Below are 69180 nucleotides of genomic sequence, written 5' to 3' on the forward strand. Positions count from 1 at the left end.
CTGAACACTTTATATTTTTTAAAACATCTCCATTTAGATGACAAAAATCCCAACTTTATACAACCAGTCATCATAAATAAATCATGTTGATGGTATTTACATACAGGATAATATACTGTACCCAAATGAATACCATTCTACAGTTTAGGCAGAACAGCCTGCCAGCATCCCAGTGGTATCTGAAGAGCAGCAGAGCCCTGCTGAAAACAAACAGTAGTCTGGGGATTGTAGGTAGATTATATATTATTATTTACAATCAGTGCAGAGCAGCTTGGCTATGTTCTTGTGTATCATCCATCTTGCACATGGACAAATTGTATGCAAACTTACAGGACATGGACTGCTAGACGATAAAATGTAGCACGAGACATACACGGCTTTCTGGAGAATAAATCACATTTTATGCCTAATAATTCAGATCACAAAATCTTCCTGTCTTACTTTACTTGTAGAGAGAGTATTTATGTGTAAATGCTTTATACTCCAGATTCCTAATAAATGCTTTATACATATGATAGAGATCATAGACTTGTCACAGCACTGCCACAACTCCATAGACTTCAATGGAATAACGCAGTGGTCAGGCCCTACAAACCTAAGTCAACTGCAGGGGGTTGAGTCGGACAAGCACCCTGCTCTTGGAGGGCTCAATCTTGCAAGGTACTGAGCACCCACAGGGGCCGTTAAAGTCAGTCATTGCTCCTTCTCTTCATTCTCCCTGTCTTTTTACCTTCCCCTTTTTCTTTTTTCCTCCTCTTCCTTCTGCTCTTTTTTCTTTGCTGATTTTAGTGGCAGCTGTGGAAGGATAAATCAAAGGCAGTGAGCTCTGGGGTCACTCTTATTCCTCTGTTAAGGAGTCACCAAACCTGGGCCATATGCCAAGAAAGCCCTTCCTCCCCCACTCCCTAAGTTTCACCCTAGAGGACGACAGCTTGCTGTATTACTTCTTGTCCTACTTTCAGTGGACATGGAGAACAATTGATCACCATCCTCTTTATAACAGCTATTAACATATTTCAAGACTGTTATCAAGTTCCCCCTCAGTCTGAAATGATACATTACAGAAATGTACAGGAAATTTTGTGTTTTGCAGTATTACTTTTCCAACCGATGCCTGGGTAGTTAAAGTCCCCCATTACTACCAGTCTTGTATTTTGGATATTTCTGTTATTTATCATCTACTTCCTCTTCCTAATTTGGTGGTCTATAGTAGATGCCCTACCATGACATCAGCTATTTTTTTTACCTCTTTTATCTTTACGCAGAGACTTTCAACTGGTCTGGGTCTCACCTCCTTCTGTACCTCAGAACAAGTGTATATATTCTTGATGTATAATGCAACACTTCTTCCTTTTTTATGCTGCTTGCCCTTCCTGAACAAGTAATTCTCATCTATTCCAATATTCCAGCCATAAGACTTACTCCACCAAGTCTCTGTGATGCCAATTAAGTCATAATTTAGCTTATGTACTAATACTTTCAGTTCTTCCTGTTTATTCCCCATACTCTTTACATATATAATTATGGCAATGAGTCATTCTGCTGGCATCATATGACCACATTAATTTGGGGTGTTTACGGCTATCAAACTGTAACAGAAGATGCTGAGTTTAAAATTCAAAATGAGTAAATATCAACAAAGGTCAGACCAGCCTTGTCAATGAAACTAAAGGCATTTGGCAGATGTGACAGCCCTGGCATGATGCCCTGACCCGTCTCTTCTGGTTTGGAAACTTTGGTGGGCAACACACCATTCTACTTATTTGAGAAACAACAGAGTGAGATAAAAAAACAAAATCAGTAAGTATCAGTATTGAAATGAATAAAATGATGGGCTGCAGGACAAGAAGTGGAAATGACTGAATCAAATATAATTAGATACATTAGCCCAGTAGCCTTAGATACTGGAATTCTTCCTGCCAGATCAAATTTGAGGGGGATTTATTCCATTGATGCAGAGATATTGCAGGCTAAATAGTTCCTATGTGACGATTAGTCAACTTAGTTGGAGTGCTTGAGCACTCAGCTCAACCTGAGTCTGCTAAGACTTCTGGAGAAATCCTGGAATCCTTACAAATAACTAACATCACTTTCTTTGAAAGAACAGAAAAAGGTAGTTTCAGAAATGTAGTCAATGTTATGGAAAACTAGAAAGAAAGAAAGACAGACTAGATGGGACAATCATGATTATCCAATCTGACCTCCTGCATAACAAAGAAGTTCCCCAAATAATTTCTAGATCATATTTTATAGGAAAACATCAAATATTAATATAAAAATGATCAGTGATGGAGAATCCACCACAATCCTTGGTAAATTATTCCAATGTTTAATTACTCTCATCATCAAAATGTATACCTAATTTCCAGTCCAAATTTGTCTAACTTCAACTTCCAGCCACTGGACGGTGTTATACTTTTCTCTACTAGATTGAAGTGCTCATTAGTAAATATTTGTTCCCCATGTAAATACTTACAGACTGCAATCCAGTCATCCCCTTAACCTTCTATTTGTTCAGATAAATAGATTGAGCTTCTTGAGTCTGTCACTATAAGGCATGTTTTCTCATCCTTTAATCATTCTCATGGCTCTTCTCTAAATTTATCAGCATCCTTCTTGAATTATGGACACCAGAACTGGACACAGTATTCCTGCAGTGATCGCACCAGTCCCATATACAGAGATGAAATAACCTCTTTACTCCTATGCAAGAGTCCCTTGTTTATGCATCCCAGGATCACATTAACCCTTTTGGCCACAGTATCACATGGGAAGCTCATGTTCTGCTGATTATCCACCAAAACCCCCAAATCTTTTTCAGTCACTACTTCCCAGGACAGAGTCCCCCATCCTGTAAGTATGGCCTACATTCTTATTCCTAAATGTATACATCTATATTTAGTCATATTAAAACGCATATTATTTGCTTGCACCCAGTTTACCAAGCAATTCAGATCACTCTGAATCAGTGACCTATCCCCTTCATTATTTACCATTCCCCTAATTTTTGTGTCCTCTGCAATTTTATTAGTAATGATTTTATGATTTGTTGCAGGTTATTGATAAAAATATTAAATAGCGTAGGGCCAAGAACTGATCCCTGTGGGACCACACTGGAAATAGATAGACACAGTGACAATTCTCCATTTACAGTTACATTTTGAGACCTATCAGTTAGCCAGTTTTTAATCCATTTAATGTATGCCATGTGAACTTTACATCGTTCATTTTTTAATCAAAATGTTGTGTAGTGCCAAGTCAAATACCTTATAGAAATCTAAATTTATGACATCAGCAATTTTACCTTTATCAGCCAAACTTGTAATCTCATCAAAAAAAGATATTACATTAGTTTGACAGGATTTATTTTCCATAACCCATACTGATTTGCATTAATGACATTAACCTCTTTTAATTCTTTAATAATCGAGTTCCATGTCAATCATTCCATTATGTTGTCCAGGATCAATATCAAGTTGAGAATCCTATAATTAACCAGGGCATCCCATTTACCCTTTTTAAAAATTGGCACAAAATTAGCTTTCTTCTAGTCTTCTGGAACACTAACGATCCAGTGCACTTGTCAGCCAGCTCTTTTAAAATTCTTGGATGCAAGTTATCTGGACCTGCTGATTTAAAGATATTTAAAGATGTTGCACTTTGAAGATGAAAGAAAGCACACACATTAATGTCAACAAACTCCCTGTATTTCACCCTTTGCTGCCCAGTAGAAGAATAAATGTGTGCAGCCCAATCAGTATGTTTGGATTTGAATGACAGGACTTCCCATTCTCAAGCCTGGGGGAGCAGCATTGTGGCCTGTGTGCCAACTCTTTGCAAGGCAGAAATTCCCCCAACAAATCAACCCAGATGCCCTCAGGATCCAGCAAGCATTTATAATAGGAGTTCTCCATAACATAAGCTACATTTATGAATCTGACTTTTTCTATTCTTTCAAAGGAACATTAATTTTCTGGAAGCAGTCCAAGATTTTGAGTTAACAATAAAAAGAGTGTTTTCCTAAGGAAAAAGGAGGGAAAGAGGGGGGAAAGGAAGGCAAGTATTACTCAACTATTTAGTCTAAGAGACTGAAAATCAAAAGGATCATTTGACAGATTGATATCAGCTCTAATAGAAAACACACCAGTCCTGGGAAAACTCTTCCGCATAAGCCTTAAGTCTGATAGCTTAAACAATTATCTACAATTTGGAATTAATTTTTCTAATTCCCACATCAATGTGTGTTTTGTAAATGCTTAAGGCACAGATAATTCCACTAAGAGAAAACCAGAAATTCTAGGCTTATCCAAAACAGACTGAAAATTAGAGGCCATTAACATCATCTTACAAATCACTTCTGAGTGCTTCAAAAATTAAAAGTACCTCAGACCACAGGGACTATACAATATCAAAAAGCAAAATGCTGTGAGTCATAAAAAACCAAACAATCTAATTTTTTAGAATGCCTGAGCAGAAATGAAAAGAATTCTAAAACCAATAAAGTATATTTCCCTTTCCAGTGCTAACAAGAAGTATTTGGAAATGATGGGCCAAAACCTCAGATAGGGCTTGATCCTGCAAAGGGTAGTTTCATTGAGGCTATGCCAATTTACAGTAGGTGAGGATCTAGTCCAATATCTATTAAAATCTGGCAGTGACATGAATATAGATACAGGGATGTTAGATACACAATTCACCCCAACTTGTTTTCTTGCATTTGTTTGCAGTGCCCTTGCAATTCTTAACATGGTTGCTTAAAAAATGCTTCAATCTTATTCCTTCTATTTTTTTAAAAATCACTGCCAGCAACCCCACAGTAACAAGCCAGTGAACCCCTGAGCACCACTAGTATAACCAGGTGGTGTAACCATGACCAGTACAACAGTAGCAAATCACTGCATCCATGGGCATATCTGGAATAACAAGCTGGTGCCTCTATGCCCAATGCTACCCTAATAAAACCAGCATACAGTCTGCATGAAGACATTTCAGGATGAGAACAGATTTCACTGTCAGATTAAGGATTCTTATTATTTTTCTGTGGATAAAACAAAATTTTAAAAGCAATTAAAACTCCACTATCAGTGTCCTTGAAAATACAGCTTCCTACTCTTGGATGACTGTGGCTTCCTCTTTTTGGGCCAGAGGACTGCCCTGCTTAGCCTATCCTGTATATAAGGTAGTGCCTCTATTCCGGTCCTGCTGTCTGGAGGACACTCCTGAAATGGCTCTGTGGGGGAGTAGATAGGCTTTCCCTTCCATCGTACAGAGAACTACCACTATCCAACATTCCTGAAGTTGTTACTCAAGCAACATTCCCATAAACTTAAACGAGCATTTTTGCCTGAGCAAGGACTGAGTGTGGAACAGGGGCCAGGGCCTTATGGAAAGATAATGTTCCCATAATGGAGCAACCCTTTTCTGCAACAGAAATCTTGTGTAGCCCAAGTATTTTCAAGAATGAATTCCATCATATAGTGACACCATCTTCCTCTGAAGTCACTTCACATCTGGGACTCCACATGCCTACTCCAAGGAAGAGAGCGCAAAATCAAAGTAACAAATTAGGAGTCAGTTCTCATTTTACATGACAGGAAAAGCTGTGTTTCAGTTGGCTTGGAGAATTGTTTTGTTCCTTTGCTTTGTCTGTTTAGAGAGCAGGTTACTCATAAAAATACTTGAAGGCAAATGCTGACTGCAAGATTTGTTTTTAGATCAGTAAATAAGGATCAGCCATCTAGCAATTTGATTGGCTGTCTGATTCCATGTAGTATAATCAGAAGTTTAATGGCTCTGATAGATATCTATTTTGGAATAAGCAAGAGTAAATGGCTCAGTTATTTGGAACTGACAATAGTTAGAAAGTGAGCGTGATAAACCTAGCAAGCTCAGTAAAGTTTGAAAAGAAAGAGAAACAATACACCGTATAATTTGGAAAAACTAAAAGATTTCGCTGGATTTAACATCAGCTCCATTCATAATGAAATTAGCCTCTGTTTAAACAAGAGATTAACTTATCCATGGATTTTTGCAATTGTTTTTTCGATTGGTCTTTACCAATCTCCAGCATTGGATACTCTTTTAATCACTCCATCTTTCTGCAATTCAATATTAATATTGTTATTATTATTATTATCATAGCACCTAGGAACCCTAGTCATGGACCAAGACCGCACTATGCAAGGCACTGTACAAACAGAGAACAAAGTCAACTCCAGGCTCCTGCCCCAAGAACCTTACAAATTCAATATAAGACAGGTGGATATTGACAGGGGAGTACAACTAACACAAAAAAACAGTAAGAAGACCACAAAATGCCATCCTGGCTAAACAGCAGCATAAAGGAGGCAGTTAGAGGTGTTGGGAGTGAAGGCTTGCCTGACAGAAGTCTGCTGTGGATTTTAAGAGTCTTTTTGGGTGACTGGGCAACAAAAAAGCAGATGAAATACAATGTTGATAAATGCAAAGTAATGCACATTGATGTGTAATCCCAACTACATATACAAAATGATGGGGTCTAAATTAGCTGTTAGTTGAATACTGTGTACAGTTCTGGCCGTCCTCTCTCACAAACTATATATCAGGATTGGAAAAGGTACAGAGAAAGGCAACACAAATGTTTAGGGGTATAGAACAGCTTCCACATGAGGAGAGATTAAAAAGACTGCACCCAGGTCTACATTACACCTTTACTTTGGCCTAACTATGTTGTTCAGGGGTGTGAAAAATCCACACCTCCTGAATAACGTAATTATACTGACCTTAACCCTCCGTGTAGACCGCGCTATGTCGGCGGGAGAGTTTCTCCCGCCAACACAGGCTACGGCTACACCGACGGTGGCAAATTTGCCGCCGTCAGATCGATTTCGCTCAGTGCAGACCCGCTCAGTCGATCCAGAAATGGACGTACTAAGACCAGCTACACAAGGAGCGTAGGGCTGCATCCACGGGGACGGCGCAGCGCAGGGCAGACGGCGCGCAGAAGAGAAGCTCAGCAGTTGACGGGAGTTACGCAAATTTTTTTGCGTACTTTGCGTAACTCCCGTCGACTGCCGCCGAATCTCACAGGTCAGTGTCGACAGGGCCATAGCTACCGCCTCTCATGGAGGTGGAGACGGCTGCTGGGTCGGGTCGGGTCATGTCGGAGCCTCTTCCTCAAGGCAGGCCAGCGGCAGGGTGCAGCGCTGCACGGCAGGCCGGCCCTGGGGCCCTGCAGCCCTGGCTCGGGGGATAGGCCAGGGCCTATCCAGTCACGTCGGGGGTGTCACCCCCTCACACGTAACATCCGAGCCCAGGGCACCCAACCCGCGCTGCGCAAGTCCCCCAGCCACATGGTGACGTCATGGCGGCCTGTGACCAGGCCGTGGTGACGTCATGACCCCGTGTCCCCAGGGCTGGTGGTGATGTCACGAAGCGGGATCCCGCATCACTGTCGTGCAGTAGCACGGAGCGTGGCCGCCCCACGGCGCCCGCCCGGGCCCAGCTCCCAGGCCCGGCCGGACGGGCTGCCTACGCAGGGCACGGGGTTGCCAAGGTAACCGGGAGCCAGGGGAGGTCCGGAGAAGAGCCGGCGGCCGGAAACACGTGGCGCTCATCGCCGGAAGTGCTCGCGTACCTGCTTCCGGGTTCGCCTCAGTCACTCAGTCAGCAGCAGCAGCGCGTGCCTGGGCCGCCGGCGGCCGCGAGAGCAGCGAGAGCTCCCGGCCCGAGACACCGCGCTGCGCCCGCCTCCTCGGCCGAGCCCCGGCGGGAGCCCCCGGCCTCAGGATGGTGAAGCCTCGCTACAAGGGCCGGAGCAGCATCAACCCGTCCCGCGCCAGCACCAACCCCGGTACCGCCGCCTTCCCCTCCCCCCCCGCGGCCGCGCCCCGGCCCCCCCCGGGCGCCCCGGCCCCGCTCCCGCTGACTGTCCCTTGTCTCCCTAGATCGGGCGCTGGGCGCTGGCGGGCACAATGTGCGGGACCGGGCGACCATCCGGCGGCTGAACATGTACCGGCAGAAGGAGCGCAGGTGAGGCCGGGCCGCGGGCTGCCTCTCGGCTCCGCCCCTGCCCCTGCCCCGGCTTGTGTCCCCCGCCGAGCCGGGGGCAGCCCCGTCCTGCCTGTGCCTCTATCCGGAATGAAGTAAACCCTTCGCTGGCGGCGGCGGCCGTGGCTGGAGTTACAGCCCTCCCACGCGACACTGCCCTCCTGCGCCAGTGCTGCCCTGTCAGTCTGCAGCGGGGCTTGTCCTTGCGTCCCCAGCCCACCGCCCAGAGCTGGCTGCTGTGGGGCTTGGCAGCCCCTGTATCGCTGCCCTGCCAGTGAAGACGTTCTTGGCCGCTCCCTGGGGGGGGGATCTGGTCTGGAGCCGGTGGGCAGTCCTTGTTTCCAGTTGTTGGCCTGTGTCAGTCAGCTTTACCTGGGAGGAAAGGTTCGCTGAGGAGCCCGTGTCTGTGTGTGCGCTCCTTCCGTTGGCACGGGCACATGCTGCCAAATGTAATGCGTAATGCTCCGTCCAAACATGCCTTGTGCGAGAAAACCAACAGCCTAAATTCTGAGGTTGTATCCCTTCGGGTGAGGGGCTTCTCCTGGAAATTGAGCAGGGTCAGGCCTGGTCAGTCCTTGGCTGGCAGACTAAGATCCTGGTCACACAGGGCCCTGTGGCACATTTGCAAAAGAACCCTGGTATCTTGGCCAAATTCCAGTGTGGGTGAGGATATGCTGGCAGACCTAAACTTTCCTGTTTTCACAGCTATCTAGGTTATTCTGCCCTTCCAAACTAGTGTTGCTGGTAAAGGTGCCCTTGTGTATGAAGTGTCTTTATTTAGGGCCTTCCATTCAGGCAAACCACGGGGTATTCGTATTGTATTGGAAAGAGTGAACTGCGACCCTTGCTGTGTGTCTCTGTTGCTCATGTACTTACACAAGCTCTCATTTTTTACCCTCAGAAATAATCGTGGTAAAGTGATTAGGCCTCTGCAGTACCAGTCCACGGTAGCACCAGGCACAGTGGCCAGAGTGGAACCAAATATTAAATGGTTTGGTGAGTGTTTCTACCTTGTGACTCAGCAAGGATAAAATAATGGTAACTCAGATGTTCTAAGGGAGTGATGTGCATAGTATTTCCCTGTTCCCTGGGACACAAGATCCATTGGTCAAAAGTTTCTATTGTAACTTGATTTTGGGGGCCCAACTTGAGATGCCTTAAAGAGGCCTGGTTTTCAGAGGGTGTGTTCCCAGTTCTTTCTGAAAATATGGCCCCTTGAAGGTGTTTAAAATTGGGCCTTCAAAATCATTGATTGCTTTTCCGCATCTTGGTCACTACTATGGTGTAAAGAGAAACTAGCTTTTCCCATTGATGAGGGAAGCACATTCCTTGCCCCTGAAAGAACAGAGGCTGTCGCTTCTCAGAGGGGAAGCTCTGACTGTTGGCCATTGCAACATTTGTCTGCCAAGATTAGGAAGCTGAGTTATCTGTACTGATGGAATGAGATGCAGGAAAGTTTATGTGATGCCACTATCTTGGTTTTGGTCCCCTTTAATGTTTTATGATTTCTCATATGTATTTATGGAAAAGCTACAGCAAAACCCAGTAGTAAGTATGTATATACTTAGGGCAGATTTCTAAAGGTGTTTAGGTGCCTGAAGATCAGATAGCTGCCTGGTGGGATTTCAAAAGGTACCTAAATCCTTTTCAAAATCTTTCCCTTGGTCCTTGCATTGCGCTGTCATGCCAAGAGTGACCCCAGTGTCATTTGGGTTGTTTTATGTCCCATTTTTCCATAGGTTCTCTCCTCTTGTGTGTGTGGCCACTGTGCATACACTGTAAGAGTGCAGCACTCCACCTGCCTGTTGGGTGTATGTCTGTACTGACGGCGGCAAAGTCGCCGCCGTCAGATCGATCTTCCTGGATCGATCGAGCAGTCAGTGTAGATCCGCTCAGTTGATCAGGAAGTCGACTGAGTAAAACCACCCCCTCCAGTAGCGTAGCGCTGAGTCGACGGGAACACAGTTCCCGTCGGTGCAGTGCAGTGAAGACGGCGCGCAGAAGGAAAGCACAGCAGTCGACGGGAGTTACACGAGCTACTCTGCGTAGTTTGCGTAACTCCCGTCGACTGCCGCCGAATCTCCAGGTAAGTGTAGACCAGGGCTATGATTCACTGCTTTCCTAAAGCAACATAACATGAGTGATGGCTTTAGAGCCCTGGGAATCCTTGTGTGGGCCTGGCTCCATATATTGCTGAAGAGGCGCACACATTTGATGGAAATATAGAATATAAAAGCATATTTGAAACTCATGGCTACCATCTCCCTTACATTTTAGACTCTGATCAGGGAGCTCCCCTGAAGCAGGGAATTTTCAGTTGATTCTTATGGTTTAAGAAGCTTGCCCAAATAGACACTGTTACAGTTGGCATAATGCAAAGTTTGCCCATTTCTCTCTTCTCTGCACATTAATTTAAAACCTCCTTAATACCAGTACATAAACACAACTGCACAGCAGCACCCTTCTAAGCAGGAGGGCTGCAACAGCTTTAAATCCTAGTGACAAGGATGGGTGAAACAAATCTGTCATGGTGGGCTTGTGGCCAGGGCGGGATTGTGGGGGTTGTAGGAATTGCCAGAGCGGATCACACTCGATGTCCATCTAGCCAAGTGTCCTGTCTCCAACAGTGGCCCGCTCCAAATGCTGCAAAGGAAGGTGTGTGATGATCAATTCCTCTGTGCCATTCATTTGGGTTTGCCCAATAAGTAACTGGGTGTATTGTTCCTAGGGGAAGTCTCTGTAGTCTAGGTGGTGGGAATGAAAGGGTGGAGTGGGCAGGTCCAGGGCGAAGTTAGACTGTGTCTTGATCCAGTGAAACCATCTCTTTTTGTCTCTGGTATTTTCAGCTCCAGACAAAGCACTAGCACATCAGCTTGCTTGGTTAGTGTGTGGCTTATGCCCAGTGTGGGGACGTGTGAAGGTGCTATGTTTATTTTTCTATACCAGGAAATACTCGTGTGATCAAGCAGTCATCCCTGCAGAAATTCCAAGAGGAAATGGAGACTGTCATGAAGGATCCGTACAGAGTGGTCATGAAGCAAAGCAAGCTGCCAATGTCCCTTCTCCATGATCGAATTAGACCTCACGTGAGCATCACTCATTTCCTCAGACAAAAGACCTGTTAAGACAGGTCTGCGTAGGAGCCTTGTTCCTAGGTTTATTTTCTGGAGTCATTTACAGGTGGCCACGTTGTATCTGTTCAGCTTGGTGCAGAGCTGCGTGGTATCCTCTGAGGGCAGACTTGACCCCCTTCATTCTCATACCACATCAGGGTTTCTTCTCTGGCAGAGGAAGGATGAATGCTTCTCTCTTGGCTGCCTGCCAGTGCCACTGTGTCAGCCTGAAGGAATCACTGAGTGATCGGAGGTTTCCTAGCAGCTTGCCGTCTCGGGCTGCGGTCTTACAAGCTAAGCAGTGTATCATACTATCTGTACTTGGGTGTGGGAGTACAGGGTGCTGACTCCAGGTATGTCTGCACTGTGAGCTGGCGGTGTGACACTTCCCAGGGATACCCAGGCCTCTGAGACACCTCGCTAACACCTGCCCTTAGCATGAGAGAGCCTTGTCTGTGCCTGCCAGTGTCAGCTCCCTGACTCCACCAGCCACAGGCAACACCAGCACTTCCCTCTCAGCCTGTGCACGGTCTGCCATCCCTTTGCAGGTTAGTGATAGATACACTCCCACTCTTGAGTCTTCTGGGCATCCCTCTAGAGTGCCCAGCCCCTGATCTACTGAACGTTCACAGAATTCCCAGACCCTCTGATCCCAAAGGAACAGTACTCCCCAGTTTACCTGGAGTACCCTGGATCACAGCTCTGCTTAATACACAGCACTTAGATTTTTTTATAGAAAAAGCAAAGCATGAACTTATTTAACAGAACAGAGATTCAAATGATGGCAAGCAGAAACATTGGAAACAAAGGGTTAATTATAAAATCAAATCATCACGTGCATTCTAGAGCCTAAACTTCACTAACAAGATGCCCTCTTGTCTAATAAGGTATTTGTTACCCCAAGTCCTTATCACAGCATTTTTCAGCCAGGGTAGCTGGGACCCTTCTTTCATAAGCTTGTCTCCCCAGATGAATGATGCTAGAGCACTTTTCTGCACCCCTAGATATATTAGACCAGTCCTTTGTTCTTCACTTGTAAACAAAGTCCTTGGATGGGAGCAAATCCTTAACCTCCTACTTTAGGACAGTCTGTGTCTTAATTGGGCTCTGTCTCTAAAAGCTTGGGGTTTTTTGAGGTTGTACAGAGTTAATTGCTTAACTTTCCATGGACCTGTAGCTAATGCATCCTGGGTGAGCACTCCTACCTGGGCTTTGTGAGTCCAAAATGTTATTCCTATAATGAATCTTTGTCAGAGCTGGCTGTGCTGTGACATTACTGTTCTCTTTAAAACAGTGAAATAGCCTAATATTTAGTAGGACACAATTTCTATGGCTTGCAGAGTTGTTACTAGCAGTGTTCCTATTAGTAGAAGACTCTGAACCAAACACACAAATCAGACAAGTTTGAAGAACTTTCCTCCTAGCACAAAATAGAAATTAAGGCATTGTTATTGCCTCGTGTTCAGTCAGCTAGAGAGAGTAAATGAATACCACTTGTTCTTGTTTTCAATACGGTCCTGTTTTAAATGTAGCGTTGGAATCCTGCTTAGGAGAAGAGCAAAGGTGGTTGTAACATTGGGCTTCTTGTTCTGGTGACTGATGAGAGTATGATTCAATGTTCTGAGGGAGAAGGCCTGATCTTGGGTTTTCATCAGGCTGCTTGTTTGCCTTTGAATATCCTCTGTAGTTTGTAGTTGATGTACTGCTAACTCAGTTTGGCACTAGCAGTACTTTGAATGGGTTAATGAAGTGGATATTTCCCAGGGATTGGGAAGACTTATAAAATGAATATGAATGAAAGGAAGCAAGTGTATTAGCTGCTTGTTACCAGTAAGAAGGTCTGTATTATCCATTGGGATTTAATCTCTTTTGACAGGAAATTTGCCTTTATGCAGTGTGCGTTAAAATGCCAGGATAGGATGGCTGTGGCAGCCTGTCCCCAATACGATCTCTGATTCCAGTGCTTGTGATGGTACAAATGACAGCCTGACGATGATTTCTTGAGGATGCTGGTCTCTCCCTGCTTACTTCCTGTTGCGTGATAGATCTTAACTCATATTAGTGTTTTTATCCTGAGTCAAAAATTCCTGTGCATGCAACCTTCTTTTCAGGCACATCAAGTTTTAGTTAGGATCAAGTTTCTCTTATCACATCTAAACTATTATTTTGGACTCTTGCTAGATGTTTTCATATGAAGACTTTCCATGTGCATCTAATAAAAACTTTACCTAAATTAAGGGAAATGTTATCTGAAACTAAAAAAAGATTGATTCTTTTTAGCTGTGAAGTAGATTCATTTCCAAGAAAATGTTGGCATTTATAGCTGGTCTAAAATAAAAACTACGAATTTGATCATGGTTTTTCTTGACAAAATCTGTGAATTTGGCGAGATTTGTGCATTTGTTAGAAAAACAAAGGACTGATCAAAGATAACAGTTTAATTTTCATCATTGCAGTCTTAATTACATTTGACTAAGTTTACGATGAAAGAAATGTAGCACAGTTCTTTGGCAAGTGTAACACAATTTGTGTTTGGCTTTGCTTTTTATTAAACATCCATTCTTGTATTTCTCAAAGGGAGTTAAGAAAACTTAAGACTTACCAGGAGAGTGCATACAACTCTTCTTGTGACAGGCTCTTTGGAACTGAACTCAGACCTTGTACATTGTATGTTTTGAGCCATGGCAAAGTTAAAGCATGTTTTTTTCCCTTTTTACCAACTGATCTTCCCTCAGAATTCCAAAGTCCACATTCTTGACACAGAAACTTTTGAAACAACCTTTGGCCCCAAATCGCAAAGGAAAAGACCAAGTCTCTCTGCGGGTGATATGCAATCTCTGCTAGAGAATGCTGAGGCCTCTGCAGGGACCTATGACCAGGGCAAGGACCGAGACCTGGTGATGGAAGATACTGGAGTGAGGTAAAAAGCAGGGAGGAGTTAGTTATGGTCAGTGTTTAAATAAGAGCAATGTATGTTTTAGTTTTGTCCAGTGTGCTTCTAGTACTGTGCACCAGTTGGGGGGGCCTACATAGTATAAAAGGCTGAGGAGAGGTAAACTATTTAAGGTGTCTAAAATGGTCAGTATTTTACTTGGATTTTTTCTCTTCCCTTCTGTTTGCCTGCATAATTAACCTAGTGGTTGCTTCCATGTGCACATAACCATTCTATCTTCAAGTGTAATTCATGATGTATGGCATCTCTGATTATCTGTCAAGGGTGTCTTGAGATGAGTAGGTGCACAAATACAGGCACATAAAAAGGTATATCTATTTGGAACCTCTTTATATGTATTATTTCTGCGTATTCCTAGGCTGATTAGAAATGTCTAAAACCCAGGTATTTGTCACTTTGGCCTCATCTCCTGTGTGCAGATGGCGTCAGAGAATGCATCATCCCAGTATTTCAGCTGCTGATGCGTGTTTGATAATCCATTTCTAGGGATGAAGCACAAGAGGAGATCTACAAAAAGGGACAGTCCAAACGAATCTGGGGTGAGCTTTACAAAGTAAGTGTAATCATGTAGAGGTTGAGAAAGATTCATACATCTGAATTCCCACGACTTGTTCACTGGAGGTGATTTTAAATTGGCAATCACTCAACAAGCCTGCACCAACTAATAACTCCACTGAACAATGATTGGGATAGCTCTTTGAAGACCCTTTATTGATGGAGCTGGCCTGTAAAAAAACCAAAGGTGGGCATAGCTGCATTCCCATGGTTTAAAGCTCACTGGAACCATAAGATAGGTGAATACTGAGGGGGGACATAACAGTTTTCAAGAACATAAAAGGTTGTTACAAGAAGGAGGGAGAAAAATTGTTCTTGTTAACCTCTGAGGACAGGACAAGAAGCAATGGGCTTAAATTGCAGCAAGGGAGGTTTAGGTTGGACATTAGAAAAAACTTCCTAACTGTCAGGGTGGTTCATCATTGGAATAAATTGCCTAAGGAGGTTGTGGAATCTCCATCACTGGAGATTTTTAAGAGCAGTTAGACAAACACCTGTCAGGGATGGTCTAGATATTACTTAGTCCTGCCGTGAGTGCAGGGGACTGGACTAGATGACTTCTCGAGGTCCCTTCCAGCTCTGATTCTATGATAAGGTTTTTAACTTGTCCATTTCCCTTTAAAAATGCTGCATTAGCTTTCAGCCTGTGGGTCCAAACTCATTTCTCACTCTCCATGGATTTTCAGGTGATTGATTCATCTGATGTTATTGTGCAAGTTCTTGATGCTCGAGATCCCATCGGGACTCGTTCCCCACATGTAGAATCTTACCTCAAAAAGGAGAAACCATGGAAACATCTCATTTTCGTCCTGAACAAATGTGACCTTGTCCCTACTTGGGCCACTGTAAGTACAGTCCTTCCTTCAGTGCTTTGGATTTTCTTTGGGTTTTTTTGTAGCCTATGCGCAGGTGTCAGTCCTAATGCTATTGTCATCAAACCGGGAACAATGTAACTGGGGTCAGTGGGTACTCCTCCTCTAGGACTTTCTGCCATAGAAGTAGCAATTACACTGCAAATGCACCCAAGTTTTGCTCAGCTGATCAACAATCACCAGCTCTCTACTTCCTGTGGCTGGTTGTAGCAGTTCAGTTTTTTCTCACAAGTGTGCTAAACGATAGTTGTCTTAAGAGGCTACTCTGTTTTAAATTGTTAAGCTAATTGGTTTTAGCTAGCAATGAAAGCATTTTTAGAGAATGGTTTTGCATGTATAAAATGGTAGACAAAGCATTTACTGTGGGGTTTGAGACGCAATTCAAAGATTTTTGAACTAGCAGTTTTCTTAGACAATTGTTTGAAACTCAGTCCTGTGATCAAGTTAAGTCGCTGCCCTTTTCCAGAAATAAGCTTGTTGCTTTTCTGAGTCTGTAGCATGAGCCTCCTTGCTCAGCAGTATGCTTTCTCTCTAGAAACGCTGGGTTGCAGTCCTCTCCCAGGATTATCCGACGCTTGCTTTCCATGCCAGCCTCACAAATCCCTTCGGCAAAGGAGCCTTCATACAGCTCTTACGACAGTTTGGAAAGGTATATAACAGATTTTGGGGGGGTTTTTCTTCTTAATTGCTTGGCTTCAAGGTGGAAAATGTCTTTCTGCGGCAGCTTAAACATTGGGCTATCTGTATCCATGGCTGACTGCACCTAGGAAGAGCTGCTCTTTGGGGAGCGATCGGAACGTGTTCCCTGTTTATTGGGAGCTCTTGAAAAATGTGCAACACAACTTGGGCAGTCTGAGAAAACCAGTCTGACCAGGATTGTCTGACTCAGATACCTACTAGCTAAGGGGTGTCACCTCTAGGGCACCCAATAAACTCCCATTTATACTACTTAGGAACACATGAGTATGTAGAGGGGAAGAATGTACTTGTGAGGCTCATTTATGCCCTGTAAATCAGTACTATCCCATGAAGATGCCGCCTCTCTGAAGTCTTCATCTTCCTGAGAGACAAGTCAAGAATGTTTTCCTTTGTAGGTGACTGATTTCCTCTTTAAGCTACATCTGTGTCTTTATCTCACTGACTGATTCCTATTTCTGTTTGTTATGTTTCTCAACCTAAGCACTTTTTAATTTAAGACATCACTGAGTAATTTCACAGCAGCTGAAAATGCAAGTGACTCACTTCTGACTCTTCAAACAAGGGTTATGGAATATTTCGTTCAACACTTGAAATCAGTTCTTTGAAAGCCTGTTAGCTGTGATAAATTTATCTTATTAGAGGGAACCTTATCCTGTTTGTTGTGATCAGATCTGCTTTGGAGCTGTATTTGTTCTCCATTTCTAAGAAGAGAGGAGTTGCTGAGAATTCACATTTCAGAATTTTAATAGCAACCATGCATTTCTCTACAAGGCATTCATAAATGTGTATAATTTCTTAACAGTTGCACACAGACAAGAAACAGATCAGCGTGGGCTTCATTGGCTATCCAAATGTTGGCAAGAGTTCAGTGATTAATACATTACGATCCAAAAAAGTCTGCAACGTAGCCCCCATTGCAGGTGAAACAAAGGTAGGTTGGCCATGAAAGACCCTTGGCTTTTGAGCTGGGAAGAGTTCCTAGACACAGAATATACCTTAATCCCTGGGACAAACCATGGGCTTGAATTTATGCAAAAATACATGAACATAGTGTCACAACCCAGTCCAGTCCTGCTGTCTGGATGGATACCAGTCTTGTGATGGGATCCAGCCTCTGAAGTGCTGAGCTTCCTGGGTCTGGGAACTGTCCTTAGCTCTGGATCTCTCAGTCCCTTATGTGCATAAATTGCACCTACACAGCAGCTGTCCCTGTTCTAAGGGTAGCATCATACCTTTAAAATGCAGAATCCGAGGCTGCTTGTGAAAGAGGGGGAGTGTTGTTCTCTTTCAGGTCTGGCAGTACATCAGCTTGATGCGGCGGATCTTCCTCATTGACTGCCCAGGTGTAGTTTATCCATCGGAAGACACAGAAACGGACATCGTGCTGAAGGGAGTGGTGAGTGTCTGCAGAGAATGCTGGCAAGCTCCATTTTTCTGCTGTTGATGCAGTTGGCTTGAAGAGATTTTATTACTGATTTCCCTTACCCCAGGGACAACTTGTGATCTGTACACATGATTTGTACACATCTGTACAAACTTCAGAATGGGGATGAGGCTGAGGGCAGTAACCATGCCGTTTGGTCCAATCACAGGATGGGATAGACTTCCAGGAGCCTAAGCAGTGTGCACACGTATGATATCTTAGTTTACGTGCAGAGTAGAGGGAAGTTTCACGCATGTAAAGTGAATCAGGATGTCTTGAGAGGGGTATTGTGTCTGCAGCATGTTTGACCCTTCATTAGAATCTCTGCATTGCTTGGGACTCTGTAGAATTTCTGCAGTATTAGAGTGTAACAAAGTGCTGCCTTTCCCTTTAAAATCAAGCTAGAAGAGTTTCCATTGTGAGTGGGAGGAAGAAGTTGGAAAGGAGTTATTGAGGCTGAAATCAGTTTGCAGCTATGCTTGCCCAAAGCATCTGAGCCTTTGAATTTTGTCTGAGCCGCATTTTAAGACCCATAGTGATGTTCACAGGGTCTGGCTCTGTTTCCCCCTTGTTTTTAGGTTCAAGTTGAAAAAATAAAGAGCCCTGAAGAACATATTAGTGCAGTGCTCGAGAGAGCCAAGCCAGAGTACATCAGCAAGACATACAAAATTGATTCCTGGAAAAATGCAGATGATTTCCTTGAGAAGCTAGCCTTCAGGACTGGAAAACTATTAAAGGTGAGCCAGATTACAACACTGTATTTCCACACCTCTGTGTAACTCTGGGTGAGTGGGGAGTTTTTGAGTAAAGTCCCACATTATACATGGGGAATTCAAATCTCCAATCTCTTTTGAGGTGATGTGAAGGGGGTACATTTGCCCTTGTGAGTGCAGACATAAATCATTTCTATGCTGTTCTAGGGTGGAGAACCTGACGTGCAGACTGTGAGCAAAATGGTCCTCAATGACTGGCAGAGGGGCCGTATACCATTCTTCATTAAACCACCAAATGCAGAGCAAGGTCCTGAGGTGAGAACACTTACTGCCATTCCTGCAGAAGGGAACCCATTTCCCTTTTGTATATCATTTGTTAGCAGCTTCACTAGCATAGCAGAGGATGGCTTTACCATAGCGTTTCAGGTAATGCTCATTTGAATTCATTAAACAGAGAACACACGTAGCAGGAATGTAGCAATGTCCTGACCAGTTTTTGAGCTAGTTTGTATTGGCTCACTCGCAGACATTTCAGTAACTTTCACAGCATTAACTGCTTCATTTGGGTGGCAAATAAATTCTCTTTTCCAAAGAGATTGGAAATTTGTTATCATGAAACTCGTGCACAGGATGATTTTTCTTTGCAGTAACTGTTCAGGGTAACTGTCCCTCCCTGTGACCCTAGGGCAGCAGGTTTAAAGTGAACAAAAGGAAGTATTTCTTCATACAACGCACAGTCAACCTGTGGCACTTTTCCCAGAGGATGTTGTGAAGGCCAAGACTATAACGGGGTTCAAAAAAGAACTAGATAATTTCATGGAGGATAGATAGATTCATCAATGGCTGTTAGCCAGGATGTGTAGGGATTGCTGTCTGCCAGAGGCTGGGAATGGCCGATGGGATGGATCTCTTGATAATCACCTGTTCTATTCATTCCCTCTGAAGTACCTGGCATTGGTCACTGTCTGAAGACAGGGTACTGGGTTAGATGGACCATTGGTCTGACCCAGTATGTCTGTTCTTATGGACCACTAATTGTTTTTTAAGGGATTGCATCTATGGTCAGTCCCAGCATGTAGCCCTGTGACCGTTGATGGAGTTTCTGGAATTAGGTGCACTCTTTCACAATTACTTCTTTTTTGAGAAATATAGGTGAATGTGAATTGCTGTAATATAGAAGGCATAGAGGGTCCATTCTGTAGGATGCAGTAACTGAAGACAAATTATCTGAAGATTCTGCCCCAACTTCTCCCTACCCTACCTGAGACTACAGCTGTACAACAGGTCACATGGCTGATTTAGTACAGAATGTCAGTGGTCAAAATGTATTTGAATGTAATGGGGTAATGGCTGTTTAAGATCTTGCCTATATGTGAAATGCCTGGGGTGCAAGTCCCATCTTTTTTTCTCTTGCTTATAGCCCTCATCTTCTTTAGAAGTACCTGCAACGCCAAGCCACGCTGACAGTGATGGGCAGAGCTCAGAGCCCATAGCTTCGAACATGATGATGGTAGAAGAAGGGGAGAACAAAACAAATACAGAAATGAAGCAACTCATGTCTCACGTGCGGCAGAACTTTGGGAAGATTAATGTGGCAACTCAGTTCTTGGGAGAAGACCTGGTTCCCGTAAATACATTAGATATTGACAAGATGGACAGTGATCCTTCTGGAGGAGAGGAAGAGGAGGAGGAACAGCAGCAAAACTTAACTGAGGATGACTCCAACTCCCATAGAGAAGGTTCCAGAGAAGGGCCCAAGGCCGTTATTAAGATTTTGGAGGAAAAGATTGCAAAATACAAAAAATTCCTGGACAAAGCCAAAGCCAAGAGATTCTCAGCAATAAGGTATTGGATTCTATTCAGTTTTGAGAGTAAAGAATTGCACAGGAGAAAAGACCAGGGTGAATTCAGTCCTATTATTGGGTTCATTCAGTCACATTTCATTTAACTGCTTCCCTGTGTGTTAAAATCTCTATTCTGGGCCAATATATCCACCTGAATTGAATAATTGTCTCTCAAAACCAAACAGCTACTTAGCCTCATTTTGAAGCAGGCATATTTATCATTTTAAAAACTCTAATGCTCTGATATTTATGTGAAAACAGCTCCATGTGCTGTCATGAGTGAATTAATATTCCGTTTTTGCGAGCCTGGGTTGATGCATCTTCTTTCAAAGCATTTAGTTTGCTCCATGCCCACTTCTACAGCTCTCCAGAGGGAGATGAGCCTCTGGAAAAGCCATAGTTTGCTTCATTCTGATGTTCTCAGTCAAAGGCCCTTAGAACTACTGACCTACACCACATAGCAAAGCTAGAACCAGTTACACTGGTATCTTGCTTGATCTTTGATGTAATGAGGCCAGTGACTGTAGCCTGGTGTGTCACCTGGATATGCGTGCATCCCTGAGACCTGGCTGGTGGATACTGCTGGCCCAGTTTTGGCATAACTGGGTCTACCTGGATAGTTGGAGATCCCTCACCAACTTTGTGCAGGACAAAGGGGATGGGGACCATGCAGGGTTGACAGTTTCCAGAAACACTGGTTTAGAACAGGGCTCTGATAAATATTGCTTTCAACCCAGTTTAAATGAAACTGGGGAAAAATAATATTAGAATATACTAATGAACATTGCTGAAAGATAGTTAGCAATTTGTTAATTGTTTTGCAGTGTGTATAATATTGAAAACTGAAATGAGTCATGACATTTTCCTTGAGAAAATACTGTACCAAACTGCACAGACATTCTGATGTTTAGTATGATATTACATACATTAGTGTTACACCTACTGCAGTTTTACTTCTTATTTGTACAACCCTAAATTCATCTCTGAATGTGCTGCCTTATGTAACCACTATTTCAGTGTGTAACTAAAACTAAGTGTAATGTGGTGTGCAGTAACAACAATTTTAAAACCAGAAAATGCCTTGAAGTAGGATTAACTAGTTTTTCCTAGAGCGGTAGAAACCACCTCTGGTACATACCATGCCATCCCTGGTACCAGGAGTGGTGATTTCACTCTCCTTGCACTACACAAAGCGACCAGCCATGGAGACTTAAACAAGCCCAATATTTTCAATCTTTCCTCGTGAGTCAGGTTTTCTAAACCTTTAATCATTTTTGTTGCTCTCTCGTGCTACTGTTTTCAGGGTTTTCAGTCATAGAACCTTGTACAAGGTTTGGGTATCTTGCAGACCTGTTTAAATTGTTAACAAGACTGTAGTTATAGAAGTGGCTTTTTGCTGAGCACCATGGGTACTGTTTGTTTAGATGCAGGGGAGGCCTAGAGAAAAGGCAGTATCATGGTGCTGTGGAGGGCTAGCATAGTCCCATGAGAATGTCTCACTACTTTTTCTGTTGTAGAATCCCCAGAGGGCTCAGTGAAAAGGTATTCACAACATCTGAGCAGCAATCTGAAGAAACCAAAGAACCAGAGGCCAGAGGTAACATGAAAAGGTCTAGCTATGCCCCAGTCTTAGTGCAGCAACCCATGAGCAATGGGAGCATTTACTATTAGTCTGAGGCCGGTTTCTTCCTCCCCTGTAACATTTAAAACTTGTCAAAGAGTGAATCTGACTTGGGGGCTCTCTGTAAAGCTGCAGGTAGCTCTTGTTTCAGAGCTCTCACCTGTTTGTCCAGACTGTAAAATGTTCTGCCCCCTGTGGCTATGTGAATGAGGGCAAAAGCGTGGGGTAAGAGTCCTTGGATGGGGTGATGGACAGCTCACATAGCACTCACTGGGCTTGGCAATAGTCCTGGCCAAGCAGTTTCCCTTCCCTGAGTTTTAGTACTTTCCCAAAAGGGGGGTGGGGAATGCTATGAGCCTTGATCTGATGGCTTCCAAGAGCCTACTTCCCCTACGGTCGCCACTGAGAGGGCTCGATTTGGGAGTCGGGGCTTCAAACCGGCAGATGGGGATTTGACCCTGGCATGTTCTGGTGTGTAGTGGAGCTGTCCCGTTAGATAGAGCCTTACACAGCCCTTTGAAAATCTGCCCCTTATTAACAGCTTTGATTGCATCAAATGTCAACTAGTTCTCTGATAAAACAAACCACATGTATTACAAATGTGGCTGGTGCAACTCTGCCATCGCTCCATGTGCTGAAAGACAGGATTGGCATGGAGCCAGCTGCCTCGACCCAGGCAAACAGGTTGGAGCTGGAAGGTGTGTCTGACTCTTTAAAATACTGCTTTTAGGGTGCACAAGAAAGGGAAAGAAAAGGAAAGTACAAGAGGAGGAAGAGGATGCCCTTCAGGGTAAAAAGCCTTGCCAGAACCTTACATCCAAAGAAGTAAGTGTTACCCCCTCTAATCCCTGTTGCAGAGGACAGGGAGTGGAAGCTTTGGCTCCTTTCAGATACCCCAGCTTCTTGCATGTCAAAGCTTTGGTGATGGTTTTGGGAGGTGACAGGGCCTCTGCTCGGCGCTGGCAGAGTGGTCCATCTGGATGGCCTTCTCCCTGGCTAGCAGACAATAACAGTAGCCATGTGCTCACAGGCGACCAGGCCTCATAGGAGTGCATGAGGGGCCTGCATACATCGGTGGGTGGAAGGGGGTTGAAAGGGTGAATTCTCCTCTTTGACTGTTCGGTCTGCTTTCTGTGTGTGACACACGTATTAATGACGTACGGGGGTCTGTGCACTAGGAGTGGGGAGGAGAATAAGGCCCCAGGTAGGCAAGATTAATGGATGCATCATTCTGTGGTCAGCCCTCACGTTCACAACTAAAGCTTCTAGTGCTGGTGATTCTCGGGTGTTGCATCCTTCTGGTGTAACTTGTGTATCAAACCAGTTAAAGCAATTTTAGGCCTCAAACACAGTCACTTCAGTGACATGAATGATGCATCAAACCTCCCTTCAGGACCTTGCCATGAGAGGCAACCTGCTTCAGTTGATAGGGCATGAAACTGGGAGTCCAGTAATCTGGGGCAGGTTCTGCCACAAACTTGCACAAGCCTGTTAGTTCACCTAGCCTCTGTTTCACTTGCTGTGTAGTGGGGTAATAATTTTATCCCTCTGTGTCTCATGCACTTTGAGATCTGTGCAAGAAAAAGTTCTATAAGTGAAATCTTATTCATGCCATTAAAGCTTATGGTGAAAAATTTATTTCTGATCATTTCATTTGAAAGTGAAGAATGTGATAAAAGCCCAACAAAAACCTCTGTGGAGTATGTGGGTTTTACTGTGTTTCTCTTTGCAGAGGAGAAGAGCTGAGAGGCAGCAGCACAACAAGAAAGTTGGGGTCCGATACTACGAGACTCACAATGTGAAAAATAAGAACAGGAACAAGAAGAAAAGTGACTCAGAAGGACAGAGATCAAAGCACAAGAAATTTAAACAGAAGCAATAGCTGGTGCCCTTATTAAATTTAACATAATCAGTGCTTTTAGCTAGCAGTTTCTTCTTTATGTGCAACTTCCATTTCTAATCTCAACGCCTCGATGTGTGTCTTGGTACTGTGATAGATGGCTTCATGCCGTTGGTTCATGTACTCATTTGAGTGCTTTTTATGCAAACGGAAACCATGGTATTCGCACAACGGCTCTGTGTAAGAGAGCCCTGGTTAATGTTAGTCCCTGCTGTGGTCTAGCACTAAACTAAAACAGACACACAATTACAAAATTGTTTTGGAGAAGGTGAATTGAGTTAGGAGCTGGAGTTTGCTGTATATACAACAGTGTAAACATCTTAGTGTTGGGGAATAATGGAAGTGATTGCTTGCATTCAAGTCATAGCTTAAGCTTTCTTCCTCACTTCAGTTTAGTCGTGTGTTCAAGATAAATAGTGCCTCAAACTTCATTAATTGCCACTTATCCTGCTAGCCATATCTCTGAATCATGAAACAACCACACAATTAAGCACTGTTCAGCACAACTGCTTGCAAAGAGACCTGGGACACGGGAAAGGAAGGGCTATGACAGATGGAAAGCATTGGAAGTGTGTGTGTGGAGGGAGCGGGTGGGGTGCATTAATAGAGCTTTCAGGCTATTAGCTGTTTTTAATTAGATGAATTTTATTATGGGCCAATGTTCATCATGGGATTTGAAGTTAGGAGCGGAACACACTGTTCTAGTGTCTCTGCAAGAATAGACTGCTGTGTTCCACAGTAATTAATTATCGTGCCCCTGGAAATGGCAGGAATTAGAGACTTTATAGAAAATCACAGACATGACATATAGTTAAGGAGTGAAACTGGAAATTATCACCTCTGCATGTGCAAAGTTATCTTGCTGGGAGTTCTAATCACTGCTAAAAACAGACAGTTCCACGTCTTGGGACATTCAGCCAGCCACGACTCTTGAGCAGATGAACAACACGTGCCTTGGAAGTGTTCTTGTGTCTTTGGAGCTATAGACTCAGGGGCCCTGCTCTTACTTAAAATGAATCCCTTGTCTTAAGTCAGCCTTACAGTGAGCAACCACTTTGCAGCTTGTCAGGAGCACTGAACGCCCAATGGTGATTCTGGGAAGTTTTCAGGCTGCAAACGTAACAGGAATCCTGTTTAATAAGGTCATTCACAAAATGGAAGCATCCCCAGGAGAGTGAAGTCTCCAGTGTTGGACTTCTGCCACTAATGGGTAGTTGGGTAATAAGCAGTTGGGTAGCAGGGACGATTGATCAAATTGGCCTTTCATAGAATTTGGAGTGACCAAAAAGTGTTTGTCACTTGTCAACTTCAGGCTTGGGTTTTGTAACATCCTTTTCAAAAACTTCTCCAGCAACTATGTGTACCATCACAGTCCCAATGGACACAGCAGCATAAAACCACCTTGAGAGAATGTGAACAAAATTCTGTCCATTGGCTATGGAAAAGCATGTGGTTGCAGTGAAACAGGAAATTGATACTTTAATGAGGCTCTTCTTGCAGAACTATAGAGAAGGCTGCAGGAGAACCAAACTGACAGAACACTGCTTGCAGTACCTCCTTGGCAAAGAAGAAAACACAAGTTGACGCAGTGTACAGATGTAGTGACTGTACCAAGGCCTACTGTGAAAACGTTGGAGAGTGAAGATTTCATTACTGGAACAAAGTCCATTAGGCTGTGGGACCATAAACACCAAACCACCATCCCAAGAGCAAGGTAACCTCCTGTCCCTCAATGATTTGATCCCTGCACTTTCTGCTTGAAGGAAGGGTTATATGGATTTTTTTCTTTAGAAAGCCCTATAAAGTCCCTCAAAATTTCCTCTTTTCTGGTTACTGGAGTCTAAGATAATGGAAGAAAGGATGCAGCCCTCATTTGAGATAAGACTTTCCCTACGCTGTGCAAACAGAAACTGGGAATTAGGATTTAAGTGATTGTTACCCTCTTATCCTTTTCATCCCTCATCAGCTGAACAGAGCACAGCTGGGAGTACCAAAATGCAAGCTGAAACTTGCTTCATCAGCCATTGTCACAGGGCTATTGAGAGAGTCTTTCTTTCTGCAGATTCTGTAAATGAGCTTTTCTGACTCAAATTCATGAATTAATGAGTCATCTTTCAACAATGTGTGGTTGTATATAACTAGCTAGCTAGTTATATAAGTACCACAAGTGACAATTTCAGTCCCTCTTGTTAAGACAACATGTGCTTGGATGAGCACCAAGATGTCTTTTTGCAATTATATTAAGTCCAAATTCAGTTTTAATGTTGAATTCATTCAAGGTGCACTGGGAATAACAATTGCTACTTTTAAAAGATCTTGGTATTGCTCATATTAGCTTTCGCTTCTGAACTCTACTTTACTTTCCTAACACATTATTTCCTAATTTGGTTAACCAAAGAACAAAAGCCTATTCCATTGCATGGGAAATGCCTTCCAAGCTTTCTTTAGTGAAAAGTTAGTGTCTAATATTTGGTTCAGAACAGTACATAGCAAAGAGATTGTTAGCCCTAAATATTATAGTTAATTTTCTATCGTGGGTTTGAAAGCAGGTCTGCTCTTACCAGTACAAAAGTGAGTTTCATCAACCATACTGAAGTTAAAATAAAACTTATTTTAACCATTGCAGAATTCAGGCAATGCAGAAAAATACAGCTATTAGCAACCTACAATATTTACTATCAGGTAGTAGTGGCGTATAAGCGCTGGGGTTTGTATCTTATATCCTCTATCTTACTACATCAGATTTCAAAGGGTGAACTGAGGGACTGAAATTTGCTTTACCAGAGATCACGTGTGCATTAAGAGCACTGTAGCACTTATTTGCATGATGATGGTGCCTAGAAGCCAGGGCCCTGTTATGCTGGGTACTGCCCTGACAGACTCTGACTCTCCTAGGAAGTAAGGTGAGTACTGCTCTGGCTGATCATTATTTGTACTATCGCTGCTTCGTGCACACAGCTCCTTGCTGGCTGTTTCTCTCGTCGTACACAGAAGCTGCCACTAAACCGAGGTTCTAGGAAAGAAATGCTATTGCAGCAGGCAGCACAGCATTAGCTGGGAATTACAATCCCACACCTAAAGTAAAAAGTTGTAGGTGTTCTACTTGCTGAAGGGAACTAAGGACACCAAGTGATCACACTCTTGTTTGAGTGGGCAATGTGGTAGTTGTGTTAATAGTGATGAACTATAACCAGAATAGTTAAGAGGAGGCTACTCAGGGCTGGAACCACGAGGGACTCTGGGCCAGAACAAGGTACGAGAGTCAGCTATACCTTCTGGAGGGGGGAGGGAGGGGTAGATGTGGCCCTTGCTAGGAAGGCAGAAAATGCACCAAAAATCTGCCCCCAGTGAAGGGCAAATCTTGCCCTTCCTTAACTAAGACTGACACTTTAAATTGTCTCGGTGCCCATCAACTGCCTGTTGAAACTGGAGCCAAAGGTGGCATTCTGCCCTGCTTTACAAATTCTTACTGCAGCGTAGGCACATGTGATGTGTGCGAGGGCTCAGCGGCAGTAAAGTGCTGTCACAGAAGTGCAGTGAAAACAGTCACCTGTGGGATTTGTTACACAGTAACAATGAAGGTGCTGAGCCAGACAAGCAATTGGGATGAGGAAAAAGCAGTGAGCCAAATAGAAAGGATACCAATGTTACAGCATGCTTGAAAGAGCTCTTCTTTTCCCCACATGGCTCAAGAGCAGAAAGCAGGCTGGTCCCTGGACAGTTCACATCCAGCATTACTGTCAGCTGTACAGCGTAACAGAAAGCTCAGGAGTCTGGACCTGCTCATGCCCCACAAACAAGACTCATTTTAGCAGAATGAGTATTTGAACAGTAGCCTCCGTGTGATATGAGTCCCATGCTTTGTGTATGTTACTTCTGAAACCTGTACAGTGTCTTTTGGATAACAGATCAATAGAGGCAGAGGTGCTAATGTAAAAAAAGTTTATTAGAAGTATTGACCTTAACAGTGGTAAGTTAGAGAATCAGAGGCAAATCCGAGACATGCTCAGCATACAAAGAGCTGGATGCTAAAAAGTCACTGAAAATGAGGTCACAGTAATTAGCAAAGCATTTTAATCTCTGTTTATTAGACCAGGGAAGGGGAGAATGAATACAATTCCAATGTTTGTAGTGTGGAAATCAGGATCACTTTATGAAGGAGACAGACCTTGGTCAATGACCACCACCACCTTGCTCTGAAAAAGATTTCATGAGTTCTTCCTGCAGTTCCCCACAAGGAAGTCTACTTCTTCGGTGCAATGATGCCTTCAAGTTGGGCCTAAAAGACAAACAAGACATTAAGTCTGATTAGACTAAATCTACACCCCACTGCCAGAGTTGTCCATTACTTTCAGAGCAAGCATGCTAGGAAGTTATTGGAATACTCCAGGGGAACCAGATCAGGATGTTTCCCCTGGTTATTTCATTCCTTACTCCATGTTTTATAAATTAGTTTGTTTCATTCTTGTTACAGATGTGTTGCATTATGAGAAGAAAACTAAGAGCTGGCCTTGGTTCCATACAGTGAAAAACCCATATTATAATGTAGAGTATTGAAAAGGAAGTTAAAGAAGTTGCTGAAAGTGGTGTGTTCTGATTTCAGGCGGTATTATGCTTGCTAAATTAAACATTTGGCTCTTGGGTTTGGAACACAAGCTCTGACTCAGACAAAAGTATCTGGGAACTGCAAATTTTTCAGGCACTGAGGCAACTTGACACCCAAGTCCTGGATATAGGAACTTGCTACTAATGCACAAAGCTTGTACTGTATGAAACTTCCAGCACTTAACAGAATAAGTGGCAGCCACTGTAAGTGTACAGCTCTTTATAAATACTTCTATCTCCAGAAAGGAACATGGGTTTGGTGGCAATATATCCTTGGCCTAATGGCTGCTTTGTTATGTAGCATAAGACCCTACAAGGTGGTCTCAAGTTAACAGATGATCTGAGGAAGTCTAGCTGCGATAAAAATCAGAGCTAAGGAAAGTAGCTTTGAGTGCTAAGTAAAGAGATTTAGGTTTGGCCAGGAAGGTCATGGATTGTTTTAAATAGAAATTTTTACCACAAGCATGAGGTAATTTTTCAACAGCAAAGAAATGTTATCCTGGGATCAGCTAACACAAATGCTGCTTTCATCAAATTAAAAATACGTTTTGGCTGGAGAACCATCTTAATTGCCAAAGGCAGGGTGCTTTGTTTTACAGAGAGTTTTTCCTTCTGTCTCCAAGAGAACTAGATTGCTATGATCCACTTGTATCAATCAGCCAAGGCCAGCCATGGAAAGAATGGCTCCAGGAGAGAGCGCACCTGAAGTATTACTAGTTACAATACAGTAGTTATGCTTTAATATAATCGAAGCACATGCTCCCTGCCTTAGAAACCCAATTAGTAATGTGTCCCTGACATTTACTATCTGTAATTCCGGTGCACAACAGAGAAAAGACTGGAAGCTCCAAGAAAATTTAGTGATGTTGCCATTCAGTTCCCCTAAGAATTATGACTCCAACAGCTAACGATGTGGTTAGAAAAAGACCAAGGTTCACAGACTCAACTCATGTGACAGGTTAAAACTTGAGTTTCTTCCAAACAATTACTTGGGCTTCTAGTGGAAACACATATTTAGATATGTAACAAAAGCACTTCTCCAAAAGCTCTTCAACCAAATTCCAGAATTGCTTCTGACCCACAAGCAAGATGTGAAGGTCAGCAATTGGATACATGGTAAGTAGATATTGCGGTGGTCTAGGCCAGACAGCATTCCTAGAACCTGCTACAGCAAAGTTTACTTTGCTTACATTAGATCAAATAGCTGGCACTCCAATGAAAAGGGCTAGAATCCATGAGGAGAGGAGGAACTCCTTCCCCCCTCCTCCCAGCTACAGAGATGAGACCAAACAAGAAGTCAGTAGGACCCATTTCAAAGATGTAAGCCACAGACTAATGTGAATGGATTCCTGTGCTCTATTATAAAAGTTATATCCCTGCAGCTAGAAAAGTTTACAATGTGTATCATTATAGAAGTGTTTGTTCCTGGTAATCTGCCTTGTTTATAAACCAAAGAAATAGGGTAGAAGGGTTTGTTTTGAATTTTTTAGCTATTCAAGTTTACTGCATAGGGTAATTTTGACTGCAGGAACCCTCCTCACCCCCCACACTCCACTTAAACAGTAAATGAATATTTTACAGCCACCCTTTCAGTGAGGGATGAGATCCAGTTATCATTACCTGTTACTATCATAAAATCCCAGACATGGATGGGAGAAAAGCCCCTATCGCACTGAAACCCAAAGGAGTTTTGTCCCTTGCTGCAATAATTCATTTTACAGTATCCCTTGTCATAGGGGAGAGGATTCTAGTGTTTTCAGGCCAGCAGCAGCAAAGGAATCATTTTGTCTTCCTTGTCTGACTTACATTGGGCTTCCTGTTTTGTACTTAAGGCTTTAAAGATGAAACATTCTCAGATCATTGGTATCTTCTGCTAACAGCCAAATGTTTTAGAGTCAAGTCTACACAAAAATTTGCTCCTTGAGTAAAAAGTCCCTTATATTCTGAAATCTAAAATGCCCCTCTGTTTAGGAAAGAACTGCACTCATGCATTCAATACCTGAACAGTTAACCGACCAAAAGGTTTGGGGTCATCTGAACTAACTGCATTATTCCTCCTCCTACAGCACTGCAGGGAGCTTTGAGAATTCAGAGAATGTGTAACTAATACAAATTAGAGAAGAACGAACACATGCACATACAGCTTTTTTCATTGAGAACAACAAGACTAAAGGAAAATTCACTTTCATGTCTCCCTATTTACAAAGCAAGTATTTCAGTTTTCCTACTAAGACATTGCAGTCAGGATTCTTTACTAACCTTCAACTGTTGATTAGTTCGTTTCAAGAACTGCACCTCTTCACCATGTTTCTTCTCCTCTACCTGCCGCCTTTCACTTTCACGTTTTTCAATAGCTTCGCATTTAGCTTTCTGCTCATTCACTTGTCTTTCTAACTCTCGCTTCTCATCTTCTAATTCTGCAATCTTTGAAAAGAACATAGGTATGTTTTTGAAATACAATTAAGATATATATAAGCTATGGATTTTACAGTCTTTGAAGAAAAAAAATGATAATAGCCCCTTTACCCTTTAAAACTCAGCCTCAGGGAATCAGCAAGATGAGTGTTTTGATGATCTTTACTGCCACCCAGCGGAACTAAAAAAAATTTTAAAAATGAAACCAGAAAACAACTCAAATGTAAGTAGTGGAGCTAATTGAAAAATGGTGGTTTTGTTTGTTTAAAAAAAAAAAAAAAATCAGTCTGCTCTAATAGATGTGAGACAATGTGATCTACTGAGCCAGCATAAGGAAGGTGACATTTGTACCTCAGATCACAGGTACATTATGAAGTTCACAGCCCCACTTACTCTCTTTTCCATGTCAGATTTGCCCTGTTCAGCCTGTAATGCCTTCCTCATACCAAAGGCAACACTGCTCTCATACAGCGTCTGATAGGCAGCAATGGTCATTCGGATTTCATCTCTGACTCGAAGCAGCAACAGTCCCCGTTCTGCACAGTTAATTGTAACCTCGCGGATAAGTTCATCTTTAAACAAAAAGGGCATAAGAGTAAGGATAAAGGGGAAACGTTTTACATGGGTATCATGACAAATATTTTGACATGGGCCAATGTGTCTGGTAAGTTAATTATGGCCAGAACATTTGAGGCATTCCAGGCAAGGTGGTGTAGACCTGAAGTTTCTTATCGCTAAGACATTTTTAAAAAATCAATTTTATTAATAAGAATTCTCCCTGGAGCAGTGGCTGGTGTCTTCCTCCAACCTCTGGGATTTGTCTGGCAGCTGGAGGACAAGCAGTGTGTCAAAGTGTTTATTTAAGATTAATTAATTTAGTTATCAGAGCATGAACAAGTGTAGTTGAATCTTTTCCTTCCATGCAACAAATCCCAGCTTATTGTTCAATGCCCTGTTTTCACAGTGACACTTTTTCAATGTCAGCTTGTATACAGAATGTTGTAAAAATATATATATATATATATATGTGTCAGCTTGTACATAGAAGAGGAAGTGCTGCTGTGGCAGTGGGGCTTCTTCTATACATCATAGTGAGAAATGCTAGAGTGACAGACTGGAGCCTCAAGAGAGCACGTACAGCATGTTTAGTAACAGTGCAAGCTTCCCACATGCACAGCCTCCTGCCAGTGTGCCTCAACCCCACCCTGTAAGGACCCACCAAGGCTGAAAGAGGAATGTGTGTGTGTCCACTCTGACCTTGGGTTCTTTGCTAAGACTTTACACAGGGCCCTACTTGTATTAATTCTGATATTGACCTCTGCACAAGGAACTGAACAGAGATCAACAGGTCAAACAATCACTGGATGGTAATGACTCATTCCCTATTGACTTGGGGGGTGGAAATGGGACTGGTATCTGTACACTTTAGATGAAAGTCTATTTCCCATTCCCCATGTTCTGAACTATTCAGAAACTTCTGGGGTTTTAGTATCATTCAAATAAGCCTTTTGCTACGGTTTCTGGGACCTGGATATATTCACTGACCGAAGCACTGTGAGTAGAGTTCTCTACGGACAGGACAAATTCCAGTTTCTCTGGCCTGTCTTTGCTGTAGTTTGAGATCCAACTCTTCCTGCAGATGAACTACATCCATTCGGGTACTGGGAGTGGTGGACACCTGCTGAATCCATAGCTGATTGTCTTCCACCCATTCTCTGCATCACAAAAGCAGCACAAATTAGTTTAACAACAATATTCATTGCCTTCAGCATAATGCTTTTATTGGCAGTGAAGCTATCAGCAACAGCCTAGGACCTGCATCTGGATAAGACTGAATCAAGCATATGTTTGAGCACTGATTTCCACCACAGACTGAAGGAATCCATGTTTTGTTCATTGAAGTGTGCAGTGCAAACATCCTCTCCGGTCTCCCTAATCAGCACAATTGAGAGACAATCTCAGCAGTTTCTGATGATTGTCCTGATGCCTAACCAAATGCTTTTTCATCTTTCATTATCCCTGCTGAGTTGGCATTTCAACAACAGACAGAGCGCCAGTGCTTTACACATGCACATAGCAAGGCAGGAACTTTTAGCTACACAACACCTGGATGACAGCAAAGATGGCTAACTGTTTGGAGTGGTAGTGTCATCAGACATTCCTGCACACTGCACGAGCACTAAGCAATACACAAGACTTAAAAAGGCTTGGGGACTGCTGCTTTGTGTCTGATACTGCATGTAGTAATTTGAAATGTCAGGGAAATATTTTTAATTATACATCAGTTTTAAAAATAACATAATCCAATCAGGGACACCTGCTAGCTCAATATGTTAGTGAGGAAAGTGTCTCTGTCGGATACAAAAGGAGCCAATATTGATACAAATTAGGTAACATCCTTATTTAACTAGCACTGGTCAGACAGCAGGAATAACCAGCTATTAGATGGGTCACGTTGCTTGACAGGCATGAACATTTCATTTAGCTAAAAATCCCACCCGCCATTCTCTCCCGAATACCATTGTGTGACATTCGCTGAATCCCAACTCCCAGAGCCCCTCACTGCCTGCCCGTCCCTTGCCCTCTGTGTTGGAATTTTACATTGCTGACTCCTTCTGGGATCCTAGGAAGACAGAGCATGGTGGAAGGGGACAAGAGCCGATTCTTACCTGGGTGGCAGGATTGCGTTTAAGATCTCTTCTGCCTGTTTTGTTGGATCTACAGACGTAGGCGTCGTCTTGGGTTTCGGAGGAGGTGGGACGGGTCCTGCTGAGGCAGGCTGCTGAGGACTCACTTTCAAAGGACGCGCCTGCAAATGAGAAAATACAGTGACTACAGAGGCCGGGCCCAGGTCCCAGCCAGGGCGTGTGGGGACAGAGCTGCCAGAGACGCTGGGACAGAGGGAGACCGACCTCCCCCGTCACCTTCCGCCCCCCTCCACCCTGCCCATCCCCCGTCACCTCCCGCCCCCTCCACCCTGCCCATCCCCCCTCCTGCAGAGGGTCTGTGCGAGGCAGGAAAGGCGCAGCCCCTCTCCACAAAGCCCGGGCCATAGCCCGGCTGGGAGCCGGGCCCGCACGGACTCCACGCCCTATGCCCCCCTCCCAGCCGCACCCCACAGCGTCACCCCGAGCCCCCCCCATAGCTCTCCGCGGCTCCATCCCCCGCGTACCGCCCTCGCCCCCGCGGCCCCTTCACCTTCGGCGAGCGCTTCTCCGGGTTGCGGCTCACCAGCACCGGGGTCTCGTAGCGGAGCAGCGAGTCCGCCGGGGGGATCATGGCGGCTCCGAGCCCCGCACCCGGCCCGCGAGCGGTGTATCGTCACCATGGCAACGACGGGCCGCCAGCCGCGTACAAGCGTCATGACGTCCCCCGCTCCGCTCCCGGCAGAGGGCGGGGCGAGAACAAAAGCCGGGAGAGCAGTGGGGGCCGGGCGCGTGCGCAGATCGGGAAGGCTCAGCCAGGGCTGAGCGCGCATGCGGGAGGTAGACGAGCCACCCGTGCGCATGCGTGTGAAGCCTCTCTGCCCTGAGCCTGGCTCCTGACCTACGAGGGGACCCCGGGGGGGGGGGGTGAGAGAGAGAGAGAGGCCGCACCCCTCCCCCATGTGCTGCCGCTGCCTTGCAGGTGGAGGCCGCACCTCAAGGCTCACCTCCCGCAGCGGAGCCCGCCCAGGGCCGGTCCCCCGCGGGCCGGGCTGCCCTGCAGGCGCGGCACGGGACGGGAGGAGCCCGCAGCTGCCCCACGGGCGCTGGCGGAGCCGCCCTGCAGTCACAGCGCCCGGCTGAGGAAGGCGCAGGCCGGAGCAGGGGCTTCGCGCCCACGGGGCGGGTGGCGGCCCGAGCCGCGCAAAGAGGCTTCATGGCTCTCCCGCCGCCGCCGTTCACTGGCTTTTCCCAGCCCCGGCTCCAGCCCGGCAGGGCGCCTCACGGCCACCGCCCTCCGTGAGCCCTCGGCAAGTCTGGGCATTGGTCACGGTCCCCGCTGCCTGTCAGCCAGTTTCCGGGCCGCGCCGGCGCTCGGCGTCTCTCTCACCGCGGGGGCGGGGCCGGGGCCGGGAGGGTCCCTTCGCTCGTAGCTCAGCGGCTGCGGCCCAGGCGAGGCGGGGTGTGGCACGATGGGCCGGTCACCACCATGCCGTAGGCGGAACGAACTCGGGTGTTCCCGCCGAATGAGCAGGAGTGCTTCCGGGTGGCTGTGCGCGCGCCGTCAGGCTGCCCCGGAAGCGGAAGTGGATGGAGTCGCTCTGCTGCTCTTCTCTTTTGTGTGTCTAGTGGAGGGTTTTGCGCAGCCGCTGCTGCTTCCCGTCACCCGGGCCGGCGACAGCTCGGCGGGCGGCTCCTAGGCCCCGGCTGCAGCCATGGAGGAGGCCGAGCCCGAGCGGCGGCGGCGGAAGCGGCGGCGGCAGCAGCAGGAAGCGGCGGAGAAGCGGAGCCCCCGCTGCTCCCGCTCCGCCCGGGGCAGTCAGTCCCCCCCGGCCGAGCGGGAGCAGGGCCCAGCCCGGCCGCAGCGAACGGCCCAGGGCCGCAGCAGGTACCGGTCGCCTGCGCGTACCCCGCTGTAACTGGGAGGGGGATCGGGGGGGGGGTCTTAAAGGCAGACCCCGACTATCCCTGTGGGCGGCCCCCGTGGCTCCGCTGGCCCGCCTTGTGCTGAGGGGACCCCGTACCCCACGAGGGAGAACCCACTAATCCTTCCCTGACCCCCACCAGAGATTCTCTTCTCCTGCTCAAATCTGCCTCCCTCAGTTCCCTCCCTATCCCCCACTTCCCCTGGTGAGGCCTAGTCCAGGTCCCCCACCCCCAAACACACACTGGGGAGACCCTTCAGCACCCCATCTTCGCATGACACTACAGTGCAGTGGTCGCTATAGATTGAGGTTAAATTGCCACATGCCTGGTGCACCAGTCTTTTCCTTTGCTTCTTTCTTGGAGGAAGTGGACCCAACCAATTATTTTTTTAATATTTAAAGGTCACCAGCAAAAAGAAAGAGCAAGTCCTCTGCTAAAAGAAGCAAGTCTCCTCGAAGTAAAAGAAGTAGAAGCCCTCATCATATTGTAGTCAAAGTAAAACAGGTAATTTACTGGGTATTAAACCCTAAGGTCCCAGTGCAGAAAATTACTCCACATGACTGACCCCGTCCTTGAAGTCATTGGGGATCTGTGAAGCCACAGTGGCATGTCTGCATGGAGTAACTTGTGGGAACAGAGTCTAAATATGTTGATGTGACTAATTTATCACTTGATAACCCCCATTATTTTCATGTGTCAGTTATTGTAATTTGTATATTTAGGAACAACAAAATCATGTAAAGTGTTAGTGTTTAACAAAAATAAATACCTGAAAAAAATGTTGAGTGGATTTATAAATGGGTGTAAATCAGTAAAAAAACAGACTCCTTTAATTAAAACAAAAAAAATTATTGGTGAAAATAAGTAAAACCTGAAAATGCAGAACACTGCGCTTAATTTAAATAACTCCTTTCCCTCCCTGTTGTTTATCCCTCTAATGTATTTATAGAGAGCAATCATATTTCCCCTTAGCCTTTGTTCTATGAGGCTAAACAAGCCAAGCTCTTTGAGTCTCCTACCATAAGGTAGGTTTTTCATTCCTCTGATCATCCTAGTAGCCCTTCTCTGCACTTGTGCCAGTTTGAATTCATTTTTCTTAAACATGGGACACCAGAATTGCCTACAGTGTTCCAGATGAGGTCTCATTATGCCTTGTATAATGGTGATAATACTTCCTTGTCTCTACTGAAATACCTCACCTGATGCTTCTTGTGATTGCTTTAGCCTTTTTCATGACCGCATCACATTGGGATACATAGTCGTCCTGTGATCAATCACTACACCCAGGTCATTCTCCTCTTTGTCACTTCCAACTGATATGCCCCCAGCTTATAGCAAAAATTCTTGTTAGTCCCTAAGTACACTTTGCACTATTTCATTTCAACCCATTTCTATTACTCCAGTTTTCAAGGTCTCTCATGAAATTCCAGTCCTCCTCCATATTGGCAATACCTCCCAACTTTGTGAAATAAGATAGGTCTCAAGACTTATCCCTAAGGAACACCTTTCAATTTTCATATTAATCCCCATTGTCTCCAGTTTAACTAATCATTTCCCATGTGGAAATATATCAAATATCTTACAGAAATCCAGATAGATAAGATCTACTGCATTTCCTTTGTCTAAAAAGTCATTATCTTCTCAAATAGATCAGGTTGGTCTGGCATGATCTACCTTTTGTGAAACCATGTTGTATTTTATCCCAATTACCATTTACCTCTATGTTCTTAACTACTTTCTCTTTAAAAAATTTGTTCCAAGACCTTACCTACAATTGATGTCAAATTAACAGGCATGTAGTTTCCTGGATCACTTTCTTCCCCTTTCTTAAAAATGGTACTATGCTAGCAATTCTCCAGTATAGGGTATGACCCACAAGTGTATGGATTCATTAAAAATCTTTACTACTGGGCTTGCCATTTTGTGTGCTAGTTCCTTTAATTTTATTGAATGAAGATTATCCGGGCCTCCCAAATTTGGTCCCATTAAGATGTTTGAGTTTGACTTCCACCTTGGATGTGGTAATTTCTACTTCCATATCCTCATTTCCATTAGCCACTCTTCCATTTCCACACAGTAGGATGATGTCCAAATATGCTTGCTTCTCAAAAGGAGTTGCCTGCCTGAACGTTCTGTTACATCTACCTCTTGCTGACCAAATCATGAACATAAAAATTACTGAGTTGTTATAGTTAGGGATTATTTTTCCAACTGTAATATTGAAGAGGCTTATAGAACTGTTATTCATACATGTGGTCCATGGTACCTTTCTTGGTGAAACTGTGAGAATCAAGATTTGGGATTTTGGGAAGTGAGATAAAACCATGAGAGGGACCTCTTACAAAGTGGGCTGCATAATGGAATAGCTAGAAAACTGTGGCTATGGAGTTCAGGTAGGGAATAAGCAGGCAAAGCAGAAGAACTGAGGGAATAAAAATTTAGGGTTTATGCAAGTGTCAGTAGTGCTGAAACCTGCAGAAAACTGAATAGCAAAATATTAGGAAAATTTATTCTAAACATTTGTCTGTGAAATGTCAGCAGTAGAGCAACAATTTAGACTCTTGGTTTAACTGGTATTTTTCCATGTGTGGAAATGACCAAACGGTTAGTACATAGAAAATAATCAAATATTTTAATTTTATTTTTAGATTGTAAACCTCTCAGGCCCAGGATCATCTTTTCTGTCTTTTCCAGCACAATCCTCAGTGGAGCTTTTGAGTGCTATCCATAATATAAATATTTATAGTATCTCATTTAATCTAAGAAGCCAAATACTAGTAAATTATATGTAAGTCAAGAACATCTACTTTTTAGAATAACATAATTGAAAACCACTTCTGCTTATATTTATCTTACAAAATATGAGTTAATGGTCATGTATTCCCTGAATAGTCAATTAACCCTTAATTCAGTGCAGGGAATGCATGTCTGTGCTTTCATCTGATTCTGGAGCTAATGTTATCTATTATCTACTGTAAATCAAGAGACTTAAATGTGCATCTTAGCAGGTGAACGAGGAAGTCATTTTCATCCACTTTTTAAAAATCAGTATACTTGATGATTGAGTTTTGTTCTATAGTCTCCTATTAAATTGAAATTTTAAAGACCGAACAAAATTCCTTGTGTTTTCTTTCATCTTCAATTCTAAATAGATCACTGTAAGACTTTATTTGTTACAGGAACGAGATGACCATTCCCGGAGAGGACATGAGGAACGACAGCATAGAGATCAGTCAGAGCAAGAACACAGACGAGATAGAAATGGTGACAGAGACAGACACAGAGATCATTCAAAGAGAAGGAAAAATCCCAATGAAAGGCCTGAAGGTCGAGGTTATGAGAGAGAGAGGGATGCCCAAAATCTCCGTGAGCAGCAAGTGGAGAGGGAATTTTATAACGAGAGAAGACGTGAGCATCGCCAGAATGAAGCAAGCAGTAGCGATGAGACTCTAGACCTTGGTAAACCAGATGGTGAAAATAAAGACAAAGATCGAACAAATAAAGAGAAACCAAGTTTTGAATTGTCTGGTGCACTCCTAGAGGATTCAAATACCTTCCGAGGTGTTGTGATTAAATATAGTGAGCCCCCGGAAGCTCGGATTCCAAAGAAACGATGGCGTCTCTACCCTTTTAAGAATGATGAGGTTCTCCCAGTCATGTACATTCACAGACAGAGTGCTTACCTGCTGGGCAGGCACCGAAGAATCGCAGATATTCCTATTGACCACCCCTCTTGCTCCAAACAGCATGCTGTGTTTCAGTATCGGTAAGTGTTATTCACTGTGCCTGTCTAGGAAGGAGGATTGTACTGGAGGCTAGAAGTGAAAGGCATGTTGGGTGCTCAGAACCCTCTGTAAACTAATAAATCTATAAATGTATCTTCTGTTTCAAAAGTAGCCAGTTTATATAAACAGCTGCATATCCATTTAGCAGTAATCAAAATTCTTTGATTCCTCACATCTAACCATAAGCAGTCTTTAAGTGAGGCAAAGAGTACAGCAGTATTCAAAATAGAATTAGACATACATAGGAATCAGAATAACACTTGCAGTCATGCTTGCTAGGTTAAAGGTTACTAGGAGCATTGCCGGATTGGTCCGTTACAGTATGGAATGCTGGCTTTCCTTTGAAGCAGTAGGGACTGTCCACTGCTGGAGGCAGAGTCTGTCTGACAGAATTAATTATCTGTTCTTGTTTAACCATTTGTATATTATTAATCTTGAACTTTTTAATGTTTAAAACATGGCAAAGTCTTTCATGTAACTTCAGCTCGTTCTAAATGGAGAGAGATTTTTAGGCAGGCTGAGTGTCACATCTTTCAGAGACTTAACTTTCTGTACTTAATGAGATTTTGGAAATGGATTTATCAGCTATCTTGAAGTTATTCTGAAAGATCCATCATCGTTTTTATTAACAGCATAAAGTGGCTGGTTATACCTCTTTCATTATGGTTTTAAAGGTGGTTTTTGTTTTCGCCAGGCTTGTGGAGTACACCCGTGCCGATGGTACAGCTGGCCGTAGAGTGAAGCCTTATATTATTGACCTTGGCTCTGGCAATGGTACTTTCCTAAATAACCAACGGATTGAACCTCAACGTTACTACGAATTGAAAGAAAAGGATGTGCTGAAGTTTGGGTTCAGTAGCAGGGAATATGTCCTTCTCCACGAATCTTCAGATACATCTGAGGTGGACAAGAAACCGGATGATGATGAGGAGGAGGAAGAGTCTGACAGTTAACAGATCAGAAAGAGACTTCAAAGATCTTCTTTTCAGTAGAACTTGAATCTGGATGTGAAATTGGAGCATCACAGCATTCTTATTGCCTTAAAGTCTTTCCTCTGTTGCTGATCAGCTCTCACTAGTTTATTTTGGGAAATTCCTGACATACTCATCTCTTTCATAATTATGAAACTCATCAGGAAATACAACCTTTGCTCGAAGAGGATTCTCTCTTAATAAAAAGAAGAAAAAATAGAAGGCACCTGAAAGTGAGGGCTCCAGTGCTGAAGCTGTTCATCGAACGTAAAAATATATAAGTAAGGTCATATATATAAAGAGTATAAAACAAAATAGGCCTTTTTAAAAAAGAACATGTTTTTGCAAACTGTTTAGTCGACAATCCTTTGAAATTGCTCCTTTATTCTTAACTAGAATCTTAGATATGGTGAACATGATCTGGTGTTTTGTGGAGTCCAGTGATTTGCTGAATTGTATGCATACCGCAAATCACTAGGCAGAGGAATTGACCAGGTTTACGTCATTAAAAGGGCAAATATGCTGCAAAGCGTTTCATATTCATGTAATTTGGGTAACCTAGTTTGCATTGAAATGACTTTTCAGGGATGGACTTTTCACCAGAATACCTTGTAATTTATAGGCAGTGTACTTTGAAAGGAAATGCTTCATGGGACCTAGATTATGATGGTGTGGCTTGCTGTCTAAGGCTGCGTGCACTCAGTCTGTTGCAAATGTGTGCCGAAATTGCTTCTGGATATTGACTTTGTCCACTTTTAAGCTAGTTCTGTTGTTTGGCACCATCCTGCCCGTGAATCATTTCACATCATTTCTGCATTTAATTATGTGGATATTGTTCTTTTAGATGGTGGTAACGTTTTAACCATAGTTTTGCACTTCTTCTTTTTTTTTTTTTTTTTAATTTTACTTTATGGTAAATTTTATACTGTCATGTCTGAAATAGTATTTTTCACCTGTATGTAACAGAAAACAGTCAATATTTGTGAAAAGTTTGCTTCAGAGAAACATTTTCAAAACATGGGACTACTTAGATTTGCATAGATTCAGACATCTTCCTCCTGAGTTTTACTTTGTGATATAGGAAATGTAACTTATTTCACTCCGATTACTAATTTTCCCTCGCATTTGTGATCTATGGGCACGTACTGTCTCCATGTGTTATGTATATACTACTTGTGTGTATACACATAAGTTGTATATTATACACACAGAACTAAAGTTTATTTTGTAAATATGGGGTGTAAATGCAGGTTTTCAAACAGTAGGCAAAGAAGAATGTGCTTGGGACAGCAGGATCTTTATATGTACTCTGGGGTTTTTAAATAAAGAATTTGTAATTTTAGCCCTAGCTGCCTTTAGTTGTAATGCTTTTCTAGTGTCCAGCTTGGTTTTGCTTTATATTCTCTGAAATAGATACTATATATATTTTTAATAAAAACCCCACAAATACAAGAAGATGGGGTGGGGGAAAATTCTAATATAGAGAGTATAAATTGTTTAGAATGCTGTAATACATTCAGCAAGGAAAGGCTAAATAGGTGAAATGTAATTCTAGAATTGTATTGCAGTTTGGAAATTCATGACTTTTTTTTTTTGTTAGTACTATAGTACTACTTTATCTCTTCATAAAAAGCAGGAGTACCGGTCATAGGATGAAATCTCTCATCTTTACAAATGGCATTAATGTGGTTTTATGGCTTGGTGGCAGATCCTGCATGTGTACACTTGAAGATTGTGGTGTGTGTGCTTTAAAGTCAGAATGATCACATGTAACTCAAACCAGCGCTGAGTATACTTGTTCCAGAGCTGGGCAGTGTCTCACACTCCTGCCTGGCCGCACCTAAACCATCCTAATTTCTGATGTCTTTGTACCACCTGTGCTGTTGCATGTTTATTTTGTAATGTGCATGTACACCCATCGGGTACTGAGCTCACCAAAGACTCTGTGATTTTTATGTTCTACTTTGGCAAGTCCTATCTGTACACTCTTAAAAATGCAATGGGTTTGTTTTGAACCTGAGCCATATGCACCCCTCTCTCAAATCAGAGCTGTGTTCACATCCACTATTGCTGGGCAATGCCTGAAACTCTTGTGTAGCTGCACTGTATCTAACCAAGTTTAGTGTCTGATTTCTAGTTGTGCTGTATTGTATGTTCTGGAATGTGGACATATCTGTTAAAGAGTGCTGAGATCACCAAACATACTAAATATATGACCTAAGACAGATTCGACCAATCTCATGAAAGATGGACCAGTTCGCCCTAAATCTTTACTTGTTTTCAGAAAGTGTCACCAGCATATTTGGGTTATTTTTAAAGTTAAAATGTTGGCTTAAAAGTAGCTCAACAAGTTTAACCTAGTTAGACAAAAGAGTGTATGTAAAACCTAATAAAGTGCAGTACTAATTTCTTTTTAATAAATGTGACAGAATGGATCTTCCACAGAGAGGACACAGAGCTCAAATACTTATAGCTGTGATGAAAGGGGAGATAAAATACTGTCTAATCCAAATGAAACATTTTTTCAGATTTGTACACTTCCTGAATGTTGCTGAATGGTGACCCTTTCAGCCCCATCTAAGGAGTGCCATTGATTTGCTTCAGGCTGAAGTCATGTCCAGTCTTGGGTCTGGAAATACGATGAAATATCTAATGAAATTCCTAAATAGTACAATGTGATAATGTGAGAATTATCCTTTTCAGACTTGATTACACTGTGTACAAAAGCACAAAACTGTTGTTTTGATTTTGCTGTACTGCATCAGTTTTTTTTTTATGCTAGACCAAACAGGTTTCTTGTGGAATCCAACAACTGTAGTACACCAACATTGAGTGATGGGGAAAACCAAAGCAACCCTCTTTCTAAATGCGACATCCAAATTTATGTGCAAGTGATTTCTTGCCTTTTTAAAAAATAAAATCTGAGGACTCCTTACATCAGGCCATGAAAACATGTAGGTTCTCATCCTACAAATATGCATGTGTGTTAAAGTTAGGACTGTTGAGTAATATTATGCAGCTGATATGTTTCAGTGATTGTAGGATTGGGCCAATAAATTGTCCTGCTTGGACAATGTAAGAATTTTACTCAGTATTTCTTTCCATCACTCCAACCTGCTTTAACCTGGGAGCTAGCTAGCTCCAATGTGGCCATGTGCCAGCTCATTAACTACCAGTGCAATTTGATGTCGTACTGTTGTTGGTGATTGAAGTATTGGTTCAAATATGGTTTGTTTTTAATTTTCCTTAAATGATTTAAAAGCCTGCATCCTTTTAAAAAAAAATCTTAAGGCAGTACAAGCTAGCTGCCATTTGCTAAGCAGTACAGAGGTTTATATTTTGTAACATCTTTCCATTGGGAACTGAGTTTTGCCTGTGGAAGAACTTTTGTTTTACTGCCAGTTGTATCTTTTTTGAATGGTGTGTACACTTTGTTATAAAAGACACAGTATTTAGCATACAGTATGTTCAAATGTATGTTAAGTTTGTATCAAGTGAAATGTATAAAGTCCATTTTAAATTAAAATTCGAGAATTTCATCCACCTTGTTTTAAATGTTATGGTGAATATGTATTTTAACCAAGGTGCTATTGCAAGGGTATTACTCTGTATCAATACTGCCCTAGCACAGAGGCTTCACTTAGGATTGGGGCTTCATTGTGCTGGGTGCTGCACAACTATACAAAGACAGTCGAGCTCACAGGCTAAGAACATTAACACATGAAGAGTGGGGGGAAGGGAACACTTACCAGTATAGTGTACAGTTTTTCCACTTATAAAAACTTCATATACCCTTCCATCTAGCCATTATTAATTGGCTGCCTTAGTGTGTCATGGGCGAGGTGAGTCTTGAGAGGGCTGTGGAGCAGAAGGGAGAGTATTGGCTTTCTGGATCAATTTGGGGTTGGTGTGGACAGGAGGCTGGGATCAGCTGGGCAGGTGCAGAGGTTATGAAGAGAACAAATGAGAAACTGTGATGCTGTTGACTACTGGTCTCATTGGATATCTGACTGCTGGCTAGAGAAACTGTAATAACTCTGATCCATGTTACATGACTGGAGCTATGAAATAAGTTAATTTCCTAGGCCTCTGTACATTGACAACTGTACTGAGCTAACTATGTTGGGTAGAAGTGTGATTTTTTTTTTAAATGGATACAGATATACTGGTATAAACTGATTCAGTTACACCAGTATAACTTATTCTCCTTCCTACATGGGGATAGCACACATTTACAGTCACATAAGTGCATCCACACTGAGGCTTGCACTGCTTTAATTATACCAGTATAGCTAAAGCAGTACAATTTTCTAGCGCAGACAAGGGCTTACTGGCAGTATGTGTCACGTACTTATTAGTTGGTGTCATAACTTGAATCTTCAGCAACTGAAGCCAGTAGTTGGATGTAGCTTTAATGCTTCTAAATGTTCCTTGAAGCAAGTGGTATTGCACAGTCATCCGAGAGGAAGAAACTATCCATCCTGCTCCATGTAGCAGAGGCAGAGCTCTTGACAAGCTACAGTGTGTGCCAAGGGGACAATAAAGGGCATTATAAACTTCCAGACAAAGCCACTCAAAACTCTCAAGAACATTCTGATCTAGCCAAGAAGGTCCCTGGAGAGGTACATTTTCTTTACAGGAAACTGCCTGCCAGGTGGAAAAAACTGATCATGTTGTTAGGGAGGCAAAACGAAATCCTGTGTTTGCAGTTAGTAACCAGGCCAGGGCCAAAGCCAAGCTTATTTGGAGTACCAGTGATAAGATTACAGGAAGGTGACTGTAAGAGATGAACCTGACTCTTAGAGAAGAGGGAGTATTGACTAGGCTAGTGAGAATACAGAAGTGCATCTAATTCAAAATGCACACTAGCAGTTTGTTTAAGGGTGGAGAGAATGTGTGTGTGTGTGTGGGGGGGGGGGGGTCTTACTGCTTCTCTGGGTGTGAGTGCGATGAGGGTGCCAGGGGCTGGGAGCGGGGCTCAGAATGGGGGTACTTGGGAGTGGATGGGGGTTCTGGTGCAGGCTGGACGAGGGCACCAAGGGTTGGGGGGGGATGGGATGGTGTGGAGGGTGCTGGGGGGCAGGGCTGGGAAGAACAGTGCTGAGGGGTTCGGTGGGGGTCTGGGCCGGGGAGGATGGGGCTGGGCGCAGGGCGGATGGGTGACCCGGGGTGTGGGGCGGCCAGGGCTGGAGGGTGCTGGGGGGCCGGGCCGGGCCGGGGAGGCGGGTGCTGGGGGGCTCGGTGGGGGCCGGGGGAAGCAGGCTGCACGGCGGTTCGGGGGCACGGCCCATCCTCCGGCCCGGCGGGTCTCTCAGCGCTGCCCCCGGCGGCCCCGGCCGGCAGCGCAGCCCGGCTGCGGCCCCCTCCTCCCGGCGCGGCTGCCTGGCTCCCGCCCGCCCCGCCGCAGGCCGCAGCCCATCATGGCGGCGCTGCACACCAAGGCCGGGGGCCCCCCCCAGATCCCCGACACCCGCCGGGAGCTGGCCGAGCTGGTGAAGCGCAAGCAGGAGCTGGCGGTGAGGGGCAGGCAGCGCGGCCCACCCCGACCCCACCCCGGCCGGCCGCCCGCGCTACGAGAGGCCGCGGGCTGAGCAGCCGGCTAGGCCGCGCTCGCTGCCGCCCTCCCGCCGCTGGGCCGGGCCGGGTCCGCAGCGCCGCCGGGGGCGATGGGGGGGGCGCGGCCGAGGAGGGGGGCAGGTGGGGGCGCCGGGGTGGGGGGCAGAGACCAGAGGGGGCGGCGCGGGGCGGGGTCCGGGGCACAGAGCTGGGGGGAGCAGGCGTCCCGCTGGCGTCGGGGCCGCCCCGATATCGGGGTTACGTCCTAGGGGGGCGCGACGGCCCCCCAGCGCCGGGCCCGGCTTGCACGCGTGCTGCGCGGCGGGTGTGAGCGGGGCACGGCTCCCGGGGGGACAGGCCCAGACCCGCGGGCATCTCCGGCCTCGCCCCGCTCCCCTTCCCCAGCTGCGCCCCGCCCCGCCCGGGCCCCGCGGCGGGTGCCTTGCCGCTCCGGGGAAGCCGCCCCACGTGCAGCGCGCACACCCGCCGCAGGCTCCTGGGGACGCTGCCCCGGGCCGGTGCGCGGCGCTGGGCTGGGCCGGGCCGGCACTAGCGGCTGCTTCTCTCCTGCGCCTCTCACCCCAGGAGACCCTGGCGAACTTGGAGCGGCAGATCTACGCCTTCGAGGGCAGCTACCTAGAGGACACCCAGATGTACGGCAACATCATCCGCGGCTGGGACCGCTACCTGACAAACCAGAAGTGAGTGGAGGGAGGTGACTTTTCTGGGTGCCCTGCTTCACTGCGGCATGTAACCTGTTTCCAGCCCAGCGCTGAGGTTCTGGCTTCCCAAACAGCTTCCATAAGTGGAGCTTTTAAAAAAACCACTAGACTAGAGCGGTCCCCCAGGCTGGCTAATACACAGGGCATTGTTTCTCTTAAGATGCCTTGTTTGTGGACCAGTTGAAACGACATCAGCTGGTAAAACCTCTCTGTGCACCAGCGCCTTGGATCCTGTCTGCCTCTTCCCAGCACTACAGGGGGCCTTGAGGGTATGGGGAGCTCCTGGAGATCCCCTAGTCTCCATACGTTCTCAGGGGACGCAGCATGTAGCATGCACTATTTCTCAGGTAACAATACAGACATGGGTGCAGGGCATTCCCAGGAATTAGTGGCTGGTCCAGTAGGGACTTTTCTGCAGTGCCCTTGGGCTCTAGTGTTTTCCTTCCTTGTCCTGAAACCGTACCTTCTGCCTCCATGGGTAGATCAAAGAACAGCCCACCGGCTGACACGGTGACTGAGCATTTGCACTGAAAACGTGCTGTGTGTTTCAGAAACTCAAACAGCAAAAACGACCGAAGGAACCGGAAATTTAAAGAAGCTGAGCGACTCTTCAGCAAATCTTCCGTCACCTCCGCAGCAGTGAGTACAGTGTTTGTGACCCGGCAGCACACAATGCCAACTTAAGTCCTGAGCTTCCTGGGCAAAAACTGCCTGGCCTTTTGTTTCATGAACATCAGGGGTGGACAGATCTGAGCTGGGCAGATCATACACTGTGCACTGTCCCCTCTGTCATTTCTCACTCTTCTCCTTTCTTTCAAGTTGTGCTGAATTGTTCTTTATGGAATTTCCTTCTGTTGCTCACTTTGTACCTAAGAAGGGAATAATAATTAACAGGCCGTTATTTCTGCTTTTCTTTGGACTGATTGAGCGGAAACCCTGGGGTGGCTGATCTTTTCCTTCTCCATAAGACTCGTCCCCTTGCCGTAGTTCAGTGGCTGTATTGACCTGTCTCCTTCTCTCACAAGCATCTCAAAGCTTTCTTCCACATTTATGTTCCCATCCTCTCATAACATTCACATCTGCCGCAGTGCCCAGTTGCCTATGAGAGGAGACAGTCGCAAACAGACCAATCAAGAAACTTCTGCGCCTCATGATCCTCTTCCTGCCATCATTGTCATTCCCCTGTCTCTTCCCTGCCTTTTTTGGCTTTAATGCCCTCTCCTGTCATGACAAGATGAGTTTAGATTGTAAGCTCTTTGGGGCAGAGACCATATCTCTCTTGTTCTGAGGAGTGCCTTGCATGTTTCTGAGTGCTTGAAAAAAAATAAGAAATGGGAATCTGTCTTTATTAATGGCCCTTCTGATTTTCTAGGCAGTCAGTGCATTGGCCGGCGTTCAGGACCAGCTCATTGAAAAGCGTAAGCTGCTTCTTCTTTCCTCTCGCCATCTGACTAACTTGGAATGAAGCAAACTGCCTCCAGTGGAGATAGATCACTGTATACTCTCTCCACCACCCCTTATCACTTGTGTGAACAAGGGGTAATTATGGTGCTGTTGAGGGTTCCCCTTCCAGCACTCTTTTACTGGTCCCTGTGATTCTCTGCCTGTTACGTGTGCTGCCTTTCACACCCCAGCAATTGTGTTGCTCTAAATAAGGTCACGCTGGTACCATTACAAATGTACACATTAAAATTGAAACTTAGTGCCGTTGGTAAATGATCTTTTGTATCTGCTTGAACTGCTCTCTGCAAGTGAAGCACATTTAAGTGGGTTTGGTGTTTTTGGGAGATGAAGCTCCAGGGGTTGACGCTCTGGCACTTCTTTCCTGCCATTAAATGGTAAGTAACTGTCAATGGATCTGAGTGCTCTCTGCACAAAACCCCATGTCTATCACAAATTTCACATAAGTTCACATCTTCCCTCCTGAGTTAGCAAAGCCTCTCATTGTTCTGTTTTGACTTAGAGGTTGAGTTTTACATGCACTAACTTTTAATCCATCATTTGCTGATGTGAAAGGGATTGTTGGTGCAACTCTAGGGTGCAGTGTCTTTGAGGCTGACAGTTTTTGCTCTAATAATTTTCATTCTGTGGTGCTTAAAGGTGTTATGTGGCATACACTATAGAAACTGGTGTGCAGTAAATACATTTCTATCAGGGTTATTCCTGAAGAGGTATTCCTTTCATTGGATTTGATTCTAGCATGCATCAGTTTCTAAGGGGGTAACTTGCCACACTGCAGAAATGCTGCCTAGTCATGCTTAGTGACCTTTTGTGTGCTATACACTGGAGAATTTAAGCTCAGGATTTGGCTCAAGCGCTTTCTTACTTGAGTGATAAGGGATTCACCAGGGTCTGTCCCGGAGCTGAATTGCTGGGAAGTAACAGTTGTGCTCTGCTGGGTTTGTTGTTCTAGGGGAGCCAGGCAGTGGGACAGAGAGTGATACTTCTCCAGACTTTCACAATCAAGAGAATGAGCCCAACCAGGAGGATACTGAAGAGCTGGATGGGTCTGTGCAGGGAGTGAAACCCCAGAAAGCTGCTTCTTCCACCTCCTCTGGGAGTCACCACAGCAGCCACAAAAAACGGAAGAACAAAAATCGACACAGGTTAGTGGTGCCAGCTGCACTCACCACGTCCTCTGAACAGCTGATTGTTGCCAAAGTGGCTTTATTGCCTGAAAGTAGCCAAGTGTATTAAAGCAACGAGCAGTTCAGACCGCTGGTTAGTTGGGGTCATTAAGCTCACATGACAGTCTGATTTCTCTCTTCATGTTAACCTGCAAATCACTGAATCAAAATCGTTACCCTCATTCTGTGACATCTGACAACCCTATCTGCCCTCTCACCTGCCCCATCATCTCTGAGTGGGAGGCATTTAGAAAGGGTTGGTCTAGTGGACTGAGAAGGGTCCTGGGAGGCAGGAACTCCTGATTTCTAATTCTGGCTCTGATACAGATACCTGTGTGGCTTTGGGACACGCCCCCTCCCTTTTCTGTGCCATTTCATCTTCCCCATCTGTAAAGCAGAATAATACTGGCCTCCCTCCCAGTGCCTGCATCTTGTTCTCTGGAACTGAGTGAGGCAGGGAGGTGGGCAGATCTGTTTCGGGAAGAAGATCAGGAAATAAACCAAAATGCTTTGGGAATCCAGTGATTATAAAAGTCCTGGAAATCTCTGATATTTTCAACCAAACTTCTATCCCAAGCCCTTTTTGGTTGTAATTTTGCTCCAGGCTGAACATTTCCTCCATGCCGTGCCCTGGAGCTGCCTTGTTTTTCACATTAATTTTAAAGCAGTTGTAAGGAAGCTGACCTGACAACCATGAAAGATCTCACAGACTTCACTTGGTTGCCCTTCGATGGCCAGTTCTGAAATAGGTGTCTTTACAGACAGCCCGTTAGAGACGGCACACATGAGGTCACACACCACATGGATGATGCCATTTTTCTCTACAAAATGGTGCCCTGCACACAGTGTGACCTTGTACATAGTGTGCATGCAGAGTCACGCTTTGCAGAGGATGCCATTTGGTAGAGCAATATGGTGTCCTCCATGCTCCGTGACCTCACACGCACCATACATGTGAGGTCACACTGCGCAGAGCAAAATGGAGTCCTCTGCACACGAGGGACACTGCGACCCCATCTGCTGATGGTGCAGCCCCGTTTTGGGTTTGTGGGGCAGGTGTTTTGCCTGAGTACTACACTGAGTACTTTTAACTCACTTTTTTGAAGTTGACTGGATTTTGTGGTGTCAATATCTCTTTAATTCTTAGATTATAGCAGGAAGGAAATCCTGGATCTACCATTTAAAAACGTTGGCTTAGTTATATCTCCTGTTTAATTCCTCATGAGTTAGGAATCATGAAGTAGTTAGAAAGTAGTTAGAAACACCTTTTTGGTGTTGCCTGTACATAGCTAGAAACAATTTCAGGAGTAAAGTAGTTTAAAAACATAAGAATGGCCATACTGGGTCAGACCAATGATCCATCTAGCCCTGTATCTTGTCTTCCGACAGTGACCAGTGCCAGATATTTCAGAAGGAATCAACAGAACCAGGCAATTATGGAGTGATCCGTCCCTTGTCATCCAGTCCCAGCTTCTAGCAGTCAGAGATTTAGGGATATCCAGAGCATGGCATTGCATCCCTGATCATCTTGGCTAGTAGCCATTGATGGACCTTAGTTGGGGTTGGTCCTGCTTTGAGCAGGGGGTTGGACTAGATACCTCCTGAGGTCCTGTCCAACCCTAATCTTCTATGATTCTATGATCCTGTAAAACTAATAGACAACACATTTAAAACTGACGGAAGGAAATAGCATACTTAACCAGTGGAACTCACTGCTATGAGATATCTTTGAGACCAAGGCTTAGTAGGATTCCAAAAGCACTAAGCATTTATATGGGCAATGAGAAAGTTCACAGTTACATTATATCTGATACAAACTTTATAAAGCCTCACGCTTCAAAGCACAAGCCAACCACTAGCAACAGGTGTTAGGAAGAAACTGCCCCTCTGGGGGCATTATTCCATTATGAGGTATCTTGTACCTTCCTCAGAAGCAGCTGATCTGGCTACTGTTGGAAGCAGGACCTTGAACAAGATGGAACCCTGGTCTGATCTGGTGTGGCAGTTCCTAAGATCCTAGAACATAAAGCGGAGAGAGAAATCTAAATAATATGATGTCACTTACAGTTCATTGGCTGTTCTAAAATGCCTTAGCATGGCCCGTTACCGACTCTAAGCAGGCTAGCTGGTTTGGTGCAGTCTGGTGAAGGTAAAACTGGCTGCTCTTTGAACTAGTTCCTCAAACCCTTCCAGCAAAGGAAAATTTCCAGGAACATGGAGCTAGTCATGAGTTATAAAGAGAGAGCTGTTGGTGACTGGAAATGAAATGCTCTCCGGGAACAGAAACCTGCTTGTTTACCCATGTCTCTTGTATGTCCTGAGATAGAGGTACCGTGTCAGAAACCCTGAAAGTCTTTCCCTAGGGCAACCCTCTGACTGCAGATCCTGATCCAAGGCTCTACCAATTGCTGGCATAAGCCGAGTGCTGCCTGCCTGTATCTGAAGCAGTGGAGGCCACTGGAATGGGCTGTCTTCGGACGCTATTGACACTGCTTGCAAAATAGTCCAGGCTTTCCTATTTGATACCTCACCAGCTCTGCTAGCAGTGCTGAGGGCTGGTTCCAGCATGAATGTCCAGCTCTCCTGGCTGGCATGTCAACAGGGAACCAGGTGAAAGATGTTGGTCGTTGCTCATGGGGGCCCTCAGTTCAACTCTGCGGTGCAAGCGCCAAGGTTACCATTACCTACCAGCGTGCCCCGTATTCAGCTACTTGCTTCAGCTGAGGAATATCTCGCGGTCAACGGGAATACTGCTTCCTCTTGGGAGTTCAGAGTTAGGACTTAAACCATTGAAGTGTCGTGTTAACTTCCCTCTTTCTAACAAATACAATTATTGGCTTCCAGGAGGAGCTCTCTGGAAACAGGCGTCATGGTGGGTGGGTATGCATGTATGCTAGAGTCTGCTGATGGGCTAGTTTGGTAACTAGATTCAGACAATTCACAGTGTTTTCTTTTTACGTTTATAAGTGAAGAGAGTGTGTGTGTGTGTGTGTGTGTGTGTGTGTGTGTGTGTGTGTGTGTGTGTGTGTGTGTGTGTGTGTGTGTGTGTGTGTGTGTGTGTGTGTGTGTGTGTTTGAATGCAAAATTGCCAGATACGTCTATGACAGCCTCCACCTATCTGCCTGAACAAACTCCTTTGCCTTTGCCCTAATAATCTAGACTAGAGAGAGCCTCTGCTTTCTGAGTGCCCACCTGGTTGTCTTTGCGTGCACAGAAATTTCTGTCTGTCTGGGAGCTAGCGTGCAAGTCCAAATAGCCGATGGCTTCCTTTCTCTGCATATAAAAATACCTTCCATAAAACCACTCTTCCTCTGTTTAACACCTCATTTCCCAGCAATCCACTTGGGGAGGGGGGGTCTGCACTGCCAAGTCCAGAGTGCTTTTTTGTGCCCAATTCTGGTAAATAAATAACATACTATACAAACGAAGAACTTTATGGCATTTGGACATTGGCTTTATTTTTTTCAATAATCTCGCTAGGGTGGCTAATCAACTAATTTATTGAAATCATTAGTATATTAATGGCTATTGCTTTCTTCCTTTCAAATGCTGCCCCTCAGCCCGCCTGGCATGTTTGATTATGACTTTGAGTAAGTTTGACTTGAATTAGTACTTGTGCTGTCTTGTTAGTGTGTAGACACCAATGTGCCTTTCTGAGACCTTTCTAACCCATAGTATATCTGTTTAATTGTAGGTATGTATATTAGGTTAGGCTGGGAAGTATTTTTAAAAAACAGAAAACATGATGGAGGTAACATTTTATTTAATAACTTCAGCAAAATTAAATCAGCTTCACTCTTCTGCCTCTTTATTTAATTTTTAAGTATCTTAATACATAGTTAAAAACTGATTTTCTGGCTTTGCTTCCTAAAGAGATTAGTGATGTAAATTTGGATATTTCCCTCTGGAGAAATGTAATAAAGCCAATCCCCTTGATTTTATAATACCTGTTGTCTCAAAATCCTCTCTGTCTCTGTATATGCCAAGTAAGTAACTATTACCACTATGTCTGAATAATTACCTATGGCATAGGTTACATCTATCTCTAACAAATTAACATAGAGCATGCATTTTAATCCCATCTCTGCACGCTGCATAACTTCTCTGTGATTTTATTATGAACCTTTGATAACTGTTTCTCTGACTGAGAGGGTGGAATACGCATTTCGGCAAGGTGTAAAAAATCCGCTCTCATTGATGTTGTTGGTCCTTGCCCAGTAGTGTTGGGACAATGATTCGGCTCGGCCAATTCGGAGAACCTGGATTGAATTAACCAAATAGCCTTTGTTATAGCCTGTGCCATATGCAGTAGCTGGTTCTTGGAACTCCCGTTGAAGTGTAATGTATTGAAATGGACATTTCTCTTATCTTTCCCATGGCAGGATTGATCTCAAGTTAAACAAAAAGCCAAGAGCTGTAAGTATCCGTCCTCCTGTGTCATTGTTTTTATTGTTGGTCTGTATTCTGAGGTTGCAAGCTAATGCCTAACATTATAGACTTTGCATCTACCATGATACATGCTCTCTCATTTTCATTTTCATGGTGGGGGAATAGTTGGTGTGAAATAAGCAATTGCCTTGTGGAGTTATCATAGCTGGGTTTATCTGTTGCTAGTTACCAGATGTTGGTGAGAGTTCAGAGCCCCCATACATTTTACATAAGAAAAGTTGTTTCACACCCTTCCTCGCTGTGATTGCTATTCTAGCAAATTGAAAACTATGGTGACTGGTCAACATGTCTCTGAGTTGAAGATTTTGAAGTGCAGGCCAGGGTTCATCTGTTTTTAATGTTCATCAACAATAAAATTCTCTCCTCTCTGCCTGCAGAGAGCAATGTGTGCGTTTCATGCGCTCACGTGTGAAAGCTGAGTTTCTCTACTCGGAGAGCAGAGCTGTACGTTTGGGGGTATTCATGTCCTGTCCTTTCCCCTCTCCGCAGGACTACTAGACTCAGTGGTGCCGAAGCGTCCAGGATTTAAACCCCCACATTGAGTCCACACTAAGACAACATCAGTCGACTGAATGAGCACACTGGCAGTTCTCCCACGAGTGTCTGCACGCAGGAGCAGTTCATTCAAAAGTACTAAAGTGGGGGAAGAAAGAGTCTTGTTTGGCTACATTGGACCATGGATTTTGTGTCACTTTAAAATCACCTAAAATGCAGGAGGACTAAGCTGTGGTATTACCAATCTCTGGTTCCTGAGTGCGATGTTCTTCCCTCCCAGCTGGAAACACTCCCCCTGCAATTGGCTGGTTTTGCTGCTGCCATCACCATTGTCTGTACCCATGGAGAGATGTCGTCGTCGTTTCATTTTGTATCAGAATGGGGGCGTGGGTCAGTGTCCCGTGCAGGCTGTAAATCTGTTCGATTGTTTTTAATACTGATACTTAGTTTATTTTCTTTTTTTAAACCAAACTGTACTGTTGACAAATTGGCTTTTGGTTTTTCCTTTGAACCCTGATTAGGCAAGAATGCTGTTCATTTTACAGAACGATCCACTTGGATTCTTACCTTAGTAGAGAAGAAAGTGGCTTATCCCTCTCCTTTATCTTTTATTTTAAAACTCCCCCTGTGGTTTGTTCGGGGCACTGAGATACAGGGAGCGGTTGGAGCTCAAAGCTGTCTTGCTCTTAAAGGTTGGGTGGATTCTCTTTTTAATACGAGCATCTGTCATTTGTATATAAAACAATAAAAGTCACGTTTTGTCTCTCTTCTCATGTCTTGCTTTGCGGTTGGAGATTACCTTGTTTGGTTTTGTTTGTTCTATGCCACCAGGAATTTCCATCATTCTCCATCTGTTCTGTGAGGTTTCCCTGAACTCCTCTACTTTCAGATACTGTGTGTGTTTGTGCAGCTCCATGAGCCTCTTAGAGACTGTCTGCTTTACTCATCCTCGTATACACAACACTGGTGACTGGCAGGGGAGCTAGGAACTAGCCTCCATATGTGCAAACTAATTTGTGCAAACTAATTTGACTCCGCTAGAGAGCAGGCTGAAGTGACCCCTTGCTGATGTGACCAGAGTGCCTCTGGGTAACGGGTGCGTGGCCCTGATTGTTTTCAGAACCAGCACGCACATGTGCAGGGTTGAGTGTCCTAAGCAGGGTCAGAAACGCAGTGCTGCCCTTTAAACACGCTGCCGCTGCTCTGGGCAGTGCTTTGCATGCAGCTCACCAGTGTGACCCAGGCAAGGGATTTTTAGCACCTTTGTTTTTCATGTCTCTGGGGGGGAATTGTGCCCACTTGCTTAACCCTCTCCAGAGCTACATCTGAGAGAGAGTGACGGAGCTGCCAGGAGATCAGGCTGCTGTGTGCCGTAGTTGCTGAGTGTTCGGCTCCAGGCTGTTAGAGATCACTGCCCTTCTCGGCGCCTCCATTTGCTTTCTTGCTTTTCAGCTCTGGGCCGTCTGCCCCTGCCCGTAGCGTATCCGAGTCGACTTCAGTACCATGCAAGGCTGTTCGGTGCCAGTCCACGCTAAGATTCTCTTTGAAGGACAGGTTGCCTGGGAGGAAAGTCAGCAGCAGCTGCTGAGTCCCGTCTTATTGTCTTGCGGAGTCTGTGTCCTCCCATGGAGTCACACTTGCTGTAAGAGTGGGGCTACACCTCCGGGCAGGAGCGGCTGCTGTTCTGGCCAGTGGGGAGCGCTGTCTAGTGCTGAGGGGCATTGACTGAAGGGGAGGACCCATACCTGTTCTCCCTTATTCTTCTCTAGTCCTTTCTTTCTTGCATTGTAACTTGGCGTTGTCAGAAGACTAAAACGAGGGATGGGTAAACCTCCAAGAAACTGGACAAGTCCCCAAAGTTCCCATGTGTTCCCCAGCTGCTTTGGAATAAGAACAACCCTGGCCTTGAGTTTTTGGCTACTTCTCAATTTGGGTGGCATGGAAAACCCATAACAGCTTTTCCTTTGCAAATTCCACTTATCCCAGCCCAAAGCAAGGACTGCAGAAAGGTATGAACTTGAGGGTAGGGTAGAGAATCTTTGATGAACCTTTTCCGCCCTCTGAAGAACTGCTGCCTCTCCCCAGCCAGAGTGACGTGGTTAATGACAGAGGGAGTAGGAGAGAGGCACTGCCGTGCTGAACCTTGCACTGGCAGCAGGGCCTTGTGTGCTGGGGTGGAAGCCATGCCGGTAAGGACAGCAGTGCGCTTGTTTGTCCATTCAGTGCTGTGGCTGGTGCATGCATGCTGCCTTCCACCCACTTACAGCTCCCTCCACACGTAGCAGAAGGGGATTTGTACTGAAATGATCCGGGGGAAGCCTGGTTAATGCAGCCATCAGCGAAGGGCTGGTGGGGGCTGGAGTCAGGTGATTCCTTTCAGCGAATAGTCAACTCCCTCCTCCCAAGAGTTCCCTCCAGGCTCCTGAAGCTCCTTGGTCCAGTGCAAATTGTCTGGTGCCGTCAGCTCCGCAGCAGGGAAAGAGAAATGAGGCTGGGCTGAGAGCCCCGTGACGGCAGGCGCGGGACAGAGCGTGGAGGGTAGCTTGTACCTGTGCAGACACCGAACTGCAGGGGAGCAGCCGTTGGCAGCAGGCCCCTGCAGTGTGGTTTTGTCCCTTTGACAAGCAGTGTGCATGCCTGAGCTGTGACCTCCCCCAGCCCCGGGCCCGGCCCGGCCCAGCCCAGCTGCAGAGATGTTTTGTGTTGAGAGGTGAAGCCCTGGTGCCCTTCTGATGTGAGGTGTGTGTACTGTCATTACCTCTGCTGGAGCTGCTCACTCCTCCCCTGGCTCTGGGCACTTGCTGACATTTTGATGTACTTTTATTCCAGTGTGCATGGGGTGCTGACAGCATGTAAGGGAGCAGAAATCCCCACCCCTAGGCAGGTTGGAGAACTGAGCTGCAGCCATATCTGTCATTGTAAAAACAAGGGCAAAGCCCACTCAGCTTAGAGCAGTGTTCAGACGTGGGTCAGGTCAGGTCAGCGTGCAGAAGGACAAAGACGTACACACTGCTGCCCGACGTGGTCCGAAGTCACCTACATTGACAGGAGTTTGCAAATTAAATAGCACACACTTTGCTCGCAGTCAAAGCGAATCTGGTTATATTAATATCCAGCAGCTCCTCTTCAGGCCATGTTGATTTATTGCGGCCCCTTAGCCACTTACAGCCAGGAGAAAGGAAAAGACCAGCCCCTCCCCCTCATTCCCCTAGGGCTTGCTATGGCCGAAGGAATCACTTCCATGTGTGGTGGTCAGAGTATGAGCCAACCCTGGGTCCTTCGCTTCCATAGCAGCCTCCCAGCTGCACATTCAGCACAGAGCGACGCGAGTCCTGTCAATTCACCCACCGCTAGGAAAAGAGCCTCCAGCTGGGACTGTCCTCCTGAAGCCGAAGCTTCTGCGCCTCCTTGTGTGCGCTTGTTATCGAATGAATGGGAAGTATTAAAGGTCAGGATTTCAAACTGCGCCAGAACAGAGCCCAGGGGTCCTGCCCGCAGCCTGTGCTCGGACTGCATGTGCCTGCAGGCCACGTATCTATGCAGACAGCTACAGCCAGGCTAACGAAGGCTAACGCCAGGAGTCGACGAGCAGGACGTGGCCTTTCCTCGCAGCAGAGTAGTGCAGGGACGAGTGGACTGGTAACTCCCTGTGCACACCACAACGGGAGCAGGGAAAATCCACTAATTCCCTGCTCTGCCTTGGTCACCAAGAGGATTAGCCAGGCGTTGATCAGCCTAGCAACGACCAGGAGCTTGTAAACAGCCCGGAGGAAGCAGGAGAGCGGGGCACCACCTTCCCCGGCACCTGGCACAGAGCGAGGGGCTCCCATTGCACTCCCTGTGTGGCACGTCCCAGCTACCTGCAGCGCTGGCTTCCTGAAGGCAGGTAGGGGACGGGGGGGCACTGGAGCCTGCCCTCGTCTGTACACACAGCTCTGTACGAAGGCTGGAGCTAAGGGCGGAGCCGCTGGCACCCCCCGGGTTTGGCTTTAATGAAAGAATCCGAGAAATGTTGGGCTGCAGGGGACCTTGGGAGGTCATCAAGCCCAGCCTGCCGCGCTACGGCAGGACTGACAGACCTAGAGCAGGGGGGCCCAGCCTCTGGCCCAGGGGCCAAAAGTGGCCCCGGCTCCCCTCCTGCTGGCTGCAGAAGGAGCCGCTGCCGAAGGAGCCAGGCAGAGCGTGTTTCCGTGGGGCTACAAGACCGGTGCTGCTCCTTGCTGCAGCCCGGGGGACGGGAGATCAGCTACTGGCTGCAGCAGGGAGCGCGGGAAAGCGCTCTGCCTGGGGGCCCAGGCGCTGGGGTCCCTGCGGGAGCCAGAGGGAGGGGAGCACTGATCTCCCAGCCCCCCGGCTGCAGAAGGGAGCCGCTGCCTAGGGACCCAGGTGTAGCGCACGGGGCTACGGGACACGCGCGTTGTCCCTGCTGCAGCCAGGGGGATGGGAGATCAGCTGGGGGGGGGGCAGCTAGCGGAGACTGGGGGCCCTTCAGGGTTGTAAAAATGATATCTGGGGCCCCAAGCCCAAAAGGTTGGGACTCCTGACCTAGATCATCCCTGAGAGGAGCTGGTCCGATCGGTTCTTAAAGCCACCAGTGGCGGGTGCCACAAGCTCCCTTGGAACCTTGCTTCAGCGCTTCACGCCCCTTCGAGTTAGAAACTTTCCTACGAGCGCTGCCGTGCTGCAGATGGAGCCCATTGCTGCTTGGCCTCCCTTCAGTGGATCGATGACTGGCCTTTTGACAGCAGCACTTCAGACACAGCTGGATTGCTATCAGATCACCCCGCAGGCGTCTTTGCTCACCACTGAACATGCCCAGTTTTTTCCACCTTTCCTCACAGGTCAGGTTTTCTAAACCTTTGATCAGGTTTGTAGCTCTCCTCTGGCCCCTCCAATGTGTCCCCAGCTTGCCACGAGTGGGGTGCCCAGAACTGGCCCCAGTACTCCCGCTGAGGCCGCCCCAGTGCTGAGTAAAGCGAGACACTCACCGCCTGTGTCTTACACTCAGCACTGCTGTTAATACACCCCCGACTGACATTCGCCTGTCTGCGGTGCATCACCTAGTGGAGGGGGAGACGCAGCAGCTGCGAACAGACCGGGCGAGCAGGTGGCGGCAGTGCGTGGCCACGGGCTGCAGGTGAGGGCAATGCAGTGGCCTGGCCCTGACCGAGTCTTCCTGGTTTCTCCTGTCGTAGGGACTCGATGAGGCGACCCAGCTCCCCGTCACCGACCCACCCGCAGCTGCGTCACTCGCCAGCCGCGTGCAGCTGGCTCCTGTCGCTAGCAAGGAAGGCCCTGTCCAGCCTGCTGGTGCTGTGGAGGCTGATGTGGGTTAGTGAGCCAGGGCTGGGCCCAGCCAGTGAATGCGGCGGCGCCGGGGCGGTGAAGGGTGGTGCCAAGACACAGCGGCGCTTTATTCGCATGAGCTCACTCACGTGGGGGGCCATAATTTGGGCCTCTCGCTCATGCTGAGTCCAACTCAGCGTCAAACCATACGGCACCCAAAGCGGACGTGGGCCTAGATTCGTCCGCAGGGGCTGGGCGTGCGCCTGCTGCAGTTACCCACACCCCAGTAAAACTCAGCATCCCACCGGCGCTGGAAGCCACGTGCCCAGGCCAGCACAACTCAGGCAGGACACAGCACAGCTCAGACGCCACCGCCGGAGGTGCTGCGTGAAAGCCTCCACCAGATAGGCAGGGTGCAGGGCTGCCTGCCCTCTGTGCCGGGCTATTCTCACCCGTCTCTCCTCTTCCTCTCCAGCATGCCTTGTTCTGCTTCAAGGTTTTCTGGGAGCTCACGTTCCATTTCATGCAAGAGGTAAACCTCCCTTGCAAATGCCAGCTGTGTCCTTTGCCGCCAGTGTCAGGCCCTCTGCGTGTTGCTCTCCCCGGCTAATACGCAGTTCATTGTGCTGAACTGGGCCCACGCGCACGAGTCTCCCGGGGCCAGGGGCACCCAGCAAAGCACTGGAGCGTTGCAGAATGTCTCTCCCCCAGCCTCCCCCATGACATCTGAGCCAATAGAGCAGGAGATCCAGACGCATGGAGCCTGCGCAGCCTGAGTGGCAGAACTTTGCTTCTAAAACAGGGGCAGGTCGGCCACCACCGCCTGGTTAGGGGTCTGGGAGCCCCACATGGGATGGGGGCACTAAGTAGACCCCAGACCCATTGTGAATTGTTACAACAGATCCCTGCAGTTACTGGGGATCAGACAGGGGACAGACACCGGCCAAATACCCGCCATGATGCCCCGCGCTTTTCACTTGCATCTAGTATAACGCACACTCTGTGTCTGTGTGTGTGTGTGTGTGTGTGTGTGTGTGTGTCACTGCTGCGCTGACTGAGTGAGCGGGAGCCAAGACCGAAGGAGCCCGCAGGAGAATTACCCCAGAAATGCCGTTCAGTCTCTTGTGCCCTCGCCTGTGCTGAGCTGCAGCCTCTGTCCTGCCCTGGCTGTGGCAGCAGGAACGTCTCACACAGGCCGGCCCTGGCACAGGTCTCTCACCCCGCTGGGGAACAGTGATAGGCTTGTGGGGGGGCTGAACCTCTCTGGGAGGGTTGGACGCCAAAGCGGTGAGGTAGCAGCTCGTGGGTCCTGCCCCGCTGCCTGCTGCCGAGCTGGGCTGTGTTCCCTGGTACCGAGTCCTGGTTGGGTTTCCCCAGGCCGAGGGGAGTGAGGCGGGCTGGGCTGAGCCGACCTTGGCCACCTGTTTGTGGGGCTGCGCCTGCTGCCCCAGTGCCAGTGTCGGCATGCGCTGTCCGTGTCCACTTGGCTTGCAGGTCAGCACCACGCTGGGGTCACGGCTGGAGAGCTGCCTCGACGCGTGCGAGGGGGATGGCACGCGCACGCCCGTCCCCGAGCCGGAGCAGCCAGGGGCAGGTCAGTGCTCTGGGATGCTGCAAAGCCGTGTCCTGGCCATGCCGTGGGCTCCCCCGCCAGGCGGCAGAGGTTGGGTGTGCGGGGCGGTAATGCAGGAGCTGCGCTGTGCCGAGCAGCCATGCTGCGGTGAGGCCGGCCTGGGGACGCAGCGTGCCAGGCTTTCTGGGTCTCGGGCTGCTTCGCTTTCCCTGGGACAGGGCAGCCTCAGCGGATGCAGCCCCGGGGGCCCATGGCCCAGGCTCACCATGGCCATAGCCAGAGAGGAAGGAGCTGCAGCAATCAGCTGGGTCAGGCCCTGCCTGGGCCGGGTTCCTGGGGGGGGGGGCGCGGCACTTATGGGCATTTGCACAAGTGGCAGCTGTGGGGCTGTCCTGCTGTCTCCTAGGCCTCGGGGCGCTGCAGGAAACGCTTCAGCGGCTGCAGGATGCCGGCAGTGCCAGCCAGGACCGGCTGGTGGGGCTGGAGGCTGAGGTCAAGCATGTCAGCAGGGAGCTGTGTGCAGAGAAATTACTGTGGAGCAGCCGGTACCTGGAGCTGCTGAGGGAGCAGCAGGAGCTGCGGGAACTGGTAGGCCCCAGGCAAACCCCCCCCCCAGCAACATAGCTGCCCCCCCCGTGCCCGGGGGAGCCCGTTCCTCACTGCTCTCCCCGGTCCAGCTGCAGGCGTGGGGACGGAGCCCGGGGCCCAAGGACCCCCTGGCACTGCAGAGCAATGCCGAGGCGCCCAGTGCGGACGGCCTGGACGGGCGGTGCACGGGAGACAGCGGCCGTGGCCTCTCGATGCCGTCAGGTGGGGCAAGCGCCTGGGGCCTGGGGCGGCCGGAGGTGCAGGGAACGGCGCCATGGGGGGCGGGGGGGATTGCCATGGGATGGCCCCCTCGGGAGTGGGCCGTGGTCCCAAGGGAAGGGCCCCCACAGCTCACGCAGGGTGCAGCAAGCACAGGGCACTGCCCGGCTCTCTGGCAGTGATGGCGAGGGGGGGTGATGGCAGGGTGCAGGGGTGATAGTGGGGCGGGGGGGTTGATGGCGGGACGGGGGGGTGATGGCAGGGTGCAGGGGTGATAGTGGGGCGGGGGGGTTGATGGCGGGACAGGGGGGGGTGATGGCAGGGTGGGGGGGTGATAGTGGGGTGGGGGTGCTGCTAACCCAGCAGCTGAGCAGGGCTCCGGGCTTCTCCCAGCCTGCGCCGAGGGGAGCTGCCGGCCCGTGGCTCGGGGGCGGGTGGCATCGCCGAGGGTGACAGGGATGCCCCACTGGCTGCTGCCTCCTGGACCCACGTGCCCTCCCCTTTGCTGCCCCGCAGGTGAGCAGGCGCGGCCCGCCCAGCCGGATCCCGGGCCATGCTGCGCTCTCCAGGGCCGACCTGCTTCCAGCTGCTCAGACCGGGCGGCTGCATCCTCGGCCCTCGCCGGCTTCATCCCCCGGCCCAGCTCAGCGGACGCGGGCAGGTGCGGCCCGGCTCCGGCTCCGGCTCCGGCTCTGGCCCTGCGATCTGAGGCCCAGCTGCCGTGGTGGGGCCCCTCTGGTGGACTTGGCCTGCTGCCAGCTCGCTGCCCCCCTCCCCGGCACGGGCCGTGGGGAGAACCCAGACCTGCCCGCTGGCTGTTGCAGGGCCCAGCCCCCAGGATTGTTCCCTGGAGCTGCTCCCCACGGCGGTGGCCACTTCAGTCCCCCAGTGCTCCCTGCCTCACATGCCCCCCACGCCATGTCGCTTGGGCGGGTGCCCCCCACCCCTGGCCAGCAGGCATGTCCTGCCCCAGGGCAGAGCGGTGCCAGGGCCGGGGCAGCGTACAGCCCCATACAGCGCCTGGGCACAGCCCATGGTGACACATGCTGGGGGGTCCCCTGGGCCAGTGCAGGGGGGGGGGGGACCCCGGGTCCCAGTGGGCTGCAGGGCCGTGACCCTGGTGGTGTTGGAGACAGGCCCGAGGCGCCGGGGTGGGTCTCACCCCCATGGTGCCGGGCTGGGGGCGGAGGTGACTGCGGTACCCTGCGGCAGGTCAGTGCTGGTGGGGGCCCGGGAGCTGCCAGCAGGTGGCAGGCGCGGCACATGGGTGCCCGGCCCGGCTCCCGGCTGGCCCGCAGGAGCCCAGCGCTGCCTGTGTAAGGGGAGACAGGGGGGCCTGGGCGCAAGCAACTGTTTTACTGTCAGCCCTGATGCAGCCGGCCCAGGGGCGCCCGGGCTAGGAACTGCCAGGCCCGGGGTGAGCCCCGGCACAAACGAAGCCCTGGCAGGGCCCGGCCGCGCTGGGCTGGCTGTGATGGGCATGGCTCCCCCCATTCCAGTGACTCTGAGCCTCCCCCAGGAGCCCGAGACCAGTGGAGGCTCGCCCCAGGGGTGCCCACCCCCACCCCACTGGGTGTCCTGTGCTTTCTCTTGCAGCACCCGGCCGCGCAGAGCCCAGCAGCAGCCTGGCACCCGGGCGTCCGTGCCGCGTTCACCCCGGGACCTGCGCCTTGGGCACCGGGTGAAGGTCCTGCTGCAGGCAGGCGGGATCAGCGTGGGCACCGTCCGGCACCTGGGTTTCTTCCCCGACCAGGCCGAGTGCTCCGTGGGCGTGGAGCTGGAGGCCCCGGGCCTGACGGGGCACAGCTGCTTCCCCTGGTGGGTCCTTCTCTCCCTGGGCCGAGCGGGGCCCGGGTGCTGGGTCTGGGCCCTGGGGTGGGTCTGAGCCCTCGCCCTTTCACAGCGGGATCCACACAGAGCAGAGGCCCACATGGCTTAGGCTCCGCCAAGGGGAAGAGAGCCACAGGCGGGGGAGAGCGGTTACTTGGTGGGATGCCCCTGGACATGCCAAGAGCAGCGTACAGCCCCGTGCACCACAACTGCTGGTGTGAGCAACAGCCGGGGGGGGGGGGGGGTGGTGGGGCGGGAGAGCAGCGCGGGGGCGCAGTGCTGGTCCCCGCTGGGGCGCACAGGGACTGGGTGCGTGCCGAGGTCTCTGGAACCCCCCCAGCCTTGCAGGGGATGAGCTGGGGGGGCCAGGCCCGGCGTCCAGGCTCTGCGCGGTGTGGATAGCAGCCGGGAGCCCCTCAACGCGCTGGGCCTCTGTGGTTTTATCGCTGCAGCAAACCCGGCCACGGAGCGTTGGTGCCGTTCAGCAAAGTGCTGATGGTCTGGGACCAGGCCCCGGCCGTGGGCACGGCTGGGCAGCCCCGCTGGCGGGACACGGTCGCAGGCAGCGAGGGAACGGCCTGTGCCCAGGGCTGGGACCACGGGGTGCACGAGGCGCCCGGAAGAAGAGCCCAGTGGGACTGAGTAGCGGCACGACCCGACTGTGCCGGGGGCCGGTGGCGCAGCCAGACCCGTTCCACCAGCAGCAGCTCGTCGTGGGGGGCCGGCACTGCTGGAGATGCGCCCCCCCCCGGCCCGGGGCAGGCTCAGCGTGGGCGTGAGCGCCTGGCGAAGCGCTGTCTGCAGGGCGCTGCGCCGATCCCCCGGCCTCCCGCCAGCCAGGCAGCTGAACGGTGGGGGAGGCGCCGTCGCCCGCTCTCTAAAGGGACCATCATTGGGTCCCCTGGGCGTCCTGCCCAGTGCTGCCCGTGTCCAGCCCCTCCCCGAGTCGCTGGCAGAGAACGGCTTTACTGGGCCTGGATGCAGCGGAGCCGTTTCCTCCCGCAGGCTTTGCCCAGCGCGGCGCAGGGAACAGGAGACTGGCAGCTGCCTGGCAATGCCGGCTGCGTGGCAGGGAAAGGGGCTGGGCGTGGCTGCTGGCCTGACCTGCAGCTGGTGCTGGATTCGGGTCAGTCCCTGGCCCTGGCGGGATGCGACTGTAGCTGGACTGCGGCTGGTTATACCAGCCAGGGAACGTCACAGCAGCTCAGAGTTTCCCTGCATCATGTGCGTAGCCTTCACTGGGGCTCCTTCTTGGGCCCCTGCCCTGGGCGCCATGCTCACAGCACGACCCGTCGCGCCTGTCGGCTGCCAGTGTTTGACTGGGGCCTGGGGGAGCTGCCACCCCTGGCGGGCCCCCCCCGCCCCGGTTTTGGTGAAAAGGGAGGGCGAGATGTGGCTTGCTGGCGGCTGGCTCCGGCGGGCTGGGCTGAGTCACGGGAGGGCGTGACGTGTCTTGCCCTCCCGCGGGCTGCCAGGAACCCACAGCAGCCGCAAGTGAGGGGGAGCCGGGAAGCGGCGTCTGGGAGCACCTGGCCCAGGGCGAGCCCACATGGGCGAAGGGATGGAAACAGAGAGGTGCCAAGCGGAGCTTAGGGCAGCCCCGCGCCAGACACGTCCCGTCATCTCCTCGCCGGCTGGGTGCATGACTAGCTGCGAATGCGGCTGGAGCAGGCCCTGCTCACTCTCCCTGCCCCCCAGCCAGGAGCTGGGGCAGGACTGGCCTCTCTCCCCAGGGAGCCAAAGGGAGGGGACCTGCCCAGGACCCACAACAGCCAGGCCAGCGCTGGGAGTAGGCTCAGCCCCAATGCAGGCCCCTGCAGGGACCGGGGGGGGGGGGGGGGGTCCCCAGTGCACCGGGCGGGCAGGAGGGATTGTGCTTTAGTGCTTTAACATGGCTCCGCGAGCCCTGCCCGCATCACGCCCCTCCCGGGCCGGCTCTGTTAACGTGAACCTGAGGAAGCCCCTTCCCGCGGCCCCCCCCCCCCAGGGGGGCCATTAAAGTGAGGACTGGCTGCAGTGCCCCGTGTCTGCCCTGCTGGAGGGGCGGTGCTGGGGGGGGGGCAGCGGGGCTGCCGCAGGGCCGTGCACAGACATTCAGCAGACGCAGCGCGCGCAAGGGTTGTGGCGGGACGGGCTGACCAGCCAGCCAGGGATTGCCCAGCCAGGGCGTGCACTGGACACTTGCACGGCCAGGGAGGCTGGCGGGCACTGGGTGGCTGGGTGGGGCCGGCCCATTTTTCACATCCATGATCATTCCTGCCCCCTGAGCTGGACAAACCGCTCTGACAATGCCTGGCGAAAAGCCCAGCCCCTCTGGGCTGAAGACTCTTCCTCTCCAGCACCTGCCAGCTCCATCCTTGGTTCTGGCTGCTGCGCCGGCCGCCTGCCGGGGCAGGGCAGGGGACGTGGGCTGTGAATCAGCAGGGGAGGCAAAGGGGCGCCAGCGGCGGGAGGGGAGGGGCTCTATACAACGTGGCGTTGTCATGCGGCTTTCAGGCACAGGGTGCAATGTTAGCACTTTCTAGGGGTGGGCAATGTGTCTGCCCCCGGGGCTGCATCCTCACCTGTTAACGAGGTGGCACGGGGCTACCTGGGCATGCAGGGCTAGCGCTGAGTCTATGCTGATGGCCAGGTGGTTTTACGAGGTGCCCAGGGCTTGTGCTGGCCTGTGCTTCCGCACGCCCTGTTGTGCCTGGACATGAGCCGCGTCCGCCAGCGGAGCTCTCCGAAGTCAGACACGCGGTTCGGGGCAGTCAGTGCTGCTCGGCGCCTGGCGGAGATCATTACACTTCCTATGAGCACAGCGCCTGGAAGCCCTCAGCGCAGACCAGAACCCCTCGTGCCAGTGCGGTGCAAACCCAGAGCCACCACACGGGCCGCGTCCGAAGGAGCCTACAACCTACGGTCTTGCTGCCTTGGAGTGCACAGTGCATCTTGGCGAGGGTCTCCCATGGGCCCTGCTTTGTTCTAGAGGTGACCTCCCCGCTCCGGGGTCTGCTACAGGCCCTGCTCGGCTGAAATAATTCCAGCGTTTATAGCTGCTTCATCTGCAGTTCTCAGGGCGATCACAGTTATTAGCCCCATTTTACAGCCACAGGGAGGCGAGGCTCATCACGAGACAAAGCCAGGAATGCAACCCAGTCCCCTGCTCTAGCCACTAGCCACCATGGCCTCACACAGTCTGCATGAGGGCACCTTCATGGCTTCCCTAGGAGCTGGTGGCAGGGCAGGTCACAACAGATGAGTTCCGCAACTGCCATGCGTGGTGAGTCCAGCTCAGCCAGAGGCACTTAGCCAGCAGAGAGGAGCTGTGGGCACATCGCCACCAGTGGCCAGTGACGTGGGAGCACAGTGGGGGAAGGAAGGTTAGTAGAATGCAAAGCCAGGGGAAGTCCAGAGCAAATCTGCTCTAAGCAAGACCCAGCCATAAACGTTACTCTTGTCTCTGATCCATGGGACGCTCTACAGCAAGTGCTTGGAGCAGAGCCTACGGGCGACAAGTCTCAGTTCCTGTCAGTGGGAGGCCCAGCAGGAGTTCTGCAAATAAATACAGTGACAGAGTCCCAGCGTGCAACCCTGAGTCACACCACCGAGTGCTTACTCACACAAGGTCCTGCATGGATTCCAGTGGGACTCACGGGGTGAGTAAGGGCTCACCGCATGACCTTGCGGTGCTCAGCCTAGCCCCGGATACGCTGTACACTGTTTGTGCACGAGCTCAGGGACTGAGCTGAAGAGCTTGGCGTTGTGCGGCTATCCAGCGAGAAGACGGCACACCACCTGCGGCCAGTGCCCCTCAGCCCAGGGCAAACGTGACCGGTCCCAGCTGCCCTTCTCACAGCGAGCAGGGTCTTTCTCGTGCTCGGAACTGCTCACCACTTTGCTTTTAAACCCTTGGGGTGTGTAGCTGGCCTGGTAGGTAAATGTGCTGCTGTCACCTGCCTGAATTTTGAACCACACTTTTTTGGCATTTGGAATCTCCCAAGTTTTTTGTTCTTTTAGATCTTTCATTTTTTCCTTTTGAGCAGGTGAAGGAAGATCTGGTTTAAAAAGAACAAATGAAGTGGGGGTTGCACTTTAACTAGGGGTGCTTCTGCACCCGCTGGTTTGAAGTGGTTTCCATCTTATCCAGGGTTTACAGTTTGGTTCAATGGCTCTCAGCACCCCCATGATACAAATTGTCCCAGTACCCCTGGGTGGCAGGATTCTGGGATGGCTGAATTAAAGGAGCAAGTAGCCCCATTCCAACAGAGACTTACACACATGCTTTATTTTATGCACCGAGCGACTAACCCGTTGAAGTCAAGGGCACTGTTTACAGTGGGCACAGTTAAGCACGTAGTTAAGCGTTTGCAGGCTCAGGGCCAATGGCTGGAAGCATCCATCGTCCACTCGTAGCCCCGACGTTGCTGCAGAAAGCATCTGCCTGTGGAAAGGCACCATCTGTAAGTGCTGCTGAAGCCCAAGATGGGGCCTATGGTCACTGAAAGAATTCTTTGGTGACGGGGCTGCCGGAGGAAGCATGCGCTGTCGGTGCTCGCGTCCTTCTCTCAGGAATCACAGCGAGCTGTTGGATGTTTTAGTTGCAGTTTATTAAGCAATGTAAGATCCCTGCCCTTGAAAGCTGCCCCGCCTGCTGCAGTAGGCCATTTCACCATCTATTTTTCTGCTCTGCCAGCATGTCTGACCCGTGTGTCGCCGGGCGCTGTACCTGAATGCCTGACCTGGCATTCCATGAGGCTCCTCGGAGACAGTCAGTACACGCTGCGTGTGCGGGCGCCCGGGGCAGACAGACACACGGACCCTTAGGCACATGGCACACAGCTCAGACTGGCATGCTAAAGTCTTTTGCACGCAGCTCACTCTGACTCTCCAGGGGCAGGCGCTAATAAGCGGTCAGGGAGGATGAACCCCCGGAGCCAGGTCATGAGGATTTCCATGCTGGAGATGCCACGTCTTGTTAACAACTGGAGAGTAGGGATGAGAATCCAGGTCTTAACGATCCCAGAAGACAGGCCTCTCCTGCCTGAGCTAAAAGTCGGGCCATCTGCTAGCTGTGCAGTGATCATCAGGTTGCATTTCGCTCCCACTTACACGGGTGTAAATGACGACCCTGGGTACAAAGCAAAGTCAGACCAGCCCCTGGGCACCACCCTGCGTCCACTGTGATCCAAGGCCACCCACGCCACTGACAGCAGGATCGGGCCAGAACTCCCATCCAAACCAGTCAGTGCAGGATCAGGCCCAGCACTATCCACAACTATAACAGTCAGTTAATCATTATTAATATTAATTATTAACGTCAATAACTTGGAAGGAAAGCGGCTATCATTAAGCAAACGCAGCTGGCACGTGAGCGTCCGAGGAGCCGGAGTTACGTGGACAGGTCGAAGAGGCAGGAACAAGGGGCTTTGAGCTACAGGGAGACAAGGCTCCGTTATTAGACACACATCAGCCTTTCAAACAAGGGCACACGTCCTGATCTCGAACTCCAGAGTGCGGCAATGGGGCGGGCTCGGGGCCAGGTGTCGCACACACATGCCCTCCCTGGCAGTCCAGGAGCACCTGCCACGTGTCAGGCCAACTCTGGTTTCCAAGCCAAAGCTACAGAGGGGGCTGAAGTAGAGCTGTGACTGAAGCTGACGGCAGCAAGCTCGGCTCTGGGTAGGTGGCTCCTGCGCCGTGGTTTAAAGGGCTGGAAATGGAAGCAGGTCAGTGTTTGCACACACACACACACACACACACACACACACACACACACACACAC

At 48.2% G+C, this 69180-nt stretch overlaps 4 protein-coding genes across 5 annotated transcripts; 3 read left to right on the forward strand and 1 right to left on the reverse strand.

The window, feature by feature from the left end:
• The first annotated feature begins 7615 nt into the window (after positions 1 to 7615).
• GNL2 (G protein nucleolar 2) lies at positions 7616 to 23736 on the forward strand. The gene is made up of 16 exons (XM_067533790.1): positions 7616 to 7831; positions 7926 to 8010; positions 8930 to 9024; positions 10975 to 11114; positions 13877 to 14061; positions 14581 to 14647; positions 15336 to 15494; positions 16057 to 16170; positions 17023 to 17151; positions 17512 to 17616; positions 18222 to 18380; positions 18564 to 18671; positions 19777 to 20201; positions 21718 to 21797; positions 22552 to 22646; positions 23554 to 23736. Exons 1-16 carry the CDS (start codon positions 7768 to 7770, stop codon positions 23701 to 23703), a joined length of 2160 nt encoding a protein of 719 aa, XP_067389891.1. The 5' UTR covers positions 7616 to 7767; the 3' UTR covers positions 23704 to 23736.
• A 4042-nt stretch (positions 23737 to 27778) lies between these two features.
• Positions 27779 to 34655, reverse strand: DNALI1 (dynein axonemal light intermediate chain 1). The gene is made up of 6 exons (XM_067533683.1): positions 33940 to 34655; positions 33411 to 33550; positions 32287 to 32456; positions 31135 to 31313; positions 30586 to 30750; positions 27779 to 28000 (listed from the first exon to the last, which is right to left on the reverse strand). Exons 1-6 carry the CDS (start codon positions 34018 to 34020, stop codon positions 27965 to 27967), a joined length of 771 nt encoding a protein of 256 aa, XP_067389784.1. The 5' UTR covers positions 34021 to 34655; the 3' UTR covers positions 27779 to 27964.
• A 256-nt stretch (positions 34656 to 34911) lies between these two features.
• Positions 34912 to 43611, forward strand: SNIP1 (Smad nuclear interacting protein 1). The gene is made up of 4 exons (XM_067533682.1): positions 34912 to 35274; positions 35714 to 35816; positions 38492 to 39078; positions 39792 to 43611. Exons 1-4 carry the CDS (start codon positions 35102 to 35104, stop codon positions 40048 to 40050), a joined length of 1122 nt encoding a protein of 373 aa, XP_067389783.1. The 5' UTR covers positions 34912 to 35101; the 3' UTR covers positions 40051 to 43611.
• Positions 43612 to 45432: 1821 nt separating this feature from the next.
• MEAF6 (MYST/Esa1 associated factor 6) lies at positions 45433 to 54684 on the forward strand. Of its 2 annotated transcripts, XR_010917276.1 has the most exons (8): positions 45433 to 45584; positions 46210 to 46325; positions 46898 to 46985; positions 47719 to 47764; positions 48760 to 48952; positions 52668 to 52724; positions 53356 to 53389; positions 53912 to 54684. XR_010917276.1 is itself a non-coding variant. In XM_067533850.1 (7 exons), exons 1-7 carry the CDS (start codon positions 45489 to 45491, stop codon positions 53918 to 53920), a joined length of 582 nt encoding a protein of 193 aa, XP_067389951.1. In that variant the 5' UTR covers positions 45433 to 45488; the 3' UTR covers positions 53921 to 54684. The 2 variants fall into 2 exon arrangements, 1 of the variants encoding a protein (XP_067389951.1); XM_067533850.1 differs by lacking the exon at positions 52668 to 52724.
• Positions 54685 to 69180: the final 14496 nt, after the last annotated feature.

The sequence above is a fragment of the Emydura macquarii genome, unplaced genomic scaffold (assembly GCF_026122565.2).
Source record: "Emydura macquarii macquarii isolate MOO-44397 ecotype Brisbane River unplaced genomic scaffold, CSIRO-AGI_Emac_v2 contig_3348, whole genome shotgun sequence".
NCBI lineage: Eukaryota > Metazoa > Chordata > Testudines > Chelidae > Emydura > Emydura macquarii.

What these genes read in the sequence shown, in the direction of transcription:
- GNL2 (XM_067533790.1), top strand. Translation starts at nt 7,768, where the DNA reads ATGGTGAAGCCTCGCTACAAGGGCCGGAGCAGCATCAACCCGTCCCGC. An exon ending in AAGAGATTCTCAGCAATAAG is followed by an intron (nt 20,202 to 21,717) that starts GTATTGGATTCT and finishes TTTCTGTTGTAG; the next exon opens with AATCCCCAGAGGGCTCAGTG. An exon ending in CAAAGAACCAGAGGCCAGAG is followed by an intron (nt 21,798 to 22,551) that starts GTAACATGAAAA and finishes TACTGCTTTTAG; the next exon opens with GGTGCACAAGAAAGGGAAAG.
- DNALI1 (XM_067533683.1), bottom strand. Translation starts at nt 34,020, where the DNA reads ATGATCCCCCCGGCGGACTCGCTGCTCCGCTACGAGACCCCGGTGCTG. An exon ending in AACGCAATCCTGCCACCCAG is followed by an intron (nt 32,457 to 33,410) that starts GTAAGAATCGGC and finishes TTTGTGATGCAG; the next exon opens with AGAATGGGTGGAAGACAATC. An exon ending in GAACTAATCAACAGTTGAAG is followed by an intron (nt 28,001 to 30,585) that starts GTTAGTAAAGAA and finishes TTTGTCTTTTAG; the next exon opens with GCCCAACTTGAAGGCATCAT.
- SNIP1 (XM_067533682.1), top strand. Translation starts at nt 35,102, where the DNA reads ATGGAGGAGGCCGAGCCCGAGCGGCGGCGGCGGAAGCGGCGGCGGCAG. An exon ending in ACGGCCCAGGGCCGCAGCAG is followed by an intron (nt 35,275 to 35,713) that starts GTACCGGTCGCC and finishes TAATATTTAAAG; the next exon opens with GTCACCAGCAAAAAGAAAGA. An exon ending in CATGCTGTGTTTCAGTATCG is followed by an intron (nt 39,079 to 39,791) that starts GTAAGTGTTATT and finishes TGTTTTCGCCAG; the next exon opens with GCTTGTGGAGTACACCCGTG.
- MEAF6 (XM_067533850.1), top strand. Translation starts at nt 45,489, where the DNA reads ATGGCGGCGCTGCACACCAAGGCCGGGGGCCCCCCCCAGATCCCCGAC. An exon ending in CGCTACCTGACAAACCAGAA is followed by an intron (nt 46,326 to 46,897) that starts GTGAGTGGAGGG and finishes TGTGTGTTTCAG; the next exon opens with AAACTCAAACAGCAAAAACG. An exon ending in AAGAACAAAAATCGACACAG is followed by an intron (nt 48,953 to 53,355) that starts GTTAGTGGTGCC and finishes TTCCCATGGCAG; the next exon opens with GATTGATCTCAAGTTAAACA.